This window comes from Pinus tabuliformis, chromosome 8, assembly GCF_031772625.1.
Source record: "Pinus tabuliformis cultivar Carrire ecotype Pingquan chromosome 8, CPIR1, whole genome shotgun sequence".
Classification (NCBI taxonomy): Eukaryota; Viridiplantae; Streptophyta; class Pinopsida; order Pinales; family Pinaceae; genus Pinus; species Pinus tabuliformis.
Window position 1 is genome coordinate 49,479,160 of NC_142294.1, and position 72,089 is coordinate 49,551,248.

Sequence of the window (72,089 nt, forward strand, 5' to 3'; positions counted from 1 at the left end):
TTGTCATATAAAGATTCAAGTCTCTTCATATACATAATTGCTACATTATTTGGGATTTTGAATTGATTTCAATATTTTGGGGCTGATTTAAGTTCAAAAAATAAATAAATAAATTGTCGCTCCAATTCATAAAAGAAGCATATCTTCATTCTCATTTCTGTGAATTTGGTTTACTTTAGATTCTTTGGACATGAAACATTGTTTTCTTTTAGTTCATTGCTTGCTTTAGTTTAGATTCAATAAATGATGATTTTGGGTCAATAAGATTTTAGAAAATTCAACTTCTTCATGCTTTTAATTCTAATTAAAAGAAGAAGTTATCTTTATTGGAGAAGATGATATCTCTCAAGTAAGATTAAATGAAATTCTCCAATGGTAAGTTTCATATGCCCACTTTCATTCATTTTCATTTCTTTACTTTTGGTTTTAGTTTTGTTTTTAGTTTTTGTTGATATAAAACTCTATTTTGCAGCTCTTCATAAACTTTTCACGCCTCTACCAGATCAGATTTGGAGCTCATTTTCCTTTGTCTGACTTTCTTTCAAGTTTTTGGGAGAAACAATAATGATCCTCATCGAAACAACTAAATTGGGGAATTTCTGACCCTTTAGTCTGTTTCTTAAGCATTGTTTTTATTAGAAAATAGTTAAGATGCTTTAATGCAGGTTTTGCTTTGAAACAAGAAAATTTGGAGCAGATAGAGACTTTTTCATTTGGGATGAATTTTACCTCATAACTGTTATTCACCCTTTATATTTTGAGAGCCTCATTTCTTATAACTCTGCAACATAAGAATTTTAAAATCTCAACATAAGAAGGAACGTACACATGCTTATCTTTTTTCTCTTTTGTTGAAACATTTGTATAATTAATCTTGTTGGAGTTGGTTATTTAAATTTGGATTTTTCTTTTAACTTTTGTTTTCTTCATTTTTTACATTTTTTAAAGTTTGCTTTCCATTTCTTTTTTCTTTTTTCTTTCGGTTATGTTTTGATTTTGGTGACTCCACTATGATTTATATGGAATACCTTTTCCTCACCCAACAATGGTTCACATACATGTAAAATCTTTACTCTGTCTATTTCAGTGAATTTCATTTATCATTAAAGGTATATCTTTATGCAACCATAAAGTCCTCTTGTTTTAAATCTTTTTCATGGAGGAATACACATCCTTTCTAAGTGATATGATTTATCAAGGAAATAACTGACTTGACTTCAAGTCAATGAATCCTTCTCACCCCTCCACTTTATAAAATCTCTGATTAATAGTCGCAAAAAAAGAATTCAAAGTCAACATTATGAAAGTATTATATCCATTAATACAAGTCTCTATTACCATCCCACCTCTTTCACTCAGATACATTATAAACTAAAGATTGCAAATGTGTTTATCAAAAAGGTGTTTGAAAGAGAAAGTATGGGAAATACAAGTAAACTCGTCGAGGCTATGGACGCTCACTAGCAATGAGACTAGGCTTGTATGGCATAAAAGACAACTTCGTTGGGGCAGTTCAGATTCACTAGCAGCAAAGCAATGTCAGATACCATGCATAACAATGGATATATGCTTTATCAAAAAAACTCATATCTGTACCTTTTTCTCTATTTCTTATACGAGATAATTTTAAAATAAATTTTCCCAAATTTTGGATTCATGATTTTTACTCAAGTCTGCTTTTGAGTACTTATCTCTTCAAATTCATATTTCTTAATCTATTTATGTGGGATCAATGGAAATATTTTATTGTTTAAAGATACCATTCATAACAATGGATATATGTTTTATAAAAAACACTCATATATGTACCTTTTTCTATTTCTTATACGAGATGTTTTTAAAATAAATTTTCCCAAATTTTGGGTTCATGTTTTTTACTCAAGTCTGATTTTGAGTACTTATCTTTTCAAATTCATATTTCTTAATCTCTTTATGTGAGATAAATGGAAATATTTTATTATTTGAAGATTCAACGGACATTATTATTTTTAACTTTTGAGTAAATTAAAGTTCATTATCTTTAACTAGAGATAACTAGTTATTCTCAATTTGTTGTCAATGTTGTAGGGAAAACCCAACACCCTCCATTTTTTACTTATTTACTTCAAATAATGGGGACCATTTCCATTATTTTTTTGGCTAAATCACTCCTCTCTTTTTTTTTTACTTCAAATAATGGGGACCATTATTTGGCTAAATCACTTTTCTTCCTTCTTCTTCTTCTTCTTTTTTTTTTGCCATTTTTTTCATTTTCATCCGATTTCTATTTTGATAGCTTCATTGAGTTTTCATCTTATTTGGTTACAGGGTTTGCAAATGGTGTTTTTACCGCCTATGTACAAAATATATATTATTTTATTTTTTGTAAATAAATTAGTAATTGATTGTAAATATTAATCCCTAATTAATTTTTACTAATTTTTTTCATTTTTCACTAACAATGCTACAAAATCACCCAATTAAATTGTAGAACAATTAAAATAATGTGCTTTCAAAATCTTGATAATTTATTCCAATTTATAATTTTAAAAGAAATTACAAGACCTAAAATTTCAAAATTGCAAAGTGGTTGTAGTTCATTTTGTAGGGTTTTTAAGTACCAAAGTGGGTCCCACTTCACCTCACCTCATTCTTTACTATTTTGCAACAAATCTCAATGGAAAAAATTCCGATAAAAATATCTCCAATAAATTTTTTTTCGATATTTAAAAAAATCATCAATATAAGAGTTTCAAATATCGAGATATTAGATATCTATATTTTCATTTGGTACACATTTAAAAATTTCTAGTATTATAACACTTTCAATCTCCAATATAAAATATATTGTAGCTATTGGTTTTAACCTAAAGTTACCTCCACCATTTAGTGCACACCTCCCTCTTCATTTTAAATCCTCTACCTTCATTTTCATTTCGATCCAACATTGATCTAAGTCACGTGAATGAGGTTTTAAGTTTATTTTTATTATATATATTATATTAATATTATAATTTATTATATTTTAATCCATTTTAATTTTTAATTAAAATTTTATTTTAATGGTATATAATGAATTTACAATTAATATACACTTTAACTTTAGAAGTTTATAAGTTGAGTTTTTTTGGCCAAATGAAGCCTAAGACGGCTCTTTGGAAAGATAAAATCATGGAGAATATTTTTTAAGTAGTTACATAACCAAATTTGATAATTTAATGAGTTTAAAATTTAGCAGAAGATCAACCTCTGAATTTTTAAACAAAATTAATTTTCTGAGTTTAATTGTCTGTATTTTCATTTTCTCATAACCTCTCTTGAATACATCCATTCAACTATGTTCTCCTTGACCAATTAGATCTTTATAGAGATCAATGAAAAACTCATATTTCTTTTTATTTATTTATTTAACTAAGTTTTGATTGGAGATATTTTGTGTTCTGCTATTTTGATTTTTAATTGTATTTTAATTGAATTTTAATTGGTCTTGGTAAGAAAACAGTTAAAGAGATGAGAAAAAAAAAAATTCAATCAATGGAATTTATCCAGCAATAGAAGAAAATGAATTTGGATCAATGAAAATTGTTGGAGCAGAATTACTCTTCACATCCCTCCTATTTGGTTTCAAAGTGTAGGTATAGAGAATCAATCTTAGATCTGAGAATTAATGGGATTTGACTTTTTCCTTTTTGAATTGTGTACGAGACGCAGAGTTTACACAATTGCAGTGCTTGCTTTTAGTAACAGAGTTTATACTTTAGAGAAGATTGTAGGAGATCATATTCAAAGAACATAGAAGATCATATTCAAAAACATAGCAGGAGAACACGTTCAATTTTTTTTTGTATTAAAAATATTATTATTTTTAATATGAAATCCATTTTTGATGGCAAAATTATTTTAATTGGATTTTATATTATGCACTATTGTAGATATGAATTCATGTATTACACATTAGTTATCTAATATGTTTGTTTCATAGATTTGTTGTTAATTTCATCTTATGCCCTTATGTTAAATCATATATTTGAATAATTTTTACTCAGAAATTTGTCATCTAATTATGATTTAAATTACATTGCAATTATGAGAACTACTTCCTAATGTTATTGGTTCATCATTAATTGTTAATAGTTCTCTAAACAACATGTTTGGTAAATTATAATATCAGTTAATTGAATTACTTCACTAGCCAAATATTCATCATAAACTAAGTTTGTTGAAATCTCAATCATTTAATTACTGTTCTCTTGGTTGGTTTAGATCTATATCTTCTTAATCGAGATAGAATTGGGAATTATTTCTTTTTCCTTGCATTTAGATTTAATTCTACATTCTTAAAAATCCTCTTATCAAATAGGAAAAATTTAGTTGTGGCTTCGCTGAGCCCCAGATCAGCTTAAGGATCACTTTCTTCCCTGATCAACAAGATGGTTGATCTGATGTCTCTTCTCTATTGGTAACTGAAATTTATACTTTAAGCTAGTAGAGATAGAGAGAAAGTAATTGGACCTAGTTTAACCAGTTGAAACCACCATTCCAAACGCAAAAGGACTTGCTCTGAGGTCCTAACCGTGTGGTCTCCCTTATAATGTAGAGACAAAGAATTTCGAGTCTTCAATAAGTCAAAAAACTCCATTTAAATTCAATCATTTATGGTTATTTGAGGCATCTTTTATTGCTCTGGTTCGAGATGTTTGGCATGGATGTGATATAAATCACTCCCTTTCTGTTATGCCCTGTTGGCAATGTTTGATGTCAAACTTAAAAGTTCATGTTAAGCATTGGGTTGGATGTTTCCTTTGTGATAAAAAATAAGAACATAAGAAAATCAAGGCATATATTAACTCATGTCAATTTGCTTACTTTTCCTCAGGTTTTTCAGATGCTCTTAAAAGTGATCTTTGTATCTTGGACGAAAATAGGGCACATCTTCTTAAGGTTGAGGAAACAAGATGGTGCTTAAAAAGTAGAGCCATTTGGATCTGTGAGGGTGATGGGAACACAAAGTTTTTTTCACAAGTTTGCTTCTCACAAGAGAAATAAAAATGACATTTGGGATATGCAAGACTATGATGGCAACCATATTTGTTCTCAACCAGACCTTAGGAATGTTGCTATAGCACATTTCTCTGGCATTTTTAAAGACCCTAATGGCAGTACATTACTAGAATAATTCAAGGTATTGTAACATTTCCATAGATTTTTTTTTCTTTGGAGGACTCCTTCAGGATTGGGGGTCCAATTTCTTTGGATGAATTAGAGGTTGTGCTCAAATCATTTGCAAAATATATGATCCTAGGCCTTGATGGGTGTCCTATTGAGTTAATTTTTCCTTTTTTATTTAATTGGCCAAGACTTGTCTAATGTTGTGGAAGAGGCTTGCATCTCTGGAAGGGTATCTGGAGCTATTAATGCTACCTTCCTCGCACTTATTCCTTAATTTTCAAAGCCCTCTTCCTTTGATTATTTTCGACCTATCTCTTTGTGTAATTTGGTTTGCAAGGTTATTTCAAAAGTTGTGGTCAACATGCTTCATAGTGTCCCCTCTTCTTCTATTTCTCCTTAGCAGTATGGGTTTCTATTTGAAAGACTTATTCATGATTCTATCTCGGTGGCACAGGGGGCCATTCATTCAATCAAGACTAAAAATAGAAGGGCTACGATACCCAAGATGGATTTGGTGAAGGCCTACAATAGGGTTAATTGGGACTTTTTGAGAATGTTATGCCTCCATATTGGTTTAGATTGGCAAGTGACAAATTGGATAATGGGATGTATCACCTCTGTATTTTTTTTTTGTTTTTATTAATGATTTGTTATACCTCTCGGGGTTTATGAGAGGATTTCCCACTGTCCCCACTTTTATTCCTACTCGTCATCAAAGGTTTAAGCAAAATGATTGATAGTGAAAAATCAAAAGTTGATATTGATTGGATGAACGCTGCGCGACGGGAAGCCTGAGCTGCTGCGCTCGGCTCTGTTCCGCGAGGTCCGCTCCTGCAGATCCGCCCTGTGGCCTCGTCCCTTCCTTGGTTGCTGAGCGTGGGTACTCCTTTCGCCCTGCATTTACCAGCCCTTCTCCCTCTTTTTCCCAACTGCGGTTAGAGCTAGATCTTCATGGAAGATCTGGACCCTCCCCCGGGATCTTCCTCCCCTCCTCCATCCTCTGCAACTGAGGCCTTCGGATCCTTGTTGGCCTCGCTCCCCAAGAAGAAAGCAGTGGAAACCGCTAAGTTCATCAAAAGACTCGATGACATCCCTGAGATCGCCCTTCCTCCCGAAGGGCCAATCCAAGTAGCCCTTTCGTTGTCGGAACGTGCCCTAGTGGGTCACTTTACAGGTCTTTGGCCCTCTCCTAAATCAACAGAGAACTGGGTCTCCAGAAACTGGGCTCCGTTGATCCAGGGCAAGGTAACATCTTACTTTCTCGGAAGAGGATACTTTCTTTTTGAATTCTCAGAAAAAGAAGACAAGGATCTCATATTCAGAAATGGACCCTATTTCATGGGGCCTCAAGGGTTGTACCTGAACAAATGGACGCCAGATTTCGACCTGGCAATGGATGTACCTTCAGCAGTCCTAGTATGGGTAAGGCTCCCCAATCTTCCGGTCCATTGCTGGAACTGGGATTCCCTGAAGCACATCGGGAACACCCTCGGGAAATTCATTGACAGGGCTAACAATAGAGACCAGTATGACTGCGCCAAAATCTACGTGGAGGTGGATCTGGAAGTTGGTCTTCCTGAAGCTGTCAAAATAAGGGTGGGCCCGTGGACACATATTTATAAACTAGACTATGAGCAGGTGCTGTTCAAATGTCGAAAGTGCCAAATCTATGGACATTTCGCTAGAAACTACCCATCCAAAGGGGCTGAAGATAAAGGGAAAGAGGAAGGATGGAATCAGGCGAAGAGATCCAGAACTACCTCCAGGAAGGCCGCAAATGCTAGCAATAGAACACCCCAAACAACGCCTGCTCAGAAGCCGTCCATGGAAAGTCAAGGGAATGGATATGAGATCCTGGGATCAGAAACCATAATTTCCCAGGATACAGAAACCCCGAAAGAAGTCTCCCCGACTAAATCTAAAAATGAGCCAGAGATTCCCAAAGGAAAGATATCTGAAGACGAGGAGGAAACCCAAGAATCCGATGAGTCGGAGGAAGAAGGGGAAATAGGGGAATCGCAATCCACGCCTAGAAGATCTACAAGAGGCCGAATGTCAACAAAAGAAAAAAGGGAACAAGAAACATACAAAGACAAGCTCCAGGGCAGCCAGCCTACGTTAGAGAAACTTCTAACAAAAACTCCGAAGACGAAGAAGGCCCCAATCCAGAGCTCCAAACGAGCTCTCCACAACAAAAGTAAGTAATGAAGATTGTCTCTTGGAACTGTAGGGGTATGGGATCCAAAGCCAAGGAAGAGGTGATGAGAAGTCTGATAAGGCAGGAAACCCCAGACATCCTCCTCATCCAGGAGACTAAGATGGAGGAATCATCCTTCCTCCAAGCAAGTAGAAAGTTTTTGAAAAAAGACGGTGCACATGCAACTTCGGCTCGGGGAGCTTCAGGAGGACTTGGGTCGCTCTGGAATCCACATAAGTTCTCCCTCATCTCTAAAACCCTAAATACTCATTGGATACTGTTAAAGTTGCAACTAAAGCAATTATGAGTCTAGTCAATGTATATGCTCCAAATAATGCAGGTGAAAAGAAATTATGTTGGGACTCCATCAAAAATTTGGCAGACCGGGAAGACTTGGAGAACATCATCATTGCAGGAGATTTCAACCTCACCCTCCTACCATCAGAAAAGAGAGGAGGCAGTATTGTCAGAGACCCAGCAAGAGAAATAGTAGAGGATCTCATGCAAGACTGGGATCTGATCGATATCAAGCCTACCATTGGCAAGTTCACGTGGTCAAACAAAAGGGCTGGGCCAGGACATATAGCGGCAAGATTGGACCGCTTCTTGGTTCAAAGTTCCTTCCTACTCATTGGGTTAGAAGCTATATCGCGCATCCTGCACAGCAGTACATCAGACCACAAGCCTATCAATATGGAATTGCTGACTTATCAGGATCTAGGGCCTATTCCATTCAGATTCTGCTCTCTCTGGATCAAGGAGGCAGACTTCATGGATAAGGTCAGAGACTGCTGGAAAAACCCAGTCAAGGGCTCTGCCTTCTTTGTGTGGGAAGAAAAACTCAGAAGAGTGAAAGCCATGCTAAAAAAATGGGCCAAGACCTTGCCCAACCCAGCTGAGGAAAGGAAAAAAACTCAATCAGATCTAGAACGACATCACCTTCAATTTGAAACAGCTGAAATTTCAAATGAAGATCTGGGAAAGGAGGCCAAGCTTCAACAAAACTTCCACAAAGCATGCCTGGTCGAAGAAGAGTACTGGAGACTCAAATATAGAAGTCTTTGGCTTAAAGCCGGAGACAGGAATACCTCCTTTTTTCACAAGCAAGCTCAAGCTAGGAAAGGCTGAAACTCTATTAAAGAAATAAAAGAAGAAAGCAGTGTTCTAAGGGACTTTACTAGCATAAAAAAAGCAGCCTCTGAGCATTTTGAGAATCTGTACAGAGAAGACATCAGAGCAGATCAAAATTTCAGCCTCTTAGATGTTGTTCCTAAGATCATCACATCCAAAATCAACCAAGCTCTAGAAAGCATAATCACGCTTAAAGAAGTCAAGGAGGCTCTATTCGCCATGGACTTGGATAAAGCCCCGGGCCCGGACAGTTTCACCCCAAGATTCTTACAAACTTGTTGGCAGATTATTGAGAAGGAATTCCTTAAAATGATCCAAAAATCACAAAACTGTCAGAAGATTGGAGGCTGCACAAATTCGGCATTTCTAGCCCTTATCCCTAAGGAAAAAGGGGCAAACACCTTCAACAGATTCCGCCCAATTTCACTATGCAACATCGGGTACAAAGTGATCACCAAAGTGATAGCAAACAGGCTGAAAAGATTCCTCCCCAAAATCATTCCGGACAATCAAGGGGGATTCATCAAACGCAGACAGCTAGTGGACAATTTCGTGCTGGTCCAGGAAGCAACCCATTCCAGCCAACATCGTAAGGAAAAAGGTATGGTCATCAAACTCGATCTATCGAATGCCTTTGATCGTGTTAATCATAAATTTTTGTTTGATGTAATGCTTAAAATGGGATTCGGGCAAGGTTTTATAAAGTGGATAAAAGCCTATATTACGGAGCCCTAGATTGCTCCTCTAGTGAATGGAAGGGCCGCTGAATTTTTCAAAGCCTCTATAGGACTAAGGCAGGGGTGCCCTCTTTCACCTCTCCTTTTCGTCATTCAAGCCTCTGTTCTTAGTTTCTATCTGAATAAAAAGCAACAAGATCATGCTATCAACGGGTTGTGCATTGCAAGAGCGATGAAGCGCATCAATCATGCACTTTTCGCTGACGATACCCTCTTTCTGGGAGCTGCAACTCCTTAATCAACTATCAACTTCAAAGCAGTTTTGGATGACTTCTGCAAAATCTCAGGCAGTGAGCTAAACAAGGGGAAATGTCAGATCTTTTGTTGGAATACTCCTGCTTCCACTGCATCCTCCATAGCTAGATGTTTGGGATTTTCTGCCTCCATTAGTTGGTCCTCTTTCAAATATCTCGGGTTATCAGTCTTCAACAATAGAGTGGCAAGCAAAGACTGGACTTCTCTCATAGATAAATTCAAATCAAAGATGCATTCTTGGGGTTCCTCTTGGCTTAACATCGCTGGCAAAGCTGTGCTCGTCAAAGCAGTTCTCAACAGTCTTCCGATCTTCAAATTTGCGGTCCTTCTAGCACCAGTGGGAATTATAAAAAAGATGGATGAATTAATCAGGGGCTTTTTTTGGAAAGGAGGCAAGCACAATGACAAGAAATTCTCTCTAATCAGTTGGGAAATAGTCACAAAACCATATCTCGAAGGAGGATTAAATCTCAAAGATCTGAATGCCAAAAATCTTGCTATGGGAGCCAAACTAGCATGGAAAATAATCGCTCCTAATCCTAGCTGGGCTCAGATTGCGTTATGGAAGAAGTACTTTAGAGGCCCAAGGCTCCGGTGTTTAGACCACCCCAAAAACTCGCCCAGAATGCACTTCAGCATTCTCCTTAACAAAATCGCGCTGATGATTAACAGTTATGCCCATTGGGTTCCTGGTAACGGTAAGAAAATTCAGGTTTGGAAGGACAAAATCATGAATCGACCCCCTTTGGAAGACGCTGGCAATTTTATAGCACTCAGGAATTGGATGGAGGCAGCGCACATACATACTCTGTGGGATTTGTCGGATTGGATAGAGAATTACTGGACGGGATGGAAGCGGTTACCAGTGCCCTGCGATCTGGAAAATGAATGGATGGCTCTCAAAGCCCATCTCCATGGATTGGCTCCCCTCCACGCTGTAGAAATTTTGAATAATTTAACACATATTCAATGGAGATTATCCTGATCATGTACTAATGCGGAAAACATACACAATACATAAGCTCCTCTACGTTGATCAAGAATATAGCAGCATCAATAACAATAAAACATCAAGAGCATTCACACATTAACACAGTATGTATCACGGGGAAAGCATCTCGCTAAAAACCCCACACTATCTGTATATTAATGATTGAGTCATGTAACATTACACAGCATAATACTTCTCACAAGTATCTCCACCTCTGTTACACACAATACAGCTCGGATCTGATCTCCAAATCTCTTCCACTGCTTGCCTGCCTCCACTGCTCAATACCTGCTCAAGAACTGATGAGAATGGCTTCCCAAACTCGATTTTCACCTGCAAAATAGTCACTCACTCTTTGTGGACGTGAGCAAAGGCTAAAATGTGGGCCAAATATGTGAGCAAACTCATTGGCATACTCAATCCTTTGATTGTGCAAGATCTGGTGCACAACTGTAGTCACAACTGATAGCAATCTGATTCTCTCCCACCTGTCCCTGTTGAACTGAACATGCACTGACATGCAACTGAGTTAACTGATGTATTCTTTAGTTGTATTATGAGTTAATAATTAGTTTAACAACTCATCATTAGTCTATCTGCAGTTAGACTAACTACAACCAGTTTAACTAAGTTAAATTGAACACAACTCCATCAACTGTACCTCCAGTCCACTAAACTCAACTCACTTGAGTTCTAACTGAAGTCATGCATGCAACAACTCAACTGACTCATAAGAAAAACGAATTTCCTTCTGACAGCTGCATGTGCCACTTCCGTAGCTCAAACTGAAGTGCTCCAAGAGAATAAGATTAAGTTTATAGTCCAAATATTATTGTGAGATAATAATATTTGACTTTTCTATTTTTGACAGCCAGTCTAAAAATAGACTTGATCACTCACACTGTGATCACTCACACTTTCATCAAAAATAGAAGTCCATCTATTTTTTCCCAACTTGATCAATCATCCATAAACATAGACATGATCCATATGTCTAAAAATAGACATAGTCTAAAAATAGACTTGCGCCAAAAATAGCCTGCGGGCCCACTTAGTGAAGGCGACTCTTTTCACTAAGCTCCATCATCTTGTTGCAATCTCAACACACGCCAACAGAAAGGACGCAAGAGGTTGGGAAAACAGTCGCTCTGGTTATACAGTCAAACAGGGTTACTTCAAGTTCTTAGAGCGCCCAAACGTCCCTCCCAACCCAGCTCCCTGGGCAGGGATATGGAACTTCCCGTCTATACCAAAAATTGATCATTTTTGCTGGATTCTTAGCCATCAAAAAATTCTTACCGAGGACAGACTTCAAAACAGAGGATTTAAGGGACCGTCCAGATGTGTTCTTTGTAAGAGAAATTCTGAAACTGCTCTCCATATAATGATCGAATGTAATTTCACAAAATCTGTCTGGCAGGATCTGCTGGACAATTGGAATCTCGATCTCAATTTCCCCACTTCAGTTCAAGAGCTGTTTGCAGGTTGGATGGCCAGATACCCAGGTGTTCAACCAAAGAACAAAAAGATCAGAGCAGCATGGAGCACTTTGCCAAAATTCACTAGTTGGCAGGTTTGGTTAGAAAGGAACAGGAGGATTTTTCGAGACAAAGCTCATGATCACAGAATAGTAACTAATTCAGTGAAGTGCCAATTAAGGAGGTGGTTGGAAGGCATAGATGACGACTCAAACCTCAGTCAACATGACAGAGAGCTGGGAACGGCCTTCAAGATTAGCTTCCATAAACCAAGAAGCCCACCTCCAGAACCTGAAGTTTGGCAAATCAGGAAAAATGAGATTGAATTCCAGGAATGGTTGTCCAAGCAATTAATTCCATCTCTTTTTTTTTTTATGGAGCAACTAAAGGGAATCCAGGGAAAGCTGGGGCGGGTGGGCACATTATCATGCCAGATAACATTTCTTCTCATAACTTTGCCTGGGGGCTTGGACATACATCAAGCATGCAAGCCGAGGCTCTTGCCCTCTTGCAAGGGGTAATCTTCCTCAAGGAGCTGGGAATTCGGGAAGCAAACATTCTCGGAGACTCCCAAGTTATTATAAGAGCTATGGTGACCAACTCCAACCCTTCTGATCTGCACCTAGCCAGACTTCTTACCAGAATCAAAAGCATTTCAAAATCGCTTAGCTTGACATATTTTCATGTTCTAAGAGAAAATAACAAAGCAACAGACGCCCAAGCAAACATTGTAGTCCATTTAGAAGCTGGAACCGTTCTCAGAAACATGGAATTTCTGTGGACTCCTATTCCATGAAAAGATATGTTTTATTGTTTCCTATTAAATCAGTTTGTCTGCATTTTTCATCTAGGACAATTAGCATTCAAAGACCATTTTGAAAATTGTAAAAAGAGGAAGAGGATAAGAGCAAAAACCAATCCCCTCCCGGCAGAACGATATGTTGGAAGTGCTCCTCATTTTGTAACCGAATTTGTGGCCATTGGCCAAGCAGATAATTAAACACCATAACCGTTCTTGTTAAAAAAGAAAAAAGAAAAATCAAAAGTTGATATCAAAGGTGTTAAGGTAACCAAACATATTTTTATCACACACTTACTATTTTTTGATGATGTACTGGTCTTTGGAGATGCTACTGGAGCATAATGGAGGGATTATAAGCTTATTTTATCTAACTTCTATGCTACAACTAAAATGCAGGTAAGTTCGGTAAAATCCTCCTTTTTCCAACATAAGAACTTGATGATATTTGTGACTCCATCATCGACATCCTCCCATACAAGGTGACACAACGGAGGGAATATAAGGTTATTTTCTCTACCTTCTATGCTACAACTAAAATGCAGGTAAGTTTGGTAAAATCCTCCTTTTTCTAACATAAGAACTTGATGTTATTAGTGACTTCATCATCGACATCCTCCCATACAAGGTGACACAATGGAGGGAATATAAGGTTATTTTCTCTACCTTCTATGCTACAACTAAAATGCAGGTAAGTTTGGTAAAATCCTCCTTTTTCCAACATAAGAACTTGATGGTATTCATGACTTCATCATCGCCATCCTCCCATTCAAGGTGACACAACTGAAGTGTGCAATTACTTATCTTGGCTTTCACCTTAAACCAAATTTCTCTCAAGTGGAGGAGAGGTTGTGGCTACATAAATGTGTTGAGCAACATATTAGCTTGTGGTGCAATAGATGGTTATCCATTTGGGGAGGATTACATTGGTTAAATCAGTCTTGAAGAGTATACTTGTCTACTAGCTCACTCTATCCAAGGTTGCAAAAATCAACTTTAACGAGGACCGGAGATACTATGTTTAAATTTTTAGGTGTAGCATAGATGAAAATCTAGTAAAATGGGAGACGCTTTCGCAACCAAAATGTTGTGGGTGTTGGGGATTCAAAAACCTTCACTGATTTGGTTTAGCTTTGGCCATGAAAAGCCTTTGGAGGCTGCTAACTAGCTTTGGAATATGGAACAAAGTTGTTGCAAATAAATATTTGAAGAATCAATCAATTTTATGGATTCTTCCACAGGTCTTGGGGGTTCTTCTATGATTATCTCCGACCTATTCAAACCAACAAGTCTCTTTTCATCTTTGTTCTGATGACTTTTTCTGATGGATTATAGTGGTTACTTTGATGGGTCACAAAAACTGGACATTTGTGGTTGTGGTGGTCATATTTATCTACTTGGAAATTGTATGGTTCATTTTTGGCTGAATGCGGGGAGTGGATCCAACACCAAAGCAGAGGTCGTAGAAGCTTGGGCCCTTTTATATATTACTGCATCATTGGAGGTTGTGAAATTGCAGATTTTTTGGGACGGGTTGTTGTAGATTAGATGAATGGTAAAATCAACTTACAGGTTCTTCACTTACAATGTTAGCTAGACAAAATCCTAATACCACTTCTATTTATTATTTTCTATGCACATTCAAAGGAATTGAACAATAAGGCATACTTCCTCCCAAAGAGAGGTTTATTGGTGGAGGAAGTTTTCATCTTCCTTGAAAAATACCAAGATGGCTCACTGGTGGGAAGGGGGAGAATTCAACTCCCCACTAGCCAATGCCCACAATCTCTTCAACTTTGATAGCTTTGGCAACACAACTTTATAGTTGCCTCTGGCACTTTGTGTGGTAGGTGGTATTCCCTATTTTTTTAGATATATACCAAGGTCTCTTTATTGTCTTCGAGGGCTTTGTTTAGATATATACCAAGGTCTCTTTATTGCCTTGGAGGGCTTTTTGATACCAATTTTCAGATACATCTATATGCCTCTCAAGTTAACCATATAATCAATCATGTTTTTGCTGGAAACAATTGTCTTTTAGTTTTCTTTAGCTAGTAAAACTTCAAGAGAAACTTTGGATGCTTTTTCCTTTCTAAAAAAGAAGAAGAAGAAGTAAAAGTCTAACAAGTTGACTCATTGTTCAATACTCAAATTGTTTCAGTTATAAAATGCATGAATACTAAAACAATATTAAAATGAAATTAAATTTATAAAGTACGATTTAAATATTGCAATTTTGATGAGAATTTCTGATAGACCATCCATATCTAATAGATTACCTTTAAAATTTTGAAATTTAATATATATTTGTGAATTTGATTTATAAAAAAAAAATAAATAAAAAAAATCTGGCTTTTCAAAATATTCCTAAAATCTAATTAAGATAAGTTTAAAAACACATAATTGACCCCAAAATATTCTTAAAATCTCATTTGAAAAAAATTCTCAAATAAGTTCAAAAATACATAATCGACAATTCAATTATCTAAATTGACATTAAACGGACAATTGGATTTTTTTGGAAACCATTCTAAAACGATGTGCACGGTTAGTTTGTGTTTTTCTTTTTTGTGGGTGAATATGTTAATTAACAATAAAGTTAAGTTTAATTTTTATTAAGAAGTTTGGTTTTTTAAATCAATATAAATAAAAGTGTTTTTAGTGTGATATTTTAGAGTTTTTGGTAGTGTTGGAGGTCGCTGAAAAATTTGAGATGAAATCTTGATTTGTGTTATTTAAACCATTTTTTTGACTATATATAAATACAACGCCTTAGAAAATTAGTAAAACATTTCTATTGTGCAAGTGATTACTCAGTGAGAAAGTTAATTTTAATTAACAAGTTAATTTTAATTAACAATAAAGTTAAGTTTAATTCTTATTAAGAAGTTTGGTTTTTTAAATCAATATAAATAAAAGTGTTTTTAGTGTGATATTTTAGAGTTTTTGGTAGTGTTGGAGCTTGCTGAAAAATTTGAGATTAAATCTTGATTTGTGTTATTTAAACTATTTTTTTGACTATATATAAATTCAGCGCCCTAGAAAATTAGTAAAACATTTCTATTGTGCAAGTGATTACTTGTCAAACTTATGATTTAAAAATCCAAAAGAAAAACTTCCAAAAAATCACACTAAAAACAATTCGGTATAAATATAACCGTATTATTAATTTACAAATAATAATGAATAAATAAAAAACATCTTTATGCTAATGCCAGATTTTAAGATTGCAAATTTGAGGAATATCCTAAAATGGGAAGGAGTCCTCTGAGTGACAATTGAGTGAATATTCAGATTGGTGTTGTTCCGTGTAGCTTGTCCATTTCATGAGGATTCTGATTGTGATTCACATTTATGTAAGTAATTTTATGTGATGTCTCATTTTCCGGATCACATTGTTGGTAAAATTCCTTAAAATTCCTCTACATCAGTGGCGAAGTCTCTGATCATTTTTACACGCTTTTTAATGGATAATAATATGCTTCTTCATATTGGTGAAATTGGTGTTGTTGTTGTTGTTTTTTCAGATTCGTGAGATTGGTGTTTGTTGAAGATAATGGAGAATCCTATAATAGTGTGAGTAGTGTGAGTTGGTTCATAAGACTTATGCTTCTTCAGATTGGTGAGATTGGTGTTGTCTTCTTCAGATTGGTGAGATTGGTATTTGTTAAAAATAATGGAGAATTCTATAATAATGTGAATTGGTTCACCATACCTCAGGATGAATTAGTTTTTATTTCTTAGAGTATGGTTGTAACAACCCTACCTTAAGACATTTGATTGCTAATCCATTTTGGGAGAATCTTGGGACATCTTATGAATCAAATGTAGAGAATATCCAAAATCAGATATAGAGAATATCTTATGAATCAAATGTAGAGAATATCCAAAAATTTGATAAACAATTGAGCACTCTTCCCAATATCAAATCTTGGGATATTTCCAAAATCTGCCCTCATTATTTGGATGCTCTTGGGACATCTTTGTCAATCAGATATAGAGAATATCCAAAAAGTTTGATGAACAATTAACCCCTCTTCTAAGTATCAAAGATTGGGATATTTCCAAAATCTGCCGCCATTATAAGTTCGAGTCATGACAGTCAACATCTTTTCCCTCCGATTCCCTCCGTGGAAACCCTTCCCTACCGCAATTAATTTGTTGTGCTCCCCTCAACTCTAGGAAAACTCAAGTCATGCATTCCATTTCATCTAATCGCAGCAACTGAAACAGGCCGCTCCTTCCGAACCTTTTATATTCATACCATTCTCAACCGGTCTCGCGTTCGAATCCCTACGAGCGGAGCTAAGATGATGCAGATGTTAGGGCTTCGAACCCCCACGGGGTCGGGTAAGCAGAAAGAAGACGATCTCTCTCCAGCAAGTCCTTCGACTCCCACGGTCGCGGTTCCAACTGGCCCGGCCAGGCCTCTGAGGTTGGTCTACTGCGATGATAAGGGCAAGTTTAGAATGGACCCCGAGACCGTCGCAACTCTGCAACTCGTGAAAGGGCCTCTCGGTGTTGTTTCCGTCTGCGGCCGGGCGCGTCAAGGGAAGAGCTTCATTTTAAATCAGCTTCTTGGAAGAAGCAGTGGCTTTCAGGTTGCATCTACACATCGACCATGTACAAAGGGCCTTTGGATGTGGAGTGCTCCACTGAAGAGGACTGCTCTAGATGGAACCGAGTACAATCTCATACTTCTTGACAGCGAAGGCATTGATGCATATGATCAAACTGGTACATATAGTACGCAAATATTTTCTTTGGCAGTCCTTTTGTCGAGCATGTTCGTCTATAATCAGATGGGAGGGATTGATGAAGCTGCTCTGGATCGTTTATCTCTTGTTACAGAGATGACAAAACATATTCGGGTTAGAGCTTCAAAGGGTCGAACTACAGCAGCAGAAATTGGGCAGTTCTCTCCTCATTTTGTGTGGCTTTTGCGCGATTTTTATTTGAACCTTGCAGAAGATGGACATATGATAACCCCACGCGACTATTTGGAACTGGCTCTGAAGTCGATGCCTGGCACTGGAAAGGATGTTGCAGCGAAAAATGAGATTCGTGAGTCTATTCGAACTCTCTTTCCTGAACGGGACTGCTTCACTCTAGTACGCCCATTAAACAATGAGAAAGATCTCCAGCGGCTTGATCAGATTTCTATGGAGAAACTGCGGCCAGAATTTCGAGCTGGTCTGGATGCATTGACAAAGTTTGTTCTTGAAAGAACAAGGCCAAAGCAAGTTGGAGCAACAGTTATGACTGGTCCTATACTTGCAGGGCTTACACAATCATTTCTGGATGCTCTTAATGCAGGAGCTGTGCCAACAATTGCAACTTCCTGGCAGAGTGTGGAGGAAGCTGAGTGTAGGAGAGCTTATGATTCTGCCATTGAAGCATACATGGGGACCTTCGATCAATCAAAACAACCTGAAGAGGTTGCTTTACAAGAAGCACACGAGTCAGCATTACATAAGGCCTTAGCTGTTTATAACAGCAGTGCGGTGGGAGCTGGTGCCGCAAGACAGAAGTATGAGAAGATGGTTCAAAGTAACTTGAAAAAACAATTTGAGGAGTTTAAGCGAAGTGCATTCAGGGAGGCTGAGCTGAAGTGCACAAGTATTCTTCAAAATATGGACAAGAAGTTGCGTTCTGCTTGCTATGCATTTGATGCAAAACTTGATCAAGTGTTAAAAGGTTTTAGGTGACCTTGTGTCGGAGTATGAATCCACATCTTCTGGTCCTTACAAATGGAATAAACTTGCTAACTTTCTACAACAAAGTTTGGAAGGTCCCATATTTGACCTCACGAAAAGGCTTGCGGATCAGAGTTCATCTGAAAAGGCTGCTCTCCAGTTAAAGTACCGTTCAGTTGAGGATAAGTTAGCATTGATGGGAAAGCAACTGGAGATTAGTCAAAAGCATGGGGGTGATTATTTGAAAAGATACGAGGATGCTATTTCAGACAAGAAGAAGATTTCTGATGAATATGCAGCTAGATTGGCTAATATGCAAAGCAAATATAGCTCATTAGAAGAAAAATATGCTAATGTGTGTGAAGTTTTGGATTCAGCAAGGAAGGAAGCTTCTGAATTGAAGAAGAAGTATGACCAATCTACAGTTAAGCAACAGATTGAAAAAGAGCAGATTGATGCAGAAATGGCCTCGCTAAAGACAAGGTGTAGTTCTGCTGAAGCAAGGTTGAGTGCTGCCCGTGAACAAGTTGAATCGGCCAAGGAGGAGGCACTTGAATGGAGGCGTAAGCATGATCTCGCGGTGAAAGAATCTCAAACATCATTACAAAGGGCTACATCACTTCATGAGCGTGCTAGCAAGCAAGCACAGCTAAGAGAGGATACCCTAAGAGCAGAGTTTTCAGCCACCATAGCACAAAAGGAGAATGAAGTCAAGGATTCTCTCGCAAAGCTTGAAAATGCCGAGCATCGTCTAGGCGCATTAAACCTACAATTAAAGGGACAAGAAAATAAACTAAGGGCTCAAGAATTGGACATTGTCACACTGCAGGCAGAAGTAAAGGATTTACAAGAGAAACTGGAAGCTGCTAAAGCCACAGCTCAGTCAGCAGAGAAGGAAGCCAAGATATTAGAACAAGAGAAATCTCACTTGGAGCAAAGGTTTGCAACAGATTTCAAAAGATTTGAGGAAGCAGATGAAAGGTGCAGGGCTGCAGAAAAGGAAGCCAAGCGAGCTGTTGAGGTGGCAGAGAAAGCTCGTGACGAGGCAGCTTTAGCACAGCATGAAAAATCAGAAATTCAGAGATCGGCCATGGAAAGATTAGCTGCAATTGAAAGATCAGAAAGGCATATAGAAGCATTGGAGAGGGAAAAGGCTGATTTGTTACATGAAGTTGACAGAATCAGAAGATCTGAACAGGAGGCAGTGTCCAAGGTTTCAACTTTAGAAGCAAGGGTTGATGAACGGGAGCGAGAGATGGAGGAGCTTCTTCAGTCGACAAATGAACAAAGAGCGAGCACCGTCCAAGTTCTTGAGAATCTTTTAGGTAGTGAAAGGACAGCTAGAGCGGAGGCTAATGCTAGAGCTGAGGCACTTTCTCTGCAACTTCAGGCCACACAAGGAAAACTGGATGCTCTTCAACAGGAGTTGACTTCTGTCCGACTGAATGAAACAGCTTTAGATAACAAATTAAAGACTACTTCTCGGAGTAAAAGAATGAGATCTGAAGAATGTGCTGGGGTTGACTCAGTGCAAGATATGGACATTGAAGTGGAGACTGTTAGGCAAAGAAAGAAAAGGAATACAACCAGTGAAAACGGATACAGCCCTGTGACGATGCCGGCAGAGGGAGGTTCAGTGATCAGGCCAGATGATGACAATAACTCCAGTGAAATGAAAGAACCACAAGATTATCTCAAATTCACAGTTCAAAAACTTAAACAGGAGCTTACAAAGCATGGATATGCTGCAGAACTTTTACAACTAAGAACTCCTACCAAAAAGGACATAGTTGCATTGTATGAAAAATATGTTAAACCTTAGGTTGCGAATTTCTGGTGTATATAAAAATGACCTGAATAAGCAGTTTCACGAAATAGTTTTGGTTTCTGATGTCACATATAGACGCTTTATTTTTGGTTCAAGTATTCTTTAATGGTCCTCTGGATGGGATGTTTTGATGGCAGGTCTCTGTAGCGTAGGGTTTGTTTTGTAACTCCCATTCTTGTCGTAAATTTTGTGTAATGGTTTCTGCACACTGTTGCAATATAGATACTTATGTAACATTGGGCTTGTTCTGCTAAAAAAAAGTATATTCAAAAGAGTTATTGACAATGGGCAGAAGGCTAGTAATTGAAAACAAAGTGATAATGATTGATTTAATATGTACAGGCAGATTCGGAGACTCATCAATATGGAATTACCATATCATATTTCTTCCTAGCAGCTACTCAGCGAGTCTACTCTGCCAGAAATATACGCAGTGTTGTCAAAGTTGAGCTGGTAGTTTTGTGACCTGCACATAAAAGCAGAACAGAGCTGTCACTAATATCGTTGTCCATCAAAGATTCACCTTCACCTTGCCTGTCAACGTCAGAGAGCATGCAGGACAACAGATCTGGCATATGGAATTGGCTGCATGTCTGGCATATGTCTTTTCTAGATATTTATTTCTTGTATTGGTAGTAGTTTCCAAAACCTTCTTACAACTTACTAAATGCTAGCATGCTACAGATTATTCATCCGTCTATCACTGTATAACTTGATGGTTATTTGCATGTTTGTAGCGACCACATGTTTACTGTTTTCCTTTGAACCAAGGACAGATTTTGGTTTTTTGTGCATACTCTGTTGTGTACACAACCCCTGTTGTAGTATAATTATTCAATCATTTTTATAGTTACTATCAACTCTAAAGATTCAGGATATAGCCCGACTTGTTTTAGTTTATAGAGTTGTAAAGATAGACTTAGAATAGATTTTCAGCTGCCGGTACTAAACGAATGGCCTGGGAACTAATCAGGTTCATAATATAGATAATTATACCAACACGGTCTGGCCTTACTTCTAAATAATGTCTGCTTATTATTTCAGAATTTCGTTTAGCGTGCAGATCCTTTTACAAATTCCCAATCATTCTGTAAAATTACTCTAATACACCCGGACAATACTGTGACTCATCACAAAAACTTTGTAGAGAACTCAATACTCTTGTATTACAAAAAGGAATTACCATTTACTGCTATTATCCAAATGTGTAATTTCCATTCAATAACCTTAAAGAATTTACTCTTTCCACAGTAATTACAGAATTTACTCTTTCTTCAGCAATTACAGAATTTCCACAACAATTACAGAAGCAATATATAAGTTCTGGAAAAAATAAAATTGAAATACTTATCTGTTCAGGTGTAGGCTGTCGGGGAATCCACAGGGAGAAAAGTCACTCCACCCAACCATTCAGAAAGGAAATCTCGTCCAATTCCCCCAAGCTAATTTTCATTTCCAGAACAGCAATCTCGTCCAATTCTCCCCTCGAGTCATTTTTCATTTCCAGAACAGCTATGGACAGTGACCTAGCAAGGTCCGTTTTCAAGCATTAGCCCGGAACTTATAGATTTTTCAGTCTGTTTCAGGGTTTCCACTGGTTACGCCGTAAGGCGTTTCCCTCTGAAATGGACTTTCCTAAAATCTACTTGTCATCCCTGTGTGCTGTTAGATTATGTGTTAGACGATTAGAAGATTGTTAATCGTTCAATCCAGGGAAGGTAGTTGAGTGGTTGCAACTGTTCACGATTTGATTTGCCTGGGTACCCTTTTCGTCTTCTCCGCTCTTGCTTCCCGTGCTGCCGTGACAGACCTCTGAAACGGGCTCCATCGAACCTCTGGGGAAATTTCATCCATGGCTTTCCTGAATGTAGAAATGAGATTCGGATCAAATAAGGTCAGAGATGAATCGTTTGATGACGACTGCTGCGTCCAAATGGTTTTCGTGATTGAATCTGCAGGAGTCGAGGGCGAATCCGCCCCAGAGGAAGAAAAGCCGTTGAGAAATCCATTGCCGTTTTCGAAATTTTTCTTCAGATTCGTGTTGGGTGTTGTTGAAGATGCCTGCGAATGTGCCAGAAGTGGTGTACAGTCCTCATCACAGACCATTCTAGAACCTCTCTTGAAAGACAATCCCCAAAAATGTGGAAACATTAAGGCAGTCTCTACTTATGCAACAACCAACCTTCTCAGTCGGCTGTCATTTTCTTGGATGAGTCCTTTGCTTGCTGTTGGTTATAAGAGCCCTTTGCATATTGATGATGTACCCCAAGTTGCAGAGACAGAAAGGACAGGCCAATTATACCCTAAATTCAGAGCTCAGCTAGAGGCCAAAGGTGAAACAGGCTTATTAGCAAAAGCCTTACTCCTATCTTTTCAGAAGTAAGTACTTTTGACTGCATTCTTAGCAGCACTGGAGACTTGTGCATCATATGTAGGTACATGTTTTATAAATGCCTTCGTTCAGTTTCTAGGTGGAAAGAAACAGTTTGAAAGTCAAGGCTATGTGCTAGTTTGTGCCTTTTTTGTGGCAAAGCTATTAGAGTCTTTGTCACAGTGACAAGGGTTCCTCAAACAACATCAGTTAACTTTACGGGTTAGAGCAGCATTGACAGCTATTATATACAGGAAGGGCTTGTTGCTTTCCAGTCAGTCAAGACAGAAGCATACAAGCGGAGAGATTATCAACTACATGAGTGTAGATGTTCAGAATGTTTCATGTTTCTGTTACTATATGCATAGTATTTGGATTTTCCCTCTTCAATTTGTTCTGGCCTTCATTATTCTATATCAGACGTTGGGCTTGGCAGCATTTTCAGGGTTGGCAGCCTCATTTGCAGTTATGTTGCCAAATTTCCCACTTGCAAAATTGCAAGAAAAATTTCAGGAGAGAATAATGGAAGAAAAAGACAAAAGGATGAAGGCCACATCGGAGACATTAAAAATTATGAGGATCTTAAAATTGCAGGGTTGGGAGACAAGAGTTTTTCGGAAACTAGAAATTTTGAGGCAGGCAGAATATAGTTGGCTACAAAAATATGTTTACGCATCAGCTATCACAACATCTGTTTCCTCTGTTGGACCAATATTTATCATTGTTGCAACTTTTGGTACGTGTATGCTTATAGGAGTGCCTTTGACAGCAGGGAGAATTCTTTCTGCACTCGCAACCTATGGGACACTTCAGGGAGCTATGGGCATGCTTCCTGGCTTAATCCCTCAGATTGCTCAAACTAAAGTGTCAATAGATCGCATTGTGGCCTTTCTGCAGGAGGAAGAGCTGCAACACGATGGGGTAGAAAAGGTATCAAAGGAGTCAACAGACTTCGCGATTCAAATCCAAGGAGGGATATTTTCTTGGAATCCCGATTCCTCTAGTCCAACTATAAGAGGTTTAGATGTCCAACTAGAGAGAGGCATGAGGGTTGCAGTATGTGGAACTGTTGGTTCAGGAAAATCAAGCCTTTTATCCTGCATATTAGGTGAAATACCAAAAATATCAGGCTCTGTTAGCTTAAGTGGTACCAAAGCATATGTCCCTCAGTCTCCTTGGATACAAAGTGGGAAAATTAAAGACGCTATTCTTTTTGGACAGCAGATGGATACTATTAGATACAATAGTGTACTTGATGCTTGTGCATTGAAGAAAGATCTTGAACTTTTTCCTTATGGGGACGAGACAGACATTGGAGAAAGAGGGTTAAATTTGAGTGGTGGACAAAAACAGAGAATACAGATTGCCTGTGCTTTATATCAAGATGTAGACATTTATATTTTTGATGACCCTTTTAGTGCTGTGGATGCACATACCGGAAAACATATTTTCCAAGTATGTTTCTCTTATCCTTTACATACTGTAGGTTTGCTGAATTAATTAGTTTTAATGTTCTGATGGAATGATGAAGCTCTACAGTAGCACTCTGCAATTCATTGTTCAGTCTGGATAATATACATTGCTGGTTGTGCCGCTGCGAATTCATGTTCATAAGCATCTAAGAAATTGGACTTGCTTGTTATAGGAATGCATACTTGGTATTCTGGGTTCAAAGACTGTAGTCTATGTAACTCATCAAGTGGAGTTTTTACCCTCTGCTGACATCATTCTGGTAGGTTTGAATTTCTTTCATCCTGTTCTAGTGATATTAAAATTTTCAATGTAATTGGTAAAGGGACAGTGGGTTTATTGATCATTTATTGAGAGGAGGTGATAAGTGATCCATATTTTGTTGATGTAAATGATATTCTTCACAGGTAATGCGAGATGGTGAAATTACTCAGGTTGGCAGATATGATGACATCTTACAATCAGGCACAGATTTTGTGGAATTAGTTGGTGCACATCAGAAAGCTTTGAAAACTATTTCTGCTATGGAGAAATCTGAAGTGTACACATCAGAGAGATTTGTTGAAAGCTCATGTCCTGGCAATACAGCTGCAGTGAAAAATGTTACTGCCAGTGACACACTGGAGCAGTGCAGTGTTCAGAACTCAATAGATGTAGAGGAAGAGGTTGAACCAGAAAACCACAAAGAAAAATTGGATAAAGAGAATAAAAATTCACAGCTTGTACAAGAAGAATAAAGAGAGAGAGGCAGGGTAAGCATGTCGGTATACTGGTCTTACATTACTGCTGCATACAATGGTACTTTGATACCTATAATACTACTGGCCCAAATAATAAGTCAGCTACTTCAAATATGTAGTAACCTCTGGATGACATCGGAAGCCTCTACAAAAGAAAATGAGAGTTCCCCTATGAGAATGTCCCTTTTCATTCTGGTTTCTGTTGCTTTGACATGAAGCAGCTCCCTGTGCGCTCTTGTGAGGTCTATGCTTCTTTCATTGGTTGGACTTAAAACTGCTAATCAGCTTTTCAGCACTCTGCACAGGTGTATATTTCGTGCACCAATGTCCTTCTTCGATGCAACTCCATCTGGGTGAATACTGAATCGGGTCAGTTGACATTTATTGTTTTAATAGGCTAATACCTTTCCTGAGAGAGAAGGAAATCATTTGATTCTAGTGGGTCAGTAACAAGCTCTCTGTTTCTTGGCAGGCATCAATTGATCAGAGTGCAGTGGACACATTGATTCCTTCTCAACTAGGAGAATTGGCTTTTGCATTTATACAACTTTTGGGGATCATTGCAGTCATGTCTCATATTGCTTGGCAGGTCTTCATTGTGTTTATACCAGTGGGTGCAAGTTGTATATGGTATCAGGTATTCTCTGTATTTCTCAATAATAATAAATATGAACTTGCAAATTTTAATTTTCTCAGAGGAACATAAATTGGCGATAAGAGAGTTTGATTTCTACTTCAAGGTTTGCTGTAGGTAGATCCCATAATCTGATTGAAAAGGATGTTATCAAATAGATTAAGTTGCATCAGGATTCTATCATGACAACAGTTTATCTGTATTTCTTTGTTTCCATGCTTTTGGGTTTTTATAGTAATAAGAGAATTCTTGTAACTCCTCTGACCTTCCTTGCATGCAGCAATACTACATAACATCAGCTAGGGAACTGGCTCGGCTGGCATCAGTTTGTAGAGCTCCAATCGTACAACATTTTGGAGAATCAATCTCTGGAGCAGCCACCATTAGAAGTTTTGACCAGGAATTTCGATTCATGGAAAGAAATCTCGAGTTGATTGATATATATATGAGACCTAGTCTCCACAATGTTGGAGCCAATGAGTGGCTTGGCATTCGGATGGATTTTCTGTCAAATCTTGTGTTTGCATTCTTTTTGGTGTTATTAGCCCAAGTAGGTACAGAAGCACTATCTTGGCTTACAATTATTTTTCCTAAACTGATCTCAGCAGACTAGACATTCTTTATAATGAAATATGAAAGTAAATGAAATGGCACCTTAACAGGCACTGCAGGGTTGGCAGTAACATATAGTCTAAGTCTGAACATGGTACAAGCCTGGGTAATATGGTGCCTTTGTTATGTGGAGACCAACATGATCTCAGCGGAGATTCACGAATTCCCAGTGAGTCACCAGTGATTATAGAGAATTGTAGACCAAACTCCAACTGGCCATCTAGAGGAACGATAGATCTAACTGATTTGCAGGTCAGAACTCAATACAAATAGACTCTTTTTCACGCATTCAATGCTAGTAATTTGCATGTCAGTTCATCTATAAATTTGATCCATACAATCAGGTGTGTTATGGACCACATCTTTCGCTTGTCTTGAAAGGCCTTACATGCACTTTCCCTGGAGGCACGAAGCTGGGAGTTGTGGGGCGGACAGGAAGTGGCAAATCTACTCTTATTTAATCCATTTTTCGCATTGTGGAACCAACAACGGGCAGAATTGTCATTGATGGAGTCGACATCTCATCCATAGGCCTCCATGACCTAAGATCCAAATTAAGCATTATTCCCAAGAACCTAAGATCCAAATTAAGCATTATTAAGCATTATTCCCCAACAATGTTTGAAGGCACTATAAGAAATAATTTGGATCCTCTCGAAGATTGCTTGGATGATGAGATTTGGGAGGTTAGTTCTGCTTCATATTCTATAAGCATTAGTATCAATTATAGCGCCAATTATTCTTGCCTTGAAGAATATAGATATTTCCCTGAGGATCTTGCTGTAAGTTTATTGTTTATGAATCTACTTCGATTTTGCTTGTGCTTTCAGGCTTTGGACAAGTGCCAACTTGGTGAGATTGTACGAGCAAAAGAAAAGAAACTTGATTCCTCAGGTCTGTGTGTCTTTATCACATTCAATGGAAGTCCTGAAGGAGAAAACTAAAACCTTTTACAGTAGCTATTTCTGCTATTTGCTTTCCATCTTAGTGCTCATGTTTTGTTTATTTTTTGGTGTCCCTGAGACCTACCTGGTCTCTAGGACCCCTTTTTTCTAGAATGAAAATTGAGAATCGAATTTAATGGAATGATCTCTTGTACAGTGTCTGAGAATGGAGGAAACTGGAGTGTGGGTCAATGCCAGCTTGTCTGTTTGGGACGGGCACTACTAAAACAAAGTCGATACTGGTCCTTGACGAGGCAACTGCCTCAGTTGACACTGCAACTGATGGGTTTATTCAGCGAATAATTCGCCACCAATTTTCTACCTGCACAGTCATTACTATAGCACATCGGATTCCATCTGTTATTGAGAGTGATATGGTTCTCCTATTAAAGGATGGTATAACATTTATAAGTTGTTTATTTTCTAGTGTTTTGTTACAGTTACTAATTTTTTGGACACATTTCATTTTTTACTTACTTTGTATTTGTTTTGAATCAGGACAAATTTCTGAGTATGACACTCCATCCAAACTACTCAGCAACAAATTTTCTGCATTTGCAAAACTTGTTTCAGTGTACAAGGCCACATCGGAGACATTAAAAATTATGAGGATCTTAAAATTGCAGGCTTGGGAGACAAGATTTCTTCGGAAACTAGAAATTTTGAGGCAGGCAGAATATAGTTGGCTACAAAAATATGTTTACGCATCAGCTATCACAACATCTGTTTCCTACTTTTGGTACGTGTATGCTTATAGGAGTGCCTTTGACAGCAGGGAGAATTCTTTCTGCACTCGCAACCTATGGGACACTTCAGGGACCTCTGGGCATGCTTCCTGGCTTAATCCCTCAGATTGCTCAAACTAAAGTGTCAATAGATCGCATTGTGGCCTTTCTGCAGGAGGAAGAGCTGCAACACGATGAGGTAGAAAAGGTATCAAAGGAGTCAACAGACTTCGCGATTCAAATCCAAGGAGGGATATTTTCTTGGAATCCCGATTCCTCTAGTCCAACTATAAGAGGTTTAGATGTCCAACTAGAGAGAGGCATGAGGGTTGCAGTATGTGGAACTGTTGGTTCAGGAAAATCAAGCCTTTTATCCCTGCATATTAGGTGAAATACCAAAAATATCAGGCTCTGTTAGCTTAAGTGGTACCAAAGCATATGTCCCTCAGTCTCCTTGGATACAAAGTGGGAAAATTAAAGACGCTATTCTCTTTGGAAAGCAGATGGATACTATTAGATACAATAGTGTACTTGATGCTTGTGCATTGAAGAAAGATCTTGAACTTTTTCCTTATGGGGACGAGACAGACATTGGAGAAAGAGGGTTAAATTTGAGTGGTGGACAAAAACAGAGAATACAGATTGCCCGTGCTTTATATCAAGATGTAGACATTTATATTTTTGATGACCCTTTTAGTGCTGTGGATGCACATACCGGAAAACATATTTTCCAAGTATGTTTCTCTTATCCTTTACATACTGTAGGTTTGCTGAATTAATTAGTTTTAATGTTTTGATGGAATGATGAAGCTCTACAGTAGCACTCTGCAATTCATTGTTCAGTCTGGATAATATACATTGCTGGTTGTGCCGCTGCAAATTCATGTCCATAAACATCTAAGAAATTGGACTTGCTTGTTATAGGAATGCATACTTGGTATTCTGGGTTCAAAGACTGTAGTCTATGTAACTCATCAAGTGGAGTTTTTACCCTCTGCTGACATCATTCTGGTAGGTTTGAATTTCTTTCATCCTGTTCTAGTGATATTAAAATTTTCAATGTAATTGGTAAAGGGACAGTGGGTTTATTGATCATTTATTGAGAGGAGGAGATAAGTGATCCATATTTTGTTGATGTAAATGATATTCTTCACAGGTAATGCGAGATGGTGAAATTACTCAGGTTGGCAGATATGATGACATCTTACAATCAGGCACAGATTTTGTGGAATTAGTTGGTGCACATCAGAAAGCTTTGAAAACTATTTCTGCTATGGAGAAATCTGAAGTGTACACATCAGAGAGATTTGTTGAAAGCTCATGTCCTGGCAATACAGCTGCAGTGAAAAATGTTACTGCCAGTGACACGCTGGAGCAGTGCGGTGTCCAGAACTCAATAGATGTAGAGGAAGAGGTTGAACCAGAAAACCACAAAGAAAATTTGGATAAAGAGAATAAAAATTCACAGCTTGTACAAGAAGAAGAAAGAGAGAGGCAGGGTAAGCATGTCGGTATACTGGTCTTACATTACTGCTGCATACAATGGTACTTTGATACCTATAATACTACTGGCCCAAATAATAAGTCAGCTACTTCAAATATGTAGTAACCTCTGGATGACATCGGAAGCCTCTACAAAAGAAAATGAGAGTTCCCCTATGAGAAAGTCCCTTTTCATTCTGGTTTATGTTGCTTTGACATGAAGCAGCTCCCTGTGCGTTCTTGTGAGGTCTATGCTTCTTTCATTGGTTGGACTTAAAACTGCTAATCAGCTTTTCAGCACTCTGCACAGGTGTATATTTCGTGCACCAATGTCCTTCTTTGATGCAACTCCATCTGGGCGAATACTGAATCGGGTCAGTTGACATTTATTGTTTTAATAGGCTAATACCTTTCCTGAGAGAGAAGGAAATCATTTGATTCTAGTGGGTCAGTAACAAGCTCTCTGTTTCTTGGCAGGCATCAACTGATCAGAGTGCAGTGGACACATTGATTCCTTCTCAACTAGGAGAATTGGCTTTTGCATTTATACAACTTTTGGGGATCATTGCAGTCATGTCTCATATTGCTTGGCAGGTCTTCTAGTGTGGTTAGGCCAACTGACAAGGATCCCATTACGTGGTTCCATTATACGTTTTGGACCACAAAGGCATCAATTCTGCCTATATACTATTTGCTTTTACAATAATAATATGTTCAGGAATCATTTAATGTGTTTGTCATTACCGGAGTTTGTAATAAGTAGCACTGCTAAGTTGATTCAAATGTTCCATATGCGTCGGTCATACACGGGTAGAGTTTAGGGTAGCTCCCTTTTCTTACCTTACTCAAGATGGCTATACTGTTCTTTACAAGGTAGCTTAATTATGTGTCTCGGATTTTTCTTTTTCCTTTCAACGCAACACCAAAAGTTCCCTTACAGCATTCTCTTGACTTGTACTTCTTTGTCCTGAAAGCATTACAAAATGTTGATAAAAGTGGTACGCATTTTGCTTCCCTCCGTAATCATGGAATTTCACTCATTTGCATTATCCTACACTCTCCTGTTGATATGGTATAGTGCTTCGCAAATGTCAATTTTTAGCCTGTTTTAAAATAAATAACAGTGACTTATTCATTTTTTTAATATTAGTCATTCTTATTATTATCATTCTCTTTTTCTTTTTGGACACTTGCTTCATTTACCATTTCCACAATAAGTATTACATTTATTTATTAAGTAACACATTCTCAACACATTATTTGTGTGTTCATCTTGATATGTTATTTGTACGCCACAGTTCATTCCATTCAATTATTTAACCAAATCTTGGTTTGTATCCATAAAAATTGCATTTGAGGTATTAATCTAGGGTAACATTGATTTAGTGGGTTGTCCATGTCAACAAGCATAGGTAACATCTCTGCTAATATGTTATTCATATTCTCTTTTCTTCAACTTTAAGTTTTTGCTAAAATTGATTGCCATATCCCTAGGTTACCTTATTTGGCTATTTGTTCATTTCTAATCATCATTTTCAAGAATTCACCACCTATTTATCGAGGCATATTAAGAAAATGGAATCTTATATATATTTAATATACCCATTAGTTGAGGTGTGTATTTCAGACACATATATGCATGTATATATATTCTTATGTTGTCCTTTTTAGATTATGGTATTGGTCAAAACTTTAAGGAAAAGGGATTGAAGCAGCAAGGGCCTAGCAAAGAATTCCCATCATAATTACAACCATCTCATTTTATCTTGTTTATATATATATATATATATATATTTATTTATATATAAATAGAGCTTTCTTGCATCTCTACTAAATTGCGCGTGAGATTTAGTGTGCACTTACTTATGTACGTCTATTTATCTCAAATCTTTAGATACCATATCAATAATTATTAGTTTTTTTAGTTAATCAAAATGATGTTATCGTCTTATTTTCAATCATTCTTGGCCTTTTCAATTGCGAGGTGGTTATTGAATAGATCATTTAGCATATCCTTCTAGGATTTAATATTCTGAGTTTTTAACTCGGATCCCTCTGTGTTCACAAGGTACAAAATTTCAAAACCTTATGGATTTATTTCCCATGCTTAGGGCCATTGTACTTTTTAGTAAGTTTCGTATTCTCAACTTGAGTCTTACTCATTTCCACCTGTTACATTTTGATGTAACACGGATCTCTCTCATGGATATCAACAACACTATTCTGATGTGCTTACATGTCTATTTGGTGTCAGGGAGTATCCTAGATACAATGACAACACCCTTTCCTATTTAAAGATTTCAATTATATTATTTACTTATTATTTTCGAGATTGATTTTCTTCCATCATATCTGTCTCAAACTATATCCAGTTGATTGGTCCTTGATTAGGTGTCTTATCCAACAATTCTACTACCACTTGTAGTCACTTGACTATTATGATCCTCCATGCTGATGGTTTGTACTAACCATTTTTCTTTTGAAGAGACTTTTTAGTGAAAAAGTTCAGTGGCTCCTTTATCATTTTGAACTTCATTCCATCAACCATGAAATCTATATCAGTCAGTATGATTGCATTGGACTTATTAATACCTAAGGTGTATTATTAACATATCAAATGTTATCCTTAAATGTGCTCAACTGACACAAGCTGGGACTTAAATATAAATATTATCCATTAATTTTATTAACATGTACATATTATATGGTAAAGTTGAACAACGGTCAATTTTTTTTTTTTTTTTTTTTGTTCATTTTGCACCATTTATTCCACTGTTGTAACCAATGTTTTTGTGATTTCCCTTATGAAGAGCATTTTCCATAGAAGGCTGATTAATTCACCTATTATCTGTTAATTTTATTAACATGTACATATTATATGGTAAAGTTGAACAATGGTCAATTTTTCATTTTTTTTCTTTTCATTTTACACCATTTATTCCACTGTTGTGACCGGTGTTTTTGTGATTTCCCTTATGAAGAGGATTTTCAATAGAAGGTTGATTAATTCGCCTACTATTTATTTTCATAAGCCATAAAATCTGAACTGATTTATACCAACGAAGTATTATTGTATCAAACTTTATTATATGCATTCACAGGGGAAAGGAACCTATAAGACTAGTCACACCACTAAGTCTCCCCCTGAGTCAACTTCACATGCAGGACAATTCAGAATAATGACTTACACAATCCACTCCCAAACATTGTGTGATCGCGCCAAACTTAGTTTGGGGTTCTCAAACTAAGCCCATAGGCTTCAGTTAAAATTCCATTGACCAACCAGCTCAAGAATCCCCCACGTCAATAGTAACCTATTTTTCTAATCAAAATATTTTACAACATATAGGTCGCACAATAGCTTCAATATTAACAATTTTCATAGTATACTTTAGTTCCGAACACTATCCATAGGAAACCGATTCTTTTATTACTTATTTGCTATTCCTTTATACTCATCTTCTACTCAGTTATTGATAAACTTCCTTTTGTTACAAACCAAAAATTCATTCTTTACACGTTATCCCACAGTCACTAGACATGATTTTCCAATTAGCATGTATTAATACTTAAGTTGTCCAAAGAGTTGTTTGTTTTCCTAGGCACACAACTTATATTCAATTCTTGTATGTAAGGGTACTTAAACTTAAATAATGAAATTTTTTTCATTATAGTCAGGACAGAGTTCTTCTCTTCTCATTGCCCTAGTTTTACAATATAGAAATTTGTTCCAAGTAAACATATTTCATTTACTTCTCCCATGGCTCCTATAGGGCAAGTTTGTTTTTTTGTTTGTTTGTTTGTTTTTTTTTTTACTTCTTTTGCCCTTAAACAGGCGTAGTGTTGAAAAATTCAGCTCTGATACCACTTGTGACATCAAATGTAAGGACCTTAAATTCAAATATCAAAATATGTAATTTAATACAGAATTTAAGTAATTTAACTAATGAATATCAACCTGTTTGCTCTGCTATGGAGCTCTACTGCAATTGTTTTGTCGTAATTTTGTCTTAACTGCAATTCTTGTCCTGACTACGTTACCAAAACGGCCAAAACCACCCTGCTGAACTAGGTACAACCTGGGTACACATTCTCAGAATGCTTTCCAATCAAAGCAACCTGATCCCCTGTGCCCAAAAGCTCCAGTACAATCAAGACTCAAGAGTGTCTGTATTTCTGTGTTAAAATTGTTCTCTGTTTTTCCTTCTCTTTTTTCTTTCTTTTCCTTCTTCCTTTTAATTCCCCATCCACCGCCTTCCTCCCATCTCCGTATCAATATTTTGTTATGTGTAACTTTATGAAATCAAATCTCATTTGATTTCATTGATTTTATTTGGATACATAGATTTGATTTAATAAAGTTTATTTATTATTTTAATGAATTAATTTGATTTATTTAATTTATATTATTAATTTATTAATTTTAAATTTTAATTTGTAAATTAAAATTAACATTTTCAATTGATTTTAAAGATTTATCATATATATAATACTCTGGTGAGGTATTAATTCATTACTTTAATTTATATCTCCTCTTGTAGTAACTAGCTTATATATAGTGCGATACATGTGGGTCCATGCATACGTAGCTATTGTATGGAGGTCTCGTATGTATGCTAATACTCGTATTTTATTTATAGGTGGGTCATTACATACATCCCTCATTCCAAAAACTTCATCCCAAAGTTAGGGTTTCTAAAATATATTAGTGATTTAATGTGAGTATATAAGTCTTTATATTTCAAGATTGAATTCGTTTTATATGGGTACTTAATTTTTTTTTTTCTTAAATATTTTAAGATTTTACAACTATAATTTTCATCACGCTATTGGAGTCTCTGCACACTCTATTTAATCACGCTAAGCCGGATTGGTTCTTCAACTTGTCCTGACGATGAACCACACTGGTTGGTTCGAAACGCGTCGACAAAAGATTGGTTATGTGATTTTGCCGAAGATTATCTAAACAATGTTATGGATCACAGAAGTCTAAATTCCTTTATAATTTTCATGTTCTGCCCCGGTTGGTTTCCTAGATATTCTAGAATCATCCTATCCTTCCTAATCTCTTCCGCTTCCATCCTATTCGTCCTCTACTAGAGTGTGCCATGTCGTCAGCTATATTGACTAACCATTCATAGGCTCTCAAGGGTATCAACGTCGATTATATCAACCTGATTACCCAGTAAGCATCTGACAATCATCATCACACATCTATGGGAGCGTGATTCGCATTGTCCTCCCATGACTCCAGGTTTTGGACGATAAACTGTGGGCAATACTTCCACCCCTCGTAGTGGGACCTGAGTCAATGCTCTCTCATGGAACCTCATTGAGCCTTAATTGTACTAAAGTTTTTGTCATCACATGGCCATTTTGGTAACCTGCAATGTAAACACTTGTCCATATATTATAACATATGCATCAATATTTATAAAATAAACAGTTTCTGTATAGCTCATACATGTTGTTATCTACAATATAACATACTTGGTCATGTCTTCCTCATGTTATTGACTTTCATATTGAAATTGTAATCATTCTTTTATTTCTATCTCATTAATCATATCAATATGCATAAATGAAGCAAAATTTATAATATCTTAATTCATATCATAATTCAGGATTTAGATTTTATAACAAGGTTAATCAAATATTGAACTTCATCTTGGTATTCATAACTCAGTAAGGTTAATTTAAATAACATATTTCATCTTGGTATCCATGTACCAGTGGAATTAAACAGATAACATATATCATATTTCAGTAACATAAAAATTCACATTTATATGTGATCTTTTCAAAAATGGTTTTGAGTATTTGATTTAAAGTAAAGTAACTATATACAAAATATGGCTTAAAGTTATTCAAAATTGACACAAGTTGGAGTATTTTTGACATATGATTTCTGTATCTTTCCAAGTAGCCAATCGAGGGCTATACTTGTCCCACTGGACCTTAACTTGGTCTACCAGAGGATTCCTGAGTTGTAATTATACTCAATAACTTTTCACACATATTGTGGGATATAATACTTAATTGACAAAATTATTTTCTTCTCAATATAACAATCTTCACAACATCAGTCCTTTGTGAAGCTAATATTTCATGTGATACGTAACATTAATTTCTCACTTGTAAATTTTAATTAGATTATTTTTAAAAGAAAGCTGATGTGTTAAATGGCATGGTCAACCTTCTTGAGCATGCTTATCCACATGGTCACATTTGTCACTCAATGGTTAGGTTACAATGAATGTTCACACATATCCTCTAGCCAAGTTCTCTTGTATACATTTGGGATTTCATTGTTTACATTACCCTCTAAATGTTGCACCTATTCATCATCAAAACTTCTAGATTACACATATGTGCACTCCACACCATTGTGGATTTGAAAATATTATCCAATCACTCTACCTAGATCAACGATCGTGGATGTTGAGGGTTGATCTGATGGTGGATAATAGCAGAGCGTAGTTATGGGGATAATGGCATGCCTCACAGTCCTCTATGGACCTCAATCAGAGTTTCAGAGGTGATGCTCTACAATTGGTTCTAACCCTAAACTTTTCCATAAAATCCCTGCCTTTTGGCATTCTCCCCCATCTGTAACTGATTGTGCAATCTGTGATTTAATCCAGATTCAAGACCATAATAGAATTTTAAGTTCTCTACTCGAAATACTTGGATCCATACTTGGCCAATTAGGGTTCCAGGATACCAAGGTAAATGTTCCTATTTAGTCTCTTCATTAGAGTTTTATTAGTAATGAGTATATATATATATATATTTGTGTACATTATATTTTGGCAGAGTTGGGTTACTGTTTGAGGTTATATTTTGGGGGAGTTGGGTTACTGTCCAAGGTTATGGCCTAATTGCTTACCGATAAAGCACGACTGTTAGCCTTCTAGAGAACATGCCTTATGTTCTCAGTTACCCACGCGGAGAAAGGTATTCTACCTTATCCATCCGAGACTAAGTTAAAAGGTCAAATTATTTTTTCCCGAAATTTTCTTTTACAATACTAACCAGTATATCATTCACACCAGTGTCTATTGTAATTTTTTTTTTTAAATTCAAGGTTTGCCCTTTTTTTGTCTATGTGGGTTTACCTGTAACTTCCTTGTTTCTGTCATTCAGGACCAATACATCCTATCTGGACTGGTATCCCCCAAGGACGTCTTAAGAATTAGGTTCTTCAAGCTCCAGAGATTAAGGTAATTGTAGGGTTAAATTTTCTCTCTCATCTAAAAGAGAAAGATAAATCATGTTCTGATCAATTGCAAGTACCCACCTCAGAGTTGTTTGCGTTAATATCAATAAAACCCTTTTTTGTTTAATGCGACATCTTCTTGGTTGCTAGTAGGATGATAAAATCTAACGATGTCAATTGTTTCATTAATCAAATGCAATTACATATATACATGCACACACAATCTGTTGGTTGAGAGAATATCTCAACCACACACCAATGTATGAAATAGATCCTAACTACTAGGAACAAACTCCTTTACTTAGTAAGAATCACAACTGAGACAAGTAGGAGTTACATTTTCCAACATTCCCCCTAAATGACTACTTGTCTGAATATCAATTTGCAAAATCTGCATCTGGTCCAGTCTCGTAATTAGACCTTGTACCTTGTTCATGCAATTGTCGATGTTCATATAAAGGAACAACCATCAACTAGAATGCATGGGTTCCCAACCACTGCAACCGCCACTAGGAAGTCCTTCACATACATGGTTCATCTAACTTCTTGATGAACTCCCCCTAAATATAAAATTTCACCTCAGAGAGTTTAAAACCAATATGGCTCTCCCAAGTGTATCCATCCCGCATGACACACTCTTCCAGGGTGTTAAAACTCTCTTACAGATGGAACACATAATAAAGGGTATGCATGCCTCTCTAGGTCTTACAACAGGTACATACAACATTTCAAGACCACAACCTAACCATTACAAAGCAATATATGACATGTATATTTTCTATAATTACAATGTGTGACTCATAATACATCATGCATATGTTCCACAAACTCACACTAATTCGCACAAACTTGATTGTTCATCATCTTCCAATCTTTGATGCGACTCCTCTAATTCCATCTTCACTGTCATGTCTTCATCATATCCCATGGTTAATCATTCCTGCAAATAAATTTGTCTATTGTTGGAATGGCCAATTCCAACATAGATTCAAACTCGTGACAATAGTTGGCCAGACTAATTGTCACAAAACATCCAATTTTTAACCACATTTACAATAATGACATAACAATTTCTAAACACTTACATTTAAATTGGAATTCAAAACAATCAAACCCTTCAACAACTCCAATTCAACATAGCCCATTAAGCTTATGGCTTCTTTCACTATTCGGTTCTAGGCTTCTTCACTCAACACCATACTTAGCACCTAAACATAATAGCATTGGAGATTGTGTCCAAGGCGGTACAGAAGCACCTTAGATATAGAGCTCACGAACAATGATTGAGCTTTTCAACAAGCAATTCCCATGATCAATCTCAATCCAAATGCATCCTCCCCTATTCATACCTCCAAGCTCCACTGTTGCACCAACCACACAGTAGCATTGCTCACACAACAACACACCATTACAGTCACTACAAAAGTGGGTTTAACATATAAGAAAATGAGCTCTCAAAATCTGTGTTTAGGCTTGTAGATGAACGATAATGCGGTGAAATTCTCACAACAGAGTTCCATGATTTCTTCTCCTGGAAAATCCTAAAACATGACCCAATAAGCTCCTTCTCTAAGTGAACTAAACACCCATCTCCATGTGACCATGTCTTCGAGCCCTGTTTTTTGATATGGGAGGTACACACACCATGCATATCCATTGCAGTTTTTTCCAGGAATTCAGTGCCCCCAATGAAAATTTGCAGCTCTGTCATTGGATCTCCGTCATTGAACAGAATGGGGAATGCTGGAATTGGGTGGAACAAGCAGGCTATCTAAGTACAATCTAGCGTGGATTTATGAAGTAAACTTGTTAATTATTTCACTATCCTTTTTTTTTGCCTGCACATATGTTGCAAACGCTTTGCCTCCAAATCGCAGATCACTCAAAACACCAACATGCACCTCCGTCACCGTGGGTAGAGCCATCGATCTGTGCCAAAGAGAAATCACTCCGTTTTATAAATCGCCCTCCTCTGTTTCGAGTAGATTGGGGGTTGGAGGAGGCAGCCTTGTGCCTGCTGCTTCGACGCTGCTCTCGCCTCCACTACAAGCTCCTTCAATTTAGCGTAGACTCCACCATGTAGACAGCATGCAACAACGGGTGCCTGTTGCAGCAATGGGTAACAAACACCCTCACGCAGCAATGCCCTTTTGGCCTCCACCAATGCACCAACGACAATGCTATCTCCTCCAGCAATTGGCTCTGCTGACCACAACAACTCTCAGCAGCTTCAACTTGGCACACCTCCACATGATCTCTAGTCAATCCACTCGCACAGGAGCGATTGTACACAATCTCAATTCAATAGATTCGTATCAAGGTTCAAACGAGACTTCAGCTCTTGACGCTCCCAACGCTCAATGAGTCGTCTCTTCTCCACAACACGTAGAGAGATCAACTGCCACGGCGAGCTCCTTGACCACGGGATCCTTCGCTTGAGCCACAAAGGGCCACACTACAGCCACCACTGCGCCACTGCTCGGCCAGCTCCCTCCGAGTAGCCACAGGTCACACGAGTATCCAATGCCTTCGCTGCAAACAAGACACCATCACCGATTTGATGTGAGAGTGGGACTCTCAATAGCAGATCCCTCGCTCTAGCGGCAACCTCCATGCAGCTGTCACCACGAACAAGGCACAACACCTTTGCGGCTCACCAACACACAACTGCCAACCGAGGCGGAAGTTACCAGTAGATCCACTAACCACACCACAATGAGTCTTCTCCGTATGGTCGTGTCTCTCCTCGATGCGCATTAGATCTAAGATCAACGATTGCCCGTATACAACAAACGTTTCACGTGAGCATTTCTCTAATTACGAATATGACAAACAAACTCAAAAAAATTAAAACAAAATATATTCTCTTATTTCCCTCAGGCCAAGATGGGCCAAGCCCAAGAGGAGCTGGCCCTCAAGGCTTCGATACCATGATAAAATCTAACGATGTCAATTGTTTCATTAATCAAATGTAATTACACATATACATGCACACACAAGCTGTTGGTTGAGAGAATATCTCAACCACACACCAATGTAGGAAATAGATCCTAACTACTAGGAACAGACTCCTTTACTTAGTAAGAATCACAACTGAGAAAAGTAGGAGTTACATTTTCCAACAGAGGAAACCCTTTAAAGGTAATTGCTTCCTCCTGCTCCCAATTTGTTGTATTAAATCCTCGTGCAAGCCATAATTCTATATTAATTTTAATAGTTGGATTTTCTTTGTTGATTACTAGTTAAAGTTATGATGCGACTGTTGGTGATGTTAAGTTATTTATTTCTTAAGTTTTGGAGTTTACTCGTCTAGAAAAAGTTTTTACTCCCAAGACTTTTCCTTTCAAGTTCTCCTTGGCAGTTCTCTTGGCCAACTACCATTTTGGAGCTGAAGGCATAAGTTTTCGAGCTTTAGAGCTCATATAGTGTTTTAATGCTTAGAAGTTGTAAATAATCTCACATGGCTATCATTCTATTGTCCATAAATTCCCTCATGTGAAGGGTTATCCTCTAGAATTGTATTAACAATACGAGTTGCTTCAGAAAAAGGAATAATGAATTTATTTTCTGCTATGTGCCAAGTAATGGTACACTTAATACAGTCGTTAATTAATATCTTTGATTCTACCCTAATCTCTCTAGGGTTTGGAATGACAACAAATTGCGTTGGTCTCAATTCCTCTTTTTTTTTTTATGCACACAGTAATTTCTTTGTAATTGTTCAGTGGTTGATAAAGTCAACTCTTCTATGATGGATATGTATTTCTTGTATTGGTAGTAGTTTCCAAAACTTTCTTACAAACTACTAAATGCTAGCATGCTACAGATTATTCATCCATCTATCACTGTATAACTCGATGGTTATTTGCTTGTTTGTAGTGAGCACAAGTTTACTGTTTTCCTCTGAACCAAGGATAGATTTTGGTTATTTGTGCATACTCTGTTGTGTACACAACCCTTGTTGTAGTATAATTATTCAATCATTTTTGTAGTTACTATCAACTCTAAAGATTCAGGATATAGATGGACTTGTTTTAGTTTATAGAGTTGTAAAGATAGACTTAGAATTGCTTTTCAACTGCCAGTACTAAACGAATGCCCTGGGAACTAATCGGGTTCATAATATAGTTAATTATACCAACACGGTTAGACCTTCTTCCGTAATATATTTCTAAATGATGTCTGCTCATTATTTCAGATTTTTGTTTAGCATGTAGATCCTTTTACAATCATTATTTAAAACTACTCTAATACACCGAGATAATACTGTGACTCATCACAAAAACTATGCAGAGAACTCAATACTCTTGTATTACAAAAAGGAATTACCATTCCCTTCTATTAGCCAAATGTGTAATTTCCATTCAATAGCTTCACAGAATTTACTCTTTCCGCAGTAATTACAGAATTTACTCTCTCGTCCAATTCATTTCCAGAACAAATATGGACAGAGCCAATTTTCATTTTTAGAACAACTATGGACAGTGACCTAGCAAGGTCTGTTCTCAAGCCTTAGCCTGGAACTTATAGACTTCCCAGTTTGTCTCTGCACATTGACCTGGACAGTGACCTAGCAAGGTCTGTTGCCTGGAACTTATAAACTTCCCAGTTTGTCTCAGGGTTTCCACTGGTCTATAATCTAGCTCAAGAATACATGAATGGCAGCATCGAGCCCTTTCTCCAACAGTGATAAGGAATCAACATTTTCAAGTCTTCCCCAGATGCCTCATGCATGTTTCCTCCCCTCCTAACCATTTCCCAATTGAGATAATTTATCTTAATCTCTATGGGTGGGAGTACTGTCCCCACTTTCTGGTAAATGAAAACTTTCACTTAGTGACTTTTTCCTTAAATTCTTTGGATGCCAATAACCAAATTCTAAATAAAATCAAAATAAACTTTAAATTTCCACGGGGCTTCCACACAACCCATAATTGACTTCCACACAACCCACAGTTGACTGAGTAAATCAAATATTTACTTTTCACTAAAAGTGTAAATATTTTATTATTTTCTAATAGTTTTGATTATTGCTAAGGAAAAAATGAATATTTCTTGGCTTAAAAATTAATATTCATAAGCTTTTAAGTGAAACTAATACTAATACTTATTAATATTCATAAGCTTTTAAGTGAAAATCATACTAATACTTTCTCAGGTTTTAAGTGAAACTAATACTAATACTTTCTCTTGGATTGCCCCACTCTTAATCTCATTTCCATAACATTTGTCATGAATTACCCTAGTCTTACTGAAATCTCATTTCCATAACATTTGTCTTAATGCCAACCTTCTTAACTCCTTAATCTATAGTGATTTAGGAATGCTTCTTTCTCTTCTTTTTAATTATAGAAATAAAATTTTAAAGTATCTTAAGTAATCTCTTATCTTTAGATCTGATAGAAGATATTTATTTTAAGGAGCATTAATCATCATCATTATTGTTGGGCTCTTCATATGTCTTTATTATTATTATCACTTTTGAATGCTTATTCCACCATTTCTACCATTCTTCATCGCGTCATTTATTATAATTTATCATATAATTCTATTTTATAATTATTTATGCTCTTATGGATAAATATTATTTCTTCTTTTTTATTTTTAATAAATTGATTATTATGCATGTTTTTACCAATGATGGTTTATTAATAAATTTGTTAACCATTTTAGTCTCCAAAGATATTTTCCAGATTGAAGATTTGATCATTAAATGTGCCAACTCAGAAATTCACTAGAATAAGAAGTGACAATTTTGCATTTGACATTTTGGGAAAATGGAGAAGAATCTAGAAAATATGAAACATGGGTTCCGTCCAGAACGGATCAAATTAGTTTTGTTTTGAGCTATTTTCCCAAATTCGGTACGTACTAAGAGAAACAAAAGGTTCTCTGAAGACATTTTTCTCAGATTCGCTGTGTGGCCGTTTTCCAAATTATCTCAGCTGCAATATCAAACTCAACCTATTCCTGTTGAATGCTGATGGAAAGATATCTCAGAGATGATGTTGTTGATCAATTTGTTGTAAACAATCCAATTTTGCAACGAGAATCATTTTGTAATCATCACAGTTGTAACTTCTCTTTTCTCTCTGTGTATTTAAATCATAACAAAGATTAGAGAAGGGGAATTATAGATTCATGATTCATGATGGGATAGATTATGAGAGATTAAGTTAGGGATTATTAGAAATAGGATAGGATAGGATAGGAGGAAAAGGGGACTGTTGCATTACCATTGTAATTCTCATGGCTTTTGCTATTGTATTGATTTCACAGTTTGATGATTAATAAATAAAAGAGTTGTTGTTCTATTATTTGATACTAGAGTAAGTTTGGCGGTGCTTCACTGGCGGCTAAGGGGCCGACCCTGGTGGATCCACTTGCTACCTGTACCATTATTTTACAGTTCCAGTCGTGTGATGGTTTGATTTGATTTTCATTGTTTTTGAGTTGCATTGCTTTCTAACTTCATGTTCTTGTACATTTTCCTGAAATTGTTTCGTGCATGAAATCACAATTGGATCGCGTTGCTATTTTCTTCCATCATAACAAGATTATTATTCATTACAACTTAAATTGTTATGCTATTCATTTTAGTTATAAAGCTTCACTGTTCACTTCAGATTCTGTCGTGCATTACAAGTTGCTTCTTATTTAGTATTGCTGCTCATTTCTATTAATTTCGTAGTGCTATTCATTTCCATTTAGTATTGCTGTTCATTTATCTTTGCGGTTCATTTCCATTTAGCATTGCTGTTCATCTTCAATAATTTAGTATTATTGTTCCTTTCCATTAATATTTCATTTATGTAAGATTAACTTTGCTATTCAATTCATTTCCGCTAAAGTTAAGCTTTGCTGTTCAGTTTTTCAATAGACTTAGTCACTGTTCTTTTCTACAAGGATTTGATTTCATCTTTTAATTGATATTGCAGCAAGTGTGTTTTAGTAAGCATTTCCAATTGAATTGCCATTTCCAGTTATTTGCTTTAGTGTGGATTGAAAGATCAACAACTATAAAGAACATTGACTATAGCTGTCTAAGTTCTCAGATTGTGGATCCTGTTTATGTTTGATTTCATTTATATCAGTTGACAGAGGAAAGAGTTATCACTACTGCATCCTTGATTGATAAATTGTTGTAGTTTAAGTGAATGATTTAAGTTTCAGAGCGTTAAGTTTTTTTTTAATTGTAAGTAGATTTTATTTCAAGCATTCATTTACTTTTGCATTTTAAGCACTACACTGCAAAACATTACTCTTAAGTAAGTGACTGCCTTAGACTGAGTACACTCTTGAAATAAAAAATTGTCCATGGGTTGAAAATTAATGTGAAGATAACTAAGAGTTAAAAAGACACCTTTTATGACTCAACATTTTGGCACCGTTGCTAGGGAGAGTGTAGCCATTTCTAAGGAGTAGTGTGCATCTGATGAGTGGCTGTTAGGAGAGAATTGGGTATTAAAAATGGAAGGTAAGAACCTGCGTATGGAGCATGTAAAAGTCCAGTTCCCTTGCCCGCTTTCCAACAGGATTGTTAAAGAACTTAGGGTAGAAATAAATGTTTGAATTTCTGTGTGAATGACTAAGAAAAAACAGAAATTTTGAAAAAACAAAACTCATGATTTCACTCAAGTGGTGATGTAAGCACCACCCATTTCACTAACCGATTGACGGGAACATTTGAAGAAGGAGCCTCGAAGAAACACATGAAAAGCATCTTCTATTATGGTAAGAAATAGCTCACATTTATACTTTTGAATTCCCTATCAAAGATCTAGGAGGAGTGACAAAAATGCACATAATTCCCCCATCTTCACTACCAAATTTTCATGGCTTGACAAATGAAGATCCAGATACATTCTTTTTTGAGTTCGAAATACTTTGTAGAGGATATGATTATTGTACTAATGATCAAAGGTTGAAAGTGTTTCCCCTTACTCTAAAATGAGTAGCTCTCCGATGGTTCATGAGCCTAGGTGGGAACTGCATCCAAACATGGGAGGACATGAAGAACATATTCTTGAAGAAGTACCAAGACTATTGCAAATCCAATGAAAATATTTTCTATATGATACAAGGGGAAGATGAAAGCTTGGAGGACTATGTAGAGCAATTTCAATACAACCTTCAAAAATCAAAGCATAAGTATTTGAAAAAAGAGATCTTAAAAACACTCCTACTCAAAGGAATCAAAGATGAATTTTTAGAACTCTTAAATCTAATCGGAAAAGGTGATGTTTTTCAGTTATCATATGGTGATGTTTGTGAATTTTGCATAAGGTATTCAAGAAGAATTTCTAAGGCTGGTAAGAATTCTAGAGAATTTTTTTCTTTCTTTTCCAAATTTGCTTCAAGAATATGAGACATAAGTGCTGAAATCAATGTTTTATTTGAAAATTTTAAAGTTGATTTTATTAGCTCTCTAAATGCAAAATTGGATGTTTTGCAGGTTCAGAAAAATCAAGAAATTGAAGAATGTTTTTCCCTCATTACCGAAAGGAGCATCCCATAGATAGTTGTTCTTCGTTATCTAGGATGGAAGTATCATTTCAAAGATATGAGGAAGCTGCAACAAGGTCAAAACCATGGAAATCATGGCCTATAGGTATGGTTCAAAACACTTCTTCTCCATTCTCTTACTTGCATAATCCATTATGGAATACTAATGTGTTAGGGCAGCCATGTCAATCTCAATATAACCACCACCAATCTTGTTTACAAGTTTGGCATGGTTCACCTTATGATTGCATGACTACTCTCCCTCATCTTGTAGCACAAACACATCATTCAAATTCTTCACCAGCTCTCCCACAACATCCTACTTGCATATCAAAATCATCCACTCAACCCAATCATCTACATCATCAAAATGCTCCATTCCATACACAATTTCTTGCTCAACTCATTCCACACCCTCACCATAATAAACCAATACAACATGCTTATAGTGTTGAACTGCAAAATTTACCTACTCTTCCCACCCATTCTATCTCACATGTGCCATTAGAGAAAACTTACAATGAGATTCAGAATGTTTCAAATTCAAAAATTGTAGAAGTTATGGAAAAAAATGAGGTTTCTTTTAGTTTGCATCAACAAGCCATTTTAAAAGCTCAAGAACTTCATGGTATGATGGCTATGGGAAATCAAGAAAGTAAAGGATATATTGAAGATTGGTTTCACTCCATCACTTGTTTGCAGTATCACTCCATACTTCAACAATTTTTGACACCATCTTTTCAAGGGAAGTTGGCTTCTCATACCCTAATATTCATTAATATGCATTTTTCAAATTTGGGTATGTGTATACATGAAACCCTATTTTGAAAATGGTTCGATTGAAAGTACTCCTATATGTAATCATATTCATTTTTCAAATCATAATAGGTTAGTGTAGAAAATAAAATAAATAAGAACATAAATAAATACATTTTGTTTTTATGTAAAACTAGTTGTTCTTTGTTGCAACACGCTGTGGAAATCAACATCGGTGATAATTTTTTTTTAATTCATTTGTGTATGTAAATGATTTATAATGGAAATAACAGTTCTAAAAACACTCATTTTCATTTTTATCATCAATTTGAAAAAAATTATTGAATATCATATTTTTTGGCTTGTGGGCATGATGAAATTTCTGAAAACACAGCCAGGACAGTCATATTTTGAGGGGTCAAAAGGGAATATTTTTAAAAATTGTTTCTATTATAAGTAGTCCTTGATGCATACTTTCCAACCCAATTTGAATCACTCAATTTGGATTTGAAACGAAAAGGTTAGAACCAAAACATTGACAAGGTGTCTAGTAGGCAGCTTAGGAATAGAGTTGGGACAGTTAGCTTTTGGAGGCCCAAATGACTATATTTTTAAAACATGTTTCTATCATAGGTAGCCCTTGATTTCTACTTTCCAACCAATTTTGAATTACTCAATTTGGATTTGAAACGAAAAAGTTAGAACCAAAACATTGATAGGGTGTTTAGCGGGCAGCTCAGGAACATAGTTGGGACAGTTGGTTTTTGGAGGTCTAAATGACCATATTTTGAAAACCTGTTTCTATGGTATATTCCCCTATGAATTTAGTTTACAAGAAAATTTGAATCACTCATTTTCAATATTGTATGAGGAAGTTATGATCAAAATACTGTCTGTCTATCATAAATCAACACTCTTAAAACTCTGTTTTTCCGGCTGTTCCTTAGAGTATTTGACCTATCAATTCTTCTTGTATTCAGAACCTATTTTTATTTGAGATAAATAAATGAATCTACTTGCATTTTCAATTTGAATCATTTCAATCCGTCATCAAACGAAAAATCTATGCTTAAAATATCCACTGTTGTTCTAAGTGGGGTAATCGAAAATGACTCTGTTATGCAGGTTGTTCTAAGTAAAATTGACATATCATATCATTGAATTTTTAAAACCTATTTTTATTGGAGATATCCTTTGAATTATCTCTCATCTGGCTTTGGAATCACTCAATTTGGACAAAAAATAAAGAAGTTGTGATTAAAACACTGCAGGTTAGCATGATTGGCCACTGCTCTTCCACAAGTGACAAATAAATTTTACTTTGTTATTTTCTCCGTGGATTTGTTATACAGAATAACTACTTGTTGTTTTTTTCCATAATTCTTGGATTACAGGAGCTCGATGACCTCTCTTTCTCCATGATTTAATGTTTTATTACAGGTAAACACTCGTTTTTTGTAGGTCCTAGGAGAATAAAGAAGGTCAATTTATGGATGAGTGATTCTTGAAAGAAATTTTAATGAAACAAGGGAATTTCATCTAACTCATTACCAAATGGATTCATAACATAAGAAATGAAGAATTGATTTCCATTTGAAGATTCATGTCATGTCTCTACCGCCAAAACATTTTTCAAAGAGATCATTTTTTTACATAACATCATAGCTGTTATAACTTAATTTATTTATTTACATATTGTTTTTAAATAAAATGTTGTTTCTTTTCTGATTTCTCTTATATTTTGTATTTCAGGTGTTGCTTCCTTCAAATTGTAACCCATCCTCAGCATCAATGCAGTAAACAACTAATTCGTTTTTGCGTGCCTGCATTTTATGATTGTGCATTTTTGCTGTTCCCTTTAAAGGAACAACACTTTCACATTTCTACTGTTCCGTTCCGAAGGAACAACACTTTCGCACTTTTGCTGTTCCTTTGAAAGGAACAACACTTCCACATTTCTTCTGTTTCTTTCAAAGGAACAACAGAAATGCCGAAGTGCTATTCCTTTGAAAGGAACAACATAAGCATGGAAGTGTCTGCTGTTCCTTTCAAAGGAATAATACTTCCACATTTCTACTGTTCCTTTGAAAGGAACAACACTTTCGCATTTCTACTGTTCCTTTCAAAGGAACAACACTTTCGCATTTTTGTTGTTCCTTTCAAAGGAACAACACTTTTTGGGCAAATTGGTCAAAAATGAAGTGCCACTTTCCACCTACTTTTGGAGGCCTTCCCCTTAGCCAAATTGAGTGAAAAATAGCTCATTGGAAAGCTTGTTGAGTCTACTTTCCAGAACATCTTGAATTTTGCAATTTGGAGTTCATTTTCTCTGTCAAAAGTCCAATCTCCTAAGACTGGTCAAAATGAGCAGAATGAGGCTGCCGAAATGCATAGTGATGTTGCAGTCAACTTTTTGAGGCCTTCCTCAACTCAAAATTGAAATCATGATAGCTCATTGGAAAGCTATTTGTGTCTACTTATCAGTTGAATCATAAATCAAGTCATTTGGACATCTCATATAGGAGAACAATTGATTTTACCAAGGTCACTCCAAAGGTGCACTAACCCTCTTGAGGAAAATGATGTTTTCGACATTTCTGCCAAACCATGAAACCTGTGTAAAAAATAAAAGAGGTTTTTCTTCATAAGTCAATTTTGGACAAAAACCTCTCTCACTTTTCTCAAATTAATCTTTTCGTTCCCAGAAACATAGTTTGAAGAAAATTGTCCCTTATGTGTGGTGAATGGCTTGTTCCTTGGAATGACTTCTTGAAAAATGATGGAGACTTGATATTTGGTGATATGAAATGGTCTCATAACTTCTGATAGCCATCATACTTCCTCTGCTCAGATATATCTGAACAACACTTTTGCGTGTATTTTCCTTTGCTGTTCCCTACAAGGAACAACACTTTTTGAGTGTTTTTACTGTTTCTTCAAGGGAGCAACACTTTGGGAGTATTTTCGAGAACAATCCTTCCTTCCTCTTATGGGATTATTCCTAGTTTATCTTAACCACATTTTACTGATTCCCTTTCATGGCATGAAGTACACTACTTTTATGAGGATAAGAATTATGGATTCTATTGAAGCGAGTTAATATCATTCATGTTATGATCTTTAACATGACAACTCCTTGATGATAGATTATTTTCAAAAGGGATACAATTATTTATATACTACTTTACTGCATTGTTTTTTGTTGTACATGATACTGATTGATCATCTTAATACCATGTTGGTTCCACCCTTCCTCGTTATAATCTTCTCTATCTATAATAAATGAAATTATGGGTATATTTTTTTTATTGATATGTTCAACTTCTTCCACCATCCTTGCTCTTAAGGAGTACTAAGCCTCCCTCTTTTTATCATAAAAATGTGTAATAACAACAAAATTTTGTTTACAAATGGAGGATAGGGGGTCTCATTACGAGCCAACCTACCATGTTCATAACGCTGTAAAAACGTGACATTCCCATTATGGCCACCACACCAGGGTTATGATCCATTGGATAACCAAATTATCCTTGGAACAAGAGGTCTCATCACGAGCCGGCCTTATCACTTTTTCTACATCCCAGTGAATGGCAGTGTGCTTATCTGGTTACCATGCCAGCACACTGATCTCTTCTGTAGAACAACACTAGAACTCTTCATTTCTAAATTGAGGATCCTAGCTCATACGGGTTAAAAAGCAACCCTGCCGAGGCTATGGACGCCTGCTGGCAGCAGAGACTCTGCTTATGGTATTAAAGTTATATCTTATTGTCAATTACTACTATAATACCCTTTTCTTATTTTCTCTTTTTATTGGAGAAGTTATTTCCTTAATTTCTTCCCTATTTTGAACCTTTATGCATGAGAAATTGTTTTCAGATCAATCGCATCATTTTCAGCTAGAATACCGTCAGCAAAGCATCTTTTTGGCATATTGCTATCCTTTTTCTTTTTCGCATAACTTATCATCAATTCAAAGCGTCCTATCTCTTATTCATAACTATCTTTACACACTCTACTCTCATTATAACCATAACTCTCGCTATCCTATCATTAATATGTGTACTCTGCTTTATTCACTGCCGTATTGTTCATTCCCTTGCCTTGCCATCATCACAACACCTTTCATATGCTTTATGGTCATGGAATCCCTTTTCCAATTGGAGGGGGGAATGTATGCATTCTGAGATAGTATGCGATATGATTACTGCACTTTGCCATAACTTGTTAATTTGACAAAATATTAGCATTGCATGTATACAAAAGTTTTTCTAATTGAAATTTTTGCATGCATCTTATCTGTTGTTATTCAAAACTAACACTGTGGACTCAAGAACATTGTATGCAAAATAGTGATTTGTTTACAAGAGAACAAGAAGTATGGGGGGGAAACTCTCTTCGCAGCGTGACCACACTATTGCAACTAACAGAAGAGGCTCGAGTAACTCGCGAACGTGAACAATTGTTCAGACATGATGTGCTTGCCTGGATTCCACCTTTTTGCATCACTTTCAACATCCACTCTACCTATATCAGCTTCAACAAATGCCAGTCCATATATGTCATTCCACATTTTTCTTTTTGGAGGTAAAACTTGAGGTAAAATAACATAATTTTCTGATTTATTACGAATTTAGGAGAACTTCATGAAAATCCATTGAACATTATTTATCATCATTCATTCCACATCTTTACCACTTCCCATTTTTCAGAGACATATCATCTTTCAGTGTGGGGAAGTGTTGCTTTCATTCCTTTATTTCTTATGACCATGTCTTTATCATCCATTAATTTTCTTATTCATTCTCGACACCTCCTTATTCCATGTTGTTTTACACTAAACATAGAATTCAAAAGATGGTGGCGACCACCTCAATTTGTTTTCTAGCATTGCATGAGGGCATGCTAATTCTTCAATTTGAGGGAGGCATTGCTACGCATGATGGATGTTTTCTACTTTCTTTCTCATTTAAGGCATACAATTTCATTTTTATACAATGCAGAAATTGATTTCCATATATTTTTAAAACTATGTACTCAATTCTTGTGATTTCTGGATAACACAGATGTATTATTAAAATACACAAACCCAGATAATTTCATGTTAAATTAGTTCATACAATTTCGGAAATCATGCACTCTCACCTACAGCGATTTTTCTTATATCTCATGATCTGTGCATAAAAAAAATATGATTTTTGGATCATAGAAGAATTAATATATTATAAATCTACTTGCAACATTTCAGCAAAATCTAGTTTGTAGTTTTTGAGAAAATGGTTAATGAATTTGCTGTTACTTATATCATATTTTGCTGCAACTTCATATAATTTGAACGTCAATGTAAAGATTGTTACACCTTCATCAAGATTGCTAAAATTGAATATTCATTAATTGAGGAAGAATTCATTTGTTCTATCCATTTCATGAGCTGGGATGAACAATTTTTTATTGCTTGGTTAACACAGAGTCTTTGGGTTGCATGAGAACATGCAATATATTCAGTTTTTTGTTGCATGAGGACATACAATATATTCAGTTTAGGGGTATGTTGGGCTGTTAGTATGTTATTATTATTATCACTTTTGAACGCTTATTCCACCCATTTCTACCATTCTTCATCATGTCATTTATCATAATTTATCATATAATTCTATTTTATAATTATTTATTCTCTTATGGATAAATATTATTTCTTCTCCTTTATTTTTAATAAATTGATTATTATGCATGTTTTTACCAATGATGGTTTATTAATAAATTTGTTCACCATTTTAGCCTCCAAAGATATTTTCCAAATTGAAGATTTGATCATTAAATGTTCCAACTCAGAAATTCGTTGGAATAAGAAGTGAAAATTTTGCATTGGACGTTTTGGGAAAATGGAGAAGAATCTAGAAAATCTGAAACATGGGTTTTGTTCAGAATGGACCAAATTAAGTTTTTATTGAGCTGTTTTCCCAAATTCAGTCCGTTCTAAGAGAAACAAAAGGTTCTCTAAATATGTTTTTCTCAGATTTGCTGTATGGCCGTTTTTCAAATTATCTCAGCTACAATACCAAATTCGACCTATTCCTGTTGAATGCTGATGGACAGATATCTCAGAGATGATCTTGTTGATAAATTTATTGTAAACAATCCAATTTTGTAATGAGAATCATTTTGTAATCATCATGGTTGTAACTTCTCTTTTCTCTCTGTGTATTTAAATCAGAACAGAGATCAGAGAAGGGGAATTATAGATTCATGATTCATGATGGGATAGATTATGAGAGATTAAGTTACGAATTATTAGAGATAGGATAGGATAGGATAGAAGGAAAGGGGGACTGTTGCATTACCATTGTAATTCTCAATGCTTTTGCTGCTGTAATGATTTCACAGTTTGATGATTAATAAATAAAAGAGTTGTTGTTCCATTATTTGATACTAGAGTAAGTTTGGCGGTGCTTCACTGGTGGCTAAGGGTCCATCCCTAGTGGATCCACTTGCTACCTATACCATTATTTTACAGTTCTAGTCGTGTGATGGTTTGATTTGCTTTTCATTGCTTTTAAGTTGCATTGCTTACTAACTTCACGTCCTTGTACATTTTCCTGAAATCGTTTCGTGCATGAAATTGCAATTGGATCGCGTTGCTATTTTCTTCCATCATAACAAGATTATTATTCATTACAACTTAAATTGTTATGCTATTCATTTTGGTTATAAAGCTTCGCTGTTCACTTCAGATTCTGTTGTGCATTACAGGTTGCTACTTATTTAGTATTGCTGCTCATTTCTATTAATTTCGTAGTGTTGTTCATTTCCATTTAGTATTGCTGTTCATTTAGCTTTGCGGTTCATTTCCATTTAGCGTTGCTGTTCATCTTCAATAATTTAGTATTACTATTCCTTTCCATTAATATTTCATTTCTGTAAGATGAGCTTTGCTGTTCAATTCATTTCCGCTAAAGTTAAGCTTTGCTGTTCAGTTTTTCAATAGACTTAGTCGCTGTTCTTTTCTACAAGGATTTGATTTCATCTTTTAATTGATATTGCAGCAAGTGTGTTTTAGTAAGCATTTCCAATTGAATTGCCATTTCCAGTTATTTTCTTTAGTGTGAATTGAAAGATCAACAACTGTAAAGAACATTGACTATAACTGTCTAAGTTCTCAAATTGTGGATCCTATTTATGTTTGATTTCATTTATATCAGTTGACAGAGGAAAGAGTTATCACTACTGCATCCTTGACTGATAAATTGCTGTAGTTTTCTGAGTGAATGATTTAAGTTTCAGAGTGTTAAGTTTCTTTTAATTGTAAGTAGATTTTATTTCAAGCATTCATTTACTTTTGCATTTTAAGCACTATACTGCAAAACATTACTCTTGAGCAAGTGACCGCCTCAGACTGAGTACACTCTTGAAATAAAAAATCGTCCCTGGGTTGACAATTAATGTGAAGATAATTAGGAGTTAAAAAGACACCTTTTATCACTCAACAATCATTTATTAAAAAATAATTTTATTACATTTTAGAATTTAATTTTTATATTAAATATTATATAAAATATGAAAACAAATTATTAAATTTATTACATATATTTTTTATAAAATATAATAAAATAATTGTAATTTAAACCTATATGAAAAGTAATGGAATTGATAATAGGGTCTACTAAACACACTGTTTATTTTTAATGTGAACATAAGTTAATGGGAGGATCTAATAAAAAATCTTCATAATATTTTTTATTAACATCATCTTATAAATTATATTTTATATTAACATATATCTTATAAATTAAATAATTTTTTTTTTTGGTAAGTTTAGGTATGTCCTTTTCTATTTGTAAACCACAAAATGAGAACACATACAAGTCATAGGTGGCCACAACTCGTCCATTGGGAAACCAAGCTGTTAGCCACTTAAATATAACATATGCCATCGAAAATTGGTATGTCTGTAGTCTTTCTATCCATGCTATGTAAACCAAACAGTTGAAAATAGAGTTTTTATCTACTATTCTTATGGACATTCAGAAATATAAAGAGACTTTCTGCTAGAAAAAAGAGCACATTTCTATTATGAAAACAGAAGAGACTATGATTATCCATCCTGATCATTCTGTTTTGGTTCCACCATTACTGGGTCCACTACTGAACCTCCATGCACAGGTCCCCTGTTTTCTATTCCTGGGATGTTTATCTCGATTCGGTCCAGTCTCATGTCCGGTTTGCGAGCTAAAATTGTATGGTCTGCAAGTCTTTCTTATAATCAGGCATATCTCTTGTGATTAAAGCCATTCCCATTGATACATGCTCAACTGCCTTGCACAACAGCTTCTTCATAAGCCAATAAAGATGTAGTGTCTGCTTGTATTGAGACATTCTGCCCCTTGTGTTGCCCGGGTCAGAAACCATACCCCTCCACTCTTCCATTTCCTCCTTAGACTCCTCCTCCTTCACTTCTGCTTCATATCTTCAATTATTTCTCGTATGCCTTCGTCTGTATGTTGCATATAAGCTGTGGCCGCTTCTTGTATGGCTTCATCCATCGAACGATGGCCTCACCGTTTGCCTAGTGTATTACTATTCTACGGCCCCGACCGAGTGCTTGTCTGTCTGTGGCGACCATGACCACGCCCTCGACCCCGTCCACGGCTTGCTCGAGCCATCTCCTTGCCACCTTCTATCCGGTAACATGTTCTCTGCTTGCTGGTATAGGATGTGGCTCCCTCGTCCCACTCCGTCTTCGCCGCCCTCACCTTATATCCTTCCTTTGTTCTACTCCTTCTATACGCCCTCATGCCACCACCCATGTTGTCTTTTCATGCCGTCATCACCGTCCTTCCCACCACTCTCCAACCTGACATTCCTTCTGTCTTCTTTCATTACCAAACAACATTGCCTCTCTGCATACCTGTTAGCTCTCATGCGAGCTACACTGGCCTATCCTTGTTCCATCATGCCTCTGATGTCGCCATTAGGCACATTACCGTCTCCGTCACCCTGATCGAGGGTCTTATAAATTAAATAGTTAGTTTATATATGGATAAACATTAAAAGGTTTATTTTATGATACATATTACATTGTCAAGATAAAAAAAATAAAAAAAATTATATCTATATATATAGATATAGATATATATATATATATATATATATATATATATATATATATATATATATATATATATATATATATATATATATATTTCAGAGGAATCTAGCTGCCGATCTAACATGCAATTATTGGCCAACTAACCTCTTTTCGTAATTTGAACCTTGGATCTCTTAGTTTTCATAGATTTCACATTACCTTGATCACTAAGTATAAGTTTATTTTAAATTATATTAGTAATTAAAAAAAAATTAATATGAGTAAACAAATATACGTTTAAAAAGCATGTAACAAGATTCTTAACCATGGAGATTCACCCTCACTTTACCACAAAGATTCTTAACCTATAAAGTGGCTTTGTTACAACATTATGGGCCAATATCGCCTCTTATCACCCCATGCCCATAAAACCATAACTCATTTCATATGACACTTGCTCATATGATATTTTTTTGTGTGCTGAGAGGCGCTCTCCAACCTAGCATGGTAGCGGTGTTGTAATGTCAACATAAACATTTTGACTTGGTAAAAAAAAGCGCACAAATCTCTTCATAATAAGAAAAATCTCTCGAGGTGCAAGCTTGTTTTTTGTGTGCAATACTTGAGGAAAGGTTTGGACCTTGAGATATTTGATCCCTTTTGGTGCTTAATAGATCCGAAGTTAAGATGGATCTAGGACAATTTCATACATACATGGTCACAAAAAAATTGTTGAACATAATAAATCCGAAGTTAAGATGGATCTAGGATAGTTTCATTCATACATGGTCACATAAAATTTGTTGAACATATAATTATTTTGATCATTTTAAATATGCTATAATTTTAAATTTACTCAATTTTTTGAGATGATAGAGACTATTAGTAACTTCAATGATGAAAAATGATGAAATATAAATTTTGAATGGAAAGTGACAATGTAATAATGTTGAATGATACAAAATGTGAACAAAAGGAATGTAGTTAATTACAAATAGTCTTCATTGTGATCATTGTCATACTATTTTATTCTATTGTTCTTATAGTCACACTTAGTTTTTCCATTTTTCATATCGATCATATGAAAAGGGTGGTTAATATTGTAGACTATTCAAATATTTAACTCGAGTTGTTATAGTGAACGCCATACTTTGTCTCTCTTGCTCTCCAATATTAATAGTAACTTTTTGCAATGTCAATCATTGTGACTTATGGATAGTTAAACCCCTTGTAAGTTTCAATGGTAGTTTTATATTATCTCATTTGAATGCAAAGTGACTAACAATGTGGAATGATCGAAAAATGGGAATAACAAGAATGTAGTTAATTACAAATAGTTTACAGTTTCAAGAAACAAACATTCCATGTAAGTGAACATTTCATTTAAGATGAAAAATCAAGTATTTTATTTATGGTTGAATTATTGTAACACATAAATCAATGCATGTTGTGAATAATATTTTTGTGCTTATTCTAAAATCAATGTAGACTCTTCCTTCAATCGGGGTGCAATCCAACTGGAGGGCACATTGATCTGCCGACAGATGAAAGAGTGTGAATTTGAAGAATGACGTCCCCGTACGAGTCTTACATGCATGACAGGGAGGTAGGGCTGGCAGTGCACATGAGGCGAAGTAAATATGAGGGGAAATGTGGTGAGGTTATGAGGTTTCTATAAAACTTAAACGATGTGGTTCAGTCATAAAATTCTAGCTCTCTGAAAGGCAGAGAGACTTTGGAGATTAGCGAATGGGGCAGAAGAAGGCAGGCAGTGGAGGTCTCCACAACTAGCCACTAACAAATAGAGGTATCGGCTCCCTCGGCGGTCTTCTCTCACGGATATGTTCTTACGGAAATTTCCTATCTTTTTAGTGCTCATGTCTGGTCTTTTTTTATGTGTCTTCGTTGGCATAGTATGTTCATGAATTACAACCTTAAGGAGGCTGCCACCTTTGAAAGTTGGAAGGAAATCCTAGTCCTATATGGGGAATTGTCTGTGGACTTGTGTGTTGTTTCTATTTATTTTGGAATCTTACTTCTCCATATGGGAATGCATACAGAGACATTGGTATGAATCACAACAAAATTCTTTATAGGCATGTCTGGGGTCGTGCTCATGTTATTAGTTTGAGGGTTTTGTTGTATTTGTTATGGAATTCAAACACATGCTTCCTCTCTGTGTCTAATTATTTTGGTTATTGCGGCCCTGAGGTGAGTGGGATGATTTATGTCTACTCTAATCACTACCTTCCTTGTTATAATCATGTCATCGAGTGGGATGATGATACTTTATCTCATAGCTCTCTATTTGTTTTCCTTAACATTTATACATGTAGTGTAGTGTGGAATCTGTTGTGGATAGTTAAATTGGGCACAACTTGTGTGTCAGCGTTTGTTACACCTATTTGTGGGTTTAACTTCCACGATAGTAAATTGTCTATTTATGTGATTGTTATAGCCATGGATCGCCTTTGTCCACCTTTGGATCGTTGAATAGAGGAGGTCGTGGCCGTGGTAGGAGAAATGAGCACCCCCACAAGGCCAGTTAGACCCAGTATCAACCCTCAAGAAATTGTGGTCATTGCACCACCTCTAGCCTTTATTATGATGCAACCTAGGTTATTGAAATATGTACTACTAAGTAGGTCTATCGGCTAATCTCAGGATGGGAGGCAAAAATGAACCAATAGGTGGCAAAATCAGATGTATATTTGGGATATTGGCATGATCTGGCTCTAGACCTGAGCCATTCACGCAGTAGATCCACCCAATATAAACAAAATGTTTATATCTATTGGATAATGAATAATCTAATAGCCAAATCCTTAGTTGTCACTCCAGGTGAAGGTATTCAGACTGAATATGGTCACGCGTGAATTAAAAAATATTTGCTAGAGATCTACTTTCAACTGTAGCAACAGAATGGTAGACTCAACCTTATTGAGAGACACATTCCTTGCATCCCCCAGTTTAAACTTCCAGGTTCCAGTGTCAAGGATCCAACCCTAGAGGATTCTTCAGAAGAACAATGGTTTAGAGGTTTTAATTTTGATTTACATTTTTTCTCATGCAATTTTTATAGTTTATAGTTTCATACTTTAGATATTTAGATTATAGTAGGAATCATGACATTCATACTTATATATATTTGTTTGAAAATATCAAACTCTTTCAGTTTTGGTTGGCATATAATACAGTTAGGTGGTGAACAGATCTGGTTTCTCATCGGGCAGATTGAGGATACCTAATGATATGATACTTATATGTAACCTGTGTTTGAAGAAAAGTAATGGAAAAGGTCCTTCCAAGATTACAAAAAAAAAATCAATGTGCCCTCTCAATGTAATTACTTTGAAATTAATGCACTTCATACATCTAGTTACATTAAATAAAAAATCAACATCTACATTGAAATCAATGTATCTATTGCAAATAATCAAATAGGATTAGAAATCAACATATACACTAAAATCAATGCATCTAGTGCAAGCAATAAAATGGGATTATAAATAAATATCTACAGTGACATCAGTGCATCTAATGCAAGCAATCAAATATGATTAGAAATTAACATCTACACTAAAATCAATTCATCTAGTGCAAGCAACCAAATAGGATCCTCAACTAAGGGCTTGTTGAGGTCTGGAAGGTAATTTCCTTCATGCCTCTTAGAGGCACTAGATTTAGCATTGATACTTGTCCCAGTAGTGGTATAGGTCTGAAGGCCATCTATCTGCTAGAAAAGCACATCAAATTCATCTTCCTAGAAAGCCATGTTGAATTTAAGCTCCTAGATTTCCTCCATTAATTTGATAATGATGTTTATTTGTTCTTGCAATTACACTTTAGTTTCCATGATCTCCAAGCTCAAGGATTCATCTTGGTGGGAACAATGCTGATAATTGGGTTCGCCCCGAGAACCTGAGTGGGACTCTTTGTGGGTCTTCATTGCCACTCGAGGAAGGGAACATGGAGGGGAATATTAGTATTCCCACAAATAGGAAGCCTTTAATTTGGGGTCAATTGTATTTTAAGAAAGGGGTTGAACACTCAAAATATTTATTTCTTTAAGGAGGAATAGGAACACGATCAATATGCACAGAGATAGAGCTCCAGTAGAAATTTTTGGATTACTAGTGGGATACAGAGACGAGGGCCTAAGAGACCCACTAGAATTCAGAGAAAAATGGGCAGTGAGAGACCCTGGAAAGCTAAAGGGTTGAGGCCAAAACCAATTAAACCATATAGATTTCCAATTGGAAAAGGAACCACAAAGAGGAGAGATATTGACTTGTGAATTGAAACAAAGCTCAAGGATTGATAAAATACTTGAAGAAAATCAATATCGATTATGGAGGTTGGGAAAATAAGCTTGCATGCATGATTGAAACAATCCAATTCTCGATGAGAAATGTTGAAAGCCCAAAATCCTCCTTTTCACATCTGCACAAATATCTCCATGAATCACTCAACTTGATTCTATGAGATCCTCATCCTAATTTGTTTCATTGTCCTCATCTTTTATTCATAGTACATAGTATGAAATTCGTATTCCTTGTAGTACATGGTGCATATTACTTCATTAACATAGTACAATGAATTCTTCATACATCACAAGTAGGAGTTAATCCTTCACAACTTACTCTCCTTTATTAGTATTTGGGGATATTTTCCTCTTTGGAATTGGGGAAATGGTATGCCCCTTTTGGAGCATGGATTTATTTGGCTATTTTTTATCATTGTGTCTCCTCCGTCCCTAGTTCATTCTTTTTGTTACCTCCTCTAGATGAAATAAAGTCACCCTTTTTTGGGGGAACCGAGGTGTTCCTAACATATTAGGCCATAGATCCTCCTCTCTCACTAAATCTAAACCTTCTTTACTTAGATTGAGGGTTGGGTTCATTAACAATTTCATTATTTCTCTTTTCTTCTAGGTTTTCTTTTTCAACCATCTTTTTGAGTTAACCATGTTGATGTTTGTGGCTTTGGCAGATACTTCCGCACAAGCCTAAGTTTCTAGGTGCATGGAAGTTTCCTAATTGACCCTTAATCTTAACGATTACTTTAATTATTAAAGTAATTGACTTTTATAAGATAAAATGAGTTAATGATTGTTAAAAATATTGAGAGGGGGACTAATCAGTATTTTGTTACTTTTAACAATTGTTCACTTAATCTTTAATTTACATCACACAGTCAATTATTCACAATGTATGAACACAAAGATCAAAGCACAATTCAAAACTTGAAGAAGAAATCTTGTAAACAATGTTCAATTAATTAAAACCATATGTGAGGACACTAATCCTATGTAAGCACCGGCTCACAAAAATTACAGCTTCAACTTGTCAAGAGATTAGGACACCAATCCTCAATAATCACCAACTTACAACTTTCGTAGGCACCAACCTATAGGGGATTTTGGTCTCCTCCTAGCTGAGCTCCAACTTAGCAACTTCGTAGGCACCAACCTACAAGAGACTCCAATCCCCTCCGTTGAGCACCAACTGAGTAATTTGTAGGAACCAACTACTTCTTCAAGATACTTCACAACTTCTCTTGGTTCATGCAACAACTTCGATTTCTTCTATCTCACCATCATTGGCTGCCATCATATTGGACCCTTCTCAGCTCATGTAAAAGCAAAAAAACTCTTTGAATTTCCATCTTCTTCCAAATTTCACATTCCATGGAACAAGGTTCTCATTGTTTATATCTTGCTGCTCCAAGACATTGTGTGGCAAAAACTTACTGCTGACCTACACCTTTAGACCTGCACTTCAGGTTTGCAGCTCATACCTATTGGAAATAATGGGAGGGGGGTGGTGAATCAATATTTCACCTTTTCTAACAATTGAATATCAAAACACAGATTAGAAACACATCACAAGAATAGTACAAAAGATATATATATATATATATATATATATATATATATATATATATATATATAACAATTTATTTATATTACAACGAAAGCTACAACTTATAGTTTACCAAATACAACTAGAAGGGATCTAACCCTGAGAAATTTACTAATGACTATTGGAAGGCGCTACAACTTCCTTCCCTAGCACCACCTTGCCACCATTAAAAATAAAATATAGAACAATAATATTAGACTCCCATAACAAAGATAATGGCCCATTTACAACAATGCTCAATATTTTTCAATCAATTACCAACAAGACACTTCCACTACAACTATGTCACTCAATGCTTGCATTCATTTACAATTTTGCTGTCACTGCAACTCTTGTAGTTGACCTAATTCCTTAGGCACAAACCAATGTTCCACTGGTCTCCTCTATGTCCAGCTTCTACCAGTCTCAAACTTATTATGAGAAAACATAGGCTCGTCACACTTTAACCATGTGACATTCAGTAATTAGGAAAACCTTAACTTGAGCCTCAACTACTTCAAATAGTTTCTTAAACAAGCCAACAATCTTCCTGAAAGTAATCCTCATATTTTGCTTCACAAGGCTTCAAGGGCTACTCCAAAGGGTCTCCAAAATATGCTCTAAAAAGTCTCCAACGTCTTCTCTAGAATGTATTCAAAAACTGCTCTAGTAGTCTCAGAGAACGCTGCACAAGGATTCTCTAAATTTCTTCAAGATTTTCTCCAAGAGGGCTACTTCAAAGTGCTACCAGAACTGCTTCAATAAAACTTCAAATATCTTCAATAATGATCATTCAAAAAACTGTGTTCTTCTCCTTATTATGCCAAGAGTCTAAGTCAAGAGTCTACTCCAAAGTCTCTAAATAGCCACCAAAGATCTGAATATAATCACCAAGAGTAGGGGGCCGAGTTCTATCTTTTCACACGACAAAGTATGTCCCACAATAGTGTTACACTGGACAAATCTGTCTTGCAAACAAGAGCAATCTCCCTAGATCCTTGACGGAAACTAGAAACAAGCAAGACAATTGAACTGACCCTTTCCCTAAGTTGAACTTGTTTGAATTATAAGAGTTAAAGCTAATGGATGAGCTTCTTACCTATTTCATGAAATGCACGATGAAGATCACTTGTTATGATTCAATACAGCTCCTCAATGCTTGATAAGGCCTGCAAACATCGACCATAAAAGGATCGAAAGCACATGCTATATAATAATCCAAACAACTTAACCTAATGATCAAGGAAATTAGGAATTGAATTTGCCTTAATAAACATTATAAGCAATTATAAACCATTCATTATTCCAATAAGAAAAATCAATGGGAGAAAGTGTTCACTTCTATTAATCAAAGATTAAGAGGAGTTTTGTCCAGGAAAATCCTCTATATGGACAAAGACAATCCCTCTAGCCCAATGAGTGGGACTAGCAACCTACGTGATAACCTACAAGACACTTTCCTAAATTACAATCGAAATGAGAGAAGAGGAAGATGGCCTATCTCGTTTTGATGCTACAACATCCTCTTTTGTTGAAGACATTGATTCACTTGCACCTCAGGCTGAATCCTACTTCTCACAACATTTGAATGCCTACACAAGAGATCAAAGACACAACAAAGCATATGAATACAAATAACATAATTGAAATTAATCCACTTAAGATATCAAGAAGATTTAAGATAAATGATGCATTAACACATATTTATGGAAAGTGAACCAACAATTGTATATATTTATAGAATACAGGAGGAAGCATACAACCAAGCCTTGATGTCAATAAGCTCTCCTTGAGTGAATATCCAAGTCCAAGCTCAAGATCTCCAAGCACTCCTTCGCCAATGCAAATGAGTAGCATGTAGACACTATCTCAGCATAAGGGTGCAAATAGCCAAAGACCAACCATTTGGGAATGTGAAAAGATGAATATATAGGTAGGGAAAGGGAGTTTGGATCTCTCTAAAGATAGGAGAAGGTCCTCATCTCAAGGAGGTAGTTCATGGGGATAAGACCAAAGGGCCAAGTTGAGAGAGCTCGACCTCATCCACACAGAACAACCTCCAACTCATCGTTTTGGAAGCCTCTAGATCACGAAGCTTCTTGTCCTCTTTGGAAAAAATTGCCTTTTAGGGATCATTACGAGTATCCAAGCCAAAAACGCGTTGGCATCGTGAGGCTAGTATAGTGCATCTAGCAACCAACACGAGTTGCCAATGTTAGGGGAGCGATGATCCTCAAATTAGGGTTTTAGAGCTCTTTTCTTCAGGGGAAGCTCAAGGCATTTTTCCATTAGTGTTTTAGGGAGGATCTGAGCTACATATCAGGATGAGTACACTGCATGATTTCCAGGTTTCAGGCACTTCGGGGTATGTCACAGGGAAGTGCGGGAGGTGTGAAAAAATATTGTGTAATAGATGCCCCCTAAAGCATGAAGGCAGAACAGGGAGTGATGGCTGATATGCTTTACGAGCTTTTGCAAGGACGATAACAAACACTATCAAGAGACTTGAAAATCAAGGGTGCATATACATATACATATCTGATATCAAAACATGAATCCACTATATGGACACAACCACTCGATATAGAAAGATCATCATAAATGTAAAGTTCCATGGTATGGTCACATCCATCCACATATAAGAAATATGTGTACAATCATGAACAATACATAACTCCATGTAGCCTGAGTCATATCAGATAAAACTAAGGGTCTTGTGCTCCATCCCAACTCGATCAAAGTACGAATTCTAACGTGCGAATGAATGTGTCAAATTCGAACATACTAGAAAACCACTTGATTACCGGCCAATGATGTGGACCGTTAACAGGCATGAGAGAAACTATCAGTGATGACAATGGTTCTAAGTAAGTAACGACAGTACAACTCGTGAAGGTGAAAATGAAGTTGAATTCGTACACTCGTGGAATCACCTGATCGAAGGCTAATGATGAAAATCTGTCATCGGGTGTGAAGAACTTGCCATTAATGCATGCAAGTTCTAAAGTATTGAAAGGGAGTCTCTAAGTCATCTTCTTGGATAATGAGATGAAGTCGACACGATGTGAACAGTTGAAGGAAGGGAATAATGATTCCCCCATCATCAACACGAAACAAGGAATAAAGTGGAATGAATGAATAGTATCCAAGACTATAGCAAAGGGCCAGAAAATGTATAAGCAATGAATTACAAATAGGACTTCTCTTAAACATCGGTGACACGACTCTAGAGTGTGGCAGCATTTGACTCAACATAAGGCCATAGGTCACGATGAAGAAATGGAATAATCAGATGAGAGGAAAAATGGATCACCCAAACCCAAAAGGACAAGTGACTAAGGGAGGATATCCCAAACCCAACAAGTGTCACGTTCAAGAGCGACATGCTGCCTATACAAGAGATGTCTTACTTTCATTTTTTCCCACTATTTCTAGTGAGTACCCCAATTATTTTTAACCACAAGCTTGAAGGGGATAGAATATGCTTGTCATATAAGTTCATTCTTCAAATGCATCCATCCTAGTAAGTTTTACGAGTCCTAGGAAGGAGAAACTCAATCTCGTCATGGTGACAAGTCTTTCATTGTAAATATTTTAAGCAAGTTTGACAGAAGGATAACTCGATATATTTTTTATATTTAGAGAGTTTGAAAAAGAGATGAAAAAGAAAACTCCATCATGTCCCTTTTTATAATTTTCCCCTCGAACCCGAAAAGGTAGAAAACAATATTTGAGAGAACCTCTTGACCATGTCAACCAAGGTGTAGCTTTTTTGTAAATAGTCAATCTCAGCCTGAAAAAGGGGTAAATGCAAACTGATACGATGTCAATTCATTTAATTTAATGACTTCGAAAAGACAAGTACTCAACGATCTTTTCATATTTTGAGAGTCAGAAAAGAGCTTAAAGATGACTCCAGGGGGCTTCCTTTTTCATTTATTTTTAACGAGTCTGAAAAAGAGATAAAACAAAAACTCACTGAATCAGTAAAAAATGATCCCTGAATCCACAAAAAAGGACCTTAACATTTTACTTGGAGTAACTTGGAGTAACTTGGAGTAACTTGGAGAGTGCATTTTACCCCATTTTCTTCGATTTTTCAGGCGAGCAGTGTGGGAGATCTAGGGCATCATTTCACGAACCATCAGCTGCAGGTAAGAGCTCTGCCTTTTCTCTTGCATTTCATTGTTTTTTCATTCTTTTTCATTGGGTTTTTGTTTGCCATAAGGGAGGATTTCAATTTTTTATAGTGGGGGTGATCATCGTGGGTTTTCTCATCAGAATCGCGATGGTCGCCCTTGAGCCCGAAAAGCTCTCATGCTGGCATTGCGGGTTTAAGAAAAATAGATGCGATGGCTGCGACGTAGAAAATTTGAAGAAAAAATTCCTCTTAGAGAGAAATTTTTGAGTTTTTACCCATTGAAAAGAATCTAATCAATGTTTAATGGTTGTTTTGCAGGATATTTCAACAACATGGTCACCAAATGGAAGGAGAGAGGCCATGAGGCAAAATATCACTAGGCTGCCCAAGATCCAGAATGCGTGAATGCTTTGAGGAACTGTGGGCTATTGAAATTCTTCTGAACCATAGGACTCAGAGCCCAAAACAAGCTGTTACAATATCTTATCAGTTTATGGGATGTTGATCGAGAAATCTTCATTATTGGAGACCAAGAACTGGAGCTAGAAGTAGAAGACATTTACTTCATTACTGTATTATCCAAAATAGGGGAAAGGGTTCAACTCTTTGGATATCGTCCTGGAGGTGAGAGCACCAATGCCTTAATTAGGAGACATTTCTTGGGTGCAGAGACAACAATGAGCGGAAAGGTGAAGATACTGACTATCAACAATCTTCCCCTGAGGATGATTCTACACACCATGGATCGTATAGCCATGTGACAGGCCTTACACGAGTTTTCAAAATATCAATTCCAGTATGTGGTAGACTTCTTTACTCTAACAATATTCAACTAGTGTGATGGGTTATTGGCCAATATGAAGAGGCAACTGACCAAAGGTAAGCGGGGAAACATAAAGTAGTTCATCTTCGGTTCGATCTTGGTCACTTTTTTTTGGAGCGAGTGCCCTATTTTGGTATCAATGGGCAGAGGTACCAGATCCTACTCCACATGATTCGAGGTTGGTTAGATGGAGTGAACTCATGCCTCATGGAGGAGGGGGCCAGCAGATGCATTTACCCCCACAGTTTTATAGTTGGTTGGATTGCTAACTGATCGTTGTGGATGACTATGCCTATGCAGACACATATTTCATATGGGATCCAGATCTACCTCTACCATTAGGTGAATAATGGATTGATGCAGGTAAAAATTCTTTTTCGAATTTTTCAAGTTTTATGAGTTTTTTTATTAAAGTTTATATGAGATTTAACTTGTGGTAAATGTGAATATTTTCGACCAGAAAGGTCTCCTGGAATGTTGCCAATAGCATGGTTAGTAGCACATCAGATAGAAGAATTTCCGTATGAGGAAGGAGCAGATCCCATGGTGGAGATGGAATGCAATCTAGAAGTGATCACCTGAGGGATTCTAGAATATGCGACTATAGATGGCGTTCCATTGTGATACCAGAGGCATACAGTAGGAGTGTTTGCGAGACTGCGTCGGTTATTAGGCCGAGTGATTAGAGTGGCCTCAAGTTATCTTGGGCATCATGTGGGCGAATAGCCTTTCTAGTTATTTTTTCATTATTGTATGCTTTGAAAGCCATGTGTCGGAACACGCTATTTTTTGAAATTTTGATGAAAAAAATCTGACAGATGCAATATATATATATATATATATATATATATATATATATATATATATATATATATATATATGCATGTTTTATTTTCTACTTATGTGTCCATGTACCATGATGATATGATCAGTTTTATAAATTACGCAAATGTCTATCAAGAACATAATTTGTTAATGCATCTGTTAATGTATTCAAGTTATGTGGAATGTGTTGAATCTTGATATGTGATAAAATCAAAATTTAATTCCAATAATCTAAAACGTAGATACATACGTAGAATTTGTGTATTTCTTATTGAGTAATGATTATTCAATTGTAACACAATGATTTGTCAATCTAATTTAACAACTAAATTCCTAATGCCAAGAGCAACTGCTTCAGATAATAGTTCAATGACTACAATGTATTCGGAAATATATTAGTTGTCCGTCCCAGGAAAATACCTTGTAAATCGATTAACTTGCCATCAGGGGCAAAGAGTGCCCAAGTTGCAGAAGACAAGTTCCATGTGGTACGACAACCACCATTAGCGAAACCAACATAATGGTTTGACGACATCTGAAAACCAAGTGGAACACAAGGTAAACAGAAAAACATGTCTGCAAAGAAAACAATCACACCAACATATCAAAACTACACACTAATGTACAAAAGTAATTACTCACGCATAATACTTTTTCATATACAACCCATTGCAGGGCTGTGACAATGCATTTCCTTCGTAGTCAACTAGCTCATAGGCACCTTTTTGCAAGACACGTTTTACAATATATGGCCCATGCCACATAGGTTCGAACTTCCCATCTCCCAACTTATCGTTGGCTTGATCATACAGGAGGACCAAGTCACCTTCAGTAAAAATGCGTGGAGAAATAGTTTGATCAAAATGGGCTTGTTGGCGGTGTTGGACCTGCCAACACGTAAGGGGATCTCCCCGGTAAGAAGTCCCAATCAGACCTCAGACCGTTTGGTGTAGGAGTCCCAGTAGTGGGTTGTATGGTAATTCCTTGACTGCGATGTCGCACAGAGGCAAGTAAGATAACTCTGTTAGTAGCAAGGGTGTGACTGCTGCAGTGAGTCAAGGAAGGTGTATGAGAGGTTCTAACACAGGTGGGTTGAGATGAGGGTGAAGATGAGTTCTAGGTTGAAAGGGATCAGTCCCAACTCGTCTAGGAACACACAACACACAAGACATACACAACTTTTGGTGGAGCAGTCCACTTAGATGCGGTAGTCACAACATACAAGGTAAGATAACACGTATAACACTCACAGATCAATCTGAACGAGTGAAATAGTTGTTATGACAAGGTTCATGTGAAAGGTTTGTCTGATGTCCGATAGACCAGTCGACACGAAGGGGACAACATTAGCAGCATATAGAACACATTTCCATTAATATATTATGCATTACAACAAATGAATCAGTTCAAATGTAGAACACAAGTTAAAGCAACATGCATTACAAGTGTTAAAGATCAGTCTTACAACAAATACAATACATGTGTGAAAACGTGTTGGCTCTTATTATATAAAGAAGTGTAAGTTCTAATCATACAATACATGCATGTAAACCCCATAGCCCCAACAATGGAATGTTACAGCCACATCCGCCTACTCCTCCAAAGAGATGAACTAGCTCCGTGTAGTGGAGAAGCCAAGACATGTTACAATACTATCCAAGCTCTTTCCAAGATAGTCTTATCAGAAGTTTGGTTGACCAAAAAGCCCTTACAATGAGTTATGAAGGAATTTTTATAACAAAGGGTGGGGTGACCCTTGACATTCCCCTTTGTGATAGTTCAACTACCCTCATGACTCTTCACCTACTTTATGACTGTTACATCCAACTATTGACACTTGAATTACACTTGAAATGACTCAACATAACAATGCACATGTACCCATGTGAGACAACATGGCTTGAGCAAGCCATGCAAGACATCACTGACACTTGGTCCATTGTGATGAGACCAAATCTTTGACATGCTTGTGATGGTGAAGGTGGTGAGTTGATGCCAAGCTTGGTCGTCCGTGATGGTGTGCATGCACCTCATGGTGACATCTTGCTGAAGCAAACTCTTGCCTCCATTGCAACTGGTGTATTGGTTTAGCTACTTCATCCAACTCGTCTACTAACATGCACATGGTCTTCTTGGGAGCGACTGAACTAGCAACACACTGATGCATAGTTTCCATGCTGATCTTCAAGTGTGTGCTGGTGGTCATACACATCAACTTGCTGAAGTACATGTTCATCTCCAGTTGGACTTGCTTCTTGTCTTCGCCTTGGTGAGTGTGTTGAATGGGTTGGATTGCATTTGTGCGCACAATGACATGCATGCTGTTGAATCCCTTGCATGCAATCAACAACACTGCTCACCAAGTCTGCTCCATGTTAGCCGCTAGGATGGATCTTTAACTTGTACAAGTGCAGTTTCATCCGTGAGTGCACATTGCGCCCACTGTCGTTCCTGATCCTACTACAACTGATTCATCTATCTGTGCAGCTTCGTGTTCTTCCTTGAGTTGCTGCTCTAGCACATGCAACTCCCTCTTTGTTCCATTTTATGTCTTCACGCGACCTTCATGTCACGCCATCACCTCATAGCATGAGTATCCAAAGTTGTTGTCATCATCAGTGGATCTACTTGATCTTGCAACTTTGTCCCACCTCTATGTTGTCAACAACCTGCCTCTTGCATTCGCTGCATTTGTTGCATTTGGTATGTTGCTTTCAGTTGTTTTTCATGATGCTGTTTGTTGTGATGCTGTTGTTGTCATATATTGATGTCCTTGTCTACGAACAACTTGATGTATTCGTGAGTAGGAAAGCTCATAGACACTTGATCGAATACATCTCTAGGTGTGCTCTAAATGGTGTCTTTTACTCTGCCCTCTTGGAAACCATTGTACCTGCACTACTGAGAGGCAGATGAACAACTGCAATACCTAGAGACACGACAACACTCATGGCAAGCAATCTATCAGTAGAAAACCAAAATGAACTTGAGAACTAACTTGAAACATACCTATGTGACTGATCATGAAGGTTGTACAATTTCGGTTGGGAGGTCGGGAGACTGACTGCCAAGACTGCACAAGGCACAATTTGGGCTGCTGGGAGACTGACTGACTGCTGGAACTGCGCAATGCACAATCCAGTCTGGTTGCTGACTGTTGGGATTGTGTAACGCACAATCTCAGCTCGCAATGGCTGTAGGCTCAGTGACTACATTGCACAAAGTGGGCCCAAGGAATAGTTGCTGGGCAGAAATGTACATTTCTGGGGAGGAAGGCAGAGCCTTCCCTCTCAGGATTGCGCAAAGCTGTCTTGGTGAGGCAGAGTCTAGGCCGAGGTTGGCCATACTTGACGATGGGAAACTGAAAGTGAATGTGAGTGCGAATGCATGCTGATACTGATTGTAAGCATAATTGAATGATCATGCATGCAAATGGTGAATGACAGATTCATAAAATGGAACAACATGCATGTGGGTGAGGCAAGTCACTAAATCGACGACCGTTCGTGAAAAACAGTTTCATGCATGCGACAACAGTGAGATGTTGATGAAAATTGAAATGATGCTAGGACAAGCTAATATACATGTAAACGACAACAACCATTCAAAGAAACCAGGCAAAACAATACTCATACAAGAGAAAACACAGAAAGATAGAAATGCAACACAAGGCATGGAAAGCGGGCTTAACCCAAAACAACTGAGCTGAATGTGCCGACTGCTCCTAGGTGTGATGTGGGATGTCAGAGTTGCAAGGTTGATGTGAGGAATGAGCTCTGCAGCGGTTGGTTGATGAGTTTTGATAGCATCGAAGTTGTGACGCACATGCCACAAATCTAGGGAAAGTAACACTTGGTGGGAGTTTTCTGAAATGATCCTTGCATGTAACCTCCAAATGCTAAACATAGATCCTTGAAACAAGGGATGCCTTTGAATGTTGCCTTGGGAGAAGCAGCCCATGCATGCAAGTTAGTTTTTCTCTGTCCGAGAGGGAACCAGTCAACTCAACTGTACATGCAAGAGACTACTCGACTGTTTGAAGGAAATGCACATTTTTGGCTAGGAGCTGGGCTGATTGCCTAGAATATTTGTGCAATTTCTGGGAAAAGTAGTTGACTGCTGCCTAGATTTGTGCAAATTATGTGCTGAGCGGCCTTGCTGGGGAAAATTGTGCAATTCCTGTGGGGAGTGTTGAGTGGCAGAATTGTGCAATATTGGAAACCAGCAGGCCACTGTTGGTCGGATAAATCGATCTTGCGGACAAGACTGATCTCCCTAGTATCAAAAGATAGTCTAGCAACAAGCAGACAAAAAAGTCTATCTTTCTCTAGACATATGCGATTTATAAATAAATACTATAGAGGTGTTAAGACCCTACCTTAAATCCAACGCTTGTTCATAGTAGCCATCCTCCAATAGTTCGAAAGAACTACCTTTGAGAACCTGTAATCACAAACAAGAAAACATTAAATAGAACTTGCATAGAAAATATCATAAATCATGTTTATTATGGTGATCAAGGAATCCATAAAATAAACCATGAATCAACAGCTTATTGAGAAAAACAAACTTATTTATATTAACTTTGAACTAGAAGAACCTTACAACCTTTTCAGCCTTGATGTTGAACAAGCTCTTCCTAGGGTTCGAAATAGGAATTTCCTTTACTTTGACAAGCCTTGCACTCTTCCAAATGAGATCATAGAGGTATGTAATCTCTCTTCATAAAAAATCAACTAAGAAGACTAAGTTCCAGCAACATTTCACCTCAAAAATATTCAGCTTTCAACCTCCCAAGTAACCAGCCCAATGCTTCATTTTATAGTGTAGAGGAGGAGGTTACAGGTCCACCTATGAAGGGATAGAGTCCTCCTTCAAAGGGATAAGCTCCTCACATCAAGGGGTTAGCTCCTTAAGGTATGGGATGCATGAACCTTAAGAGAGCGAACTTGCTACCTCAAGATTCCTTCCAGAAGCTTCTAGAAATGACTGAAAGTGAGTTTTTTAGAATATGCTCACACCTTTTTAACTTTTACAGGGGTTCGCACACATAACATAGAGATAGAGCGGTCAGGTGCGCAGAGGACATGACCATTGGGTGCGAGACCAAGTGTGGAACCAGAGTTTTAGAGACTTTTGAGGGCTTTCTCTTATTTTCAAGGCTTGATATGAGGAACCGAGGCTTAAGACTTGCAAAGGAGGAAAGTATGAGTGGTAATGGACTCACACAGATTGCAGAATGTCAAGGTGACAATTTTTAGTGCAACAACTGCCAGTCAGGATTGCGCAATTTCTGGAGGGAAGGCTGGTTTCCCTCTAGAAATGAGCAATTTTCTTGGGGAAGCTGCTCAGCCTACAGTTGGACCAAGTCCGTGTGAACAACTATGAGGGGGATGGGTCAAGATGTGATCGACAGGCTGCCTTTGTGCAAGAAAAACACTAAGGCTTGTGAACTTGATGAAGCAAGGCAAGCTGTTGTGAAGGTTGGAAGGGAGGCTCCAAAATGAAGCTAAGGAAAAATTTTGGAGGGTGGTTGTAGCCGCTACAACAAGGATTTAACTCACTTTTTCTAGGCTTCGATCACCATTGTAGCA

The 72,089-nt window shown here is 36.7% G+C and overlaps 3 protein-coding genes and 2 pseudogenes across 4 annotated transcripts; all 5 read left to right on the plus strand.

The window, feature by feature from the left end:
* Nucleotides 1-17,046: 17,046 nt before the first annotated feature.
* On the plus strand, nucleotides 17,047-18,690 carry LOC149234083 (uncharacterized). The gene has a single exon (XM_089371736.1). It carries the CDS (start codon nucleotides 17,047-17,049, stop codon nucleotides 18,442-18,444), a length of 1,398 nt encoding a protein of 465 aa, XP_089227862.1. The 3' UTR covers nucleotides 18,445-18,690.
* On the plus strand, nucleotides 18,587-20,328 carry LOC149234084 (uncharacterized). The gene has a single exon (XM_089371735.1). It carries the CDS (start codon nucleotides 18,629-18,631, stop codon nucleotides 20,252-20,254), a length of 1,626 nt encoding a protein of 541 aa, XP_089227861.1. The 5' UTR covers nucleotides 18,587-18,628; the 3' UTR covers nucleotides 20,255-20,328.
* A 1,784-nt stretch (nucleotides 20,329-22,112) lies between these two features.
* On the plus strand, nucleotides 22,113-28,261 carry LOC149234085 (putative ABC transporter C family member 15; annotated as a pseudogene). Its single transcript, XR_016246066.1, has 10 exons — nucleotides 22,113-24,086; nucleotides 24,277-24,363; nucleotides 24,509-25,210; nucleotides 25,314-25,478; nucleotides 25,756-26,042; nucleotides 26,130-26,339; nucleotides 26,432-26,773; nucleotides 26,918-26,981; nucleotides 27,189-27,427; nucleotides 27,530-28,261. The product of XR_016246066.1 is annotated as a putative ABC transporter C family member 15 (transcript).
* On the plus strand, nucleotides 28,260-29,362 carry LOC149234086 (putative non-intrinsic ABC protein 5 pseudogene; annotated as a pseudogene).
* A 15-nt stretch (nucleotides 29,363-29,377) lies between these two features.
* LOC149234087 (putative ABC transporter C family member 15) lies at nucleotides 29,378-30,268 on the plus strand. Its single transcript, XM_089371737.1, has 2 exons — nucleotides 29,378-29,612; nucleotides 29,716-30,268. The coding sequence occupies exons 1-2, from the start codon at nucleotides 29,490-29,492 to the stop codon at nucleotides 29,839-29,841; spliced, it is 249 nt and encodes an 82-aa protein (XP_089227863.1). The 5' UTR covers nucleotides 29,378-29,489; the 3' UTR covers nucleotides 29,842-30,268.
* Nucleotides 30,269-72,089: the final 41,821 nt, after the last annotated feature.

What these genes read in the sequence shown, in the direction of transcription:
- LOC149234083 (XM_089371736.1), top strand. Translation starts at nt 17,047, where the DNA reads ATGATGCAGATGTTAGGGCTTCGAACCCCCACGGGGTCGGGTAAGCAG.
- LOC149234084 (XM_089371735.1), top strand. Translation starts at nt 18,629, where the DNA reads ATGGGAAAGCAACTGGAGATTAGTCAAAAGCATGGGGGTGATTATTTG.
- LOC149234087 (XM_089371737.1), top strand. Translation starts at nt 29,490, where the DNA reads ATGCTTCTTTCATTGGTTGGACTTAAAACTGCTAATCAGCTTTTCAGC. An exon ending in CTGGGCGAATACTGAATCGG is followed by an intron (nt 29,613 to 29,715) that starts GTCAGTTGACAT and finishes GTTTCTTGGCAG; the next exon opens with GCATCAACTGATCAGAGTGC.